Source organism: Oryza sativa, chromosome 10 (assembly GCF_034140825.1).
Source record: "Oryza sativa Japonica Group chromosome 10, ASM3414082v1".
Lineage (NCBI taxonomy): Eukaryota > Viridiplantae > Streptophyta > Magnoliopsida > Poales > Poaceae > Oryza > Oryza sativa.
The window spans coordinates 20,571,265-20,631,321 of NC_089044.1; the positions used below are offsets into that span (position 1 = coordinate 20,571,265).

The 60,057-nt window shown below is 44.1% G+C and overlaps 6 protein-coding genes and 2 long non-coding RNA genes across 14 annotated transcripts; 5 read left to right on the forward strand and 3 right to left on the reverse strand.

Annotated features, from left to right (window-relative positions):
• The first annotated feature begins 1,379 nt into the window (after positions 1-1,379).
• Positions 1,380-3,251, forward strand: LOC4349113 (cytochrome P450 89A2). Its single transcript, XM_015757780.3, has one exon. The coding sequence runs from the start codon at positions 1,457-1,459 to the stop codon at positions 3,005-3,007; it is 1,551 nt and encodes a 516-aa protein (XP_015613266.1). The 5' UTR covers positions 1,380-1,456; the 3' UTR covers positions 3,008-3,251.
• An 11,493-nt stretch (positions 3,252-14,744) lies between these two features.
• LOC4349114 (glycine cleavage system H protein, mitochondrial) lies at positions 14,745-16,811 on the forward strand. The gene is made up of 4 exons (NM_001404050.1): positions 14,745-15,022; positions 15,383-15,471; positions 16,000-16,170; positions 16,501-16,811. Exons 1-4 carry the CDS (start codon positions 14,914-14,916, stop codon positions 16,624-16,626), a joined length of 495 nt encoding a protein of 164 aa, NP_001390979.1. The 5' UTR covers positions 14,745-14,913; the 3' UTR covers positions 16,627-16,811.
• Positions 16,812-19,115: 2,304 nt separating this feature from the next.
• On the reverse strand, positions 19,116-20,949 carry LOC9270984 (salt tolerance receptor-like cytoplasmic kinase 1). The gene is made up of 2 exons (XM_015757591.3): positions 20,394-20,949; positions 19,116-20,280 (listed from the first exon to the last, which is right to left on the reverse strand). The coding sequence occupies exons 1-2, from the start codon at positions 20,794-20,796 to the stop codon at positions 19,586-19,588; spliced, it is 1,098 nt and encodes a 365-aa protein (XP_015613077.1). The 5' UTR covers positions 20,797-20,949; the 3' UTR covers positions 19,116-19,585.
• A 7,445-nt stretch (positions 20,950-28,394) lies between these two features.
• Positions 28,395-33,890, forward strand: LOC4349116 (electron transfer flavoprotein-ubiquinone oxidoreductase, mitochondrial-like). Of its 2 annotated transcripts, none has more exons than NR_186722.1 (18): positions 28,395-28,791; positions 28,928-29,004; positions 29,486-29,592; positions 29,699-29,780; positions 29,856-29,964; positions 30,177-30,240; positions 30,346-30,420; positions 30,845-30,961; positions 31,285-31,353; positions 31,473-31,565; positions 31,887-31,989; positions 32,194-32,318; positions 32,471-32,520; positions 32,631-32,697; positions 32,817-32,896; positions 33,192-33,320; positions 33,428-33,494; positions 33,583-33,890. NR_186722.1 is itself a non-coding variant. In NM_001423087.1 (18 exons), exons 1-18 carry the CDS (start codon positions 28,545-28,547, stop codon positions 33,664-33,666), a joined length of 1,728 nt encoding a protein of 575 aa, NP_001410016.1. In that variant the 5' UTR covers positions 28,395-28,544; the 3' UTR covers positions 33,667-33,890. The 2 variants fall into 2 exon arrangements, 1 of the variants encoding a protein (NP_001410016.1); NM_001423087.1 differs by having other exon boundaries at positions 30,194-30,240.
• Positions 33,891-35,687: 1,797 nt separating this feature from the next.
• On the reverse strand, positions 35,688-36,953 carry LOC4349117 (protein CDI). Its single transcript, NM_001423086.1, has one exon. The coding sequence runs from the start codon at positions 36,837-36,839 to the stop codon at positions 36,033-36,035; it is 807 nt and encodes a 268-aa protein (NP_001410015.1). The 5' UTR covers positions 36,840-36,953; the 3' UTR covers positions 35,688-36,032.
• A 1,236-nt stretch (positions 36,954-38,189) lies between these two features.
• LOC107278116 (uncharacterized) lies at positions 38,190-43,225 on the forward strand. 4 transcript variants are annotated; one of them, XR_010737039.1, is made up of 8 exons: positions 38,190-38,558; positions 38,689-38,833; positions 38,928-38,964; positions 39,989-40,077; positions 41,425-41,625; positions 41,744-42,015; positions 42,121-42,527; positions 42,601-43,225. It is a non-coding gene; the product is annotated as an uncharacterized lncRNA (long non-coding RNA). The 4 variants fall into 4 exon arrangements; XR_001540654.3 differs by lacking the exons at positions 41,425-41,625; positions 41,744-42,015; positions 42,121-42,527; positions 42,601-43,225 and having other exon boundaries at positions 39,989-40,338; XR_010737040.1 differs by lacking the exons at positions 38,928-38,964; positions 41,425-41,625; positions 41,744-42,015; positions 42,121-42,527; positions 42,601-43,225 and having other exon boundaries at positions 39,989-40,338.
• LOC136353660 (uncharacterized) lies at positions 43,221-47,327 on the forward strand. The gene is made up of 2 exons (XR_010737041.1): positions 43,221-43,680; positions 46,878-47,327. It is a non-coding gene; the product is annotated as an uncharacterized lncRNA (long non-coding RNA).
• Positions 47,328-48,994: 1,667 nt separating this feature from the next.
• LOC4349118 (trihelix transcription factor GTL1-like) lies at positions 48,995-53,782 on the reverse strand. Of its 3 annotated transcripts, XM_066304788.1 has the most exons (4): positions 53,509-53,782; positions 52,825-53,256; positions 50,523-52,104; positions 48,995-50,388 (listed from the first exon to the last, which is right to left on the reverse strand). In XM_066304788.1, the coding sequence occupies exons 2-4, from the start codon at positions 53,211-53,213 to the stop codon at positions 50,005-50,007; spliced, it is 2,355 nt and encodes a 784-aa protein (XP_066160885.1). In that variant the 5' UTR covers positions 53,214-53,256; positions 53,509-53,782; the 3' UTR covers positions 48,995-50,004. The 3 variants fall into 3 exon arrangements, with proteins under 3 accessions (XP_066160885.1, XP_066160887.1, XP_066160886.1); XM_066304790.1 differs by having other exon boundaries at positions 48,995-50,384; positions 52,825-53,782; XM_066304789.1 differs by lacking the exons at positions 52,825-53,256; positions 53,509-53,782 and adding an exon at positions 52,221-52,446.
• Between the last annotated feature and the right edge of the window lie 6,275 nt (positions 53,783-60,057).

Consider the following 60,057-nt stretch of genomic DNA (forward strand, 5'->3'; position numbering starts at 1 on the left):
AAATGGACTGTACTACCGTTCAGGAGTCTGCATCGCATGCATGTCACGTGTTGTAGTACTTGTACTCCATCCGTCCCCAAAAAAAAAGGCAAACCCTATGTTTCCGTGTCCAATTTTGATTGTCCATCTTATATGAATTTTTTTTATAATTCGTATTTTCATTGTTGTTAGATGATAAAACATGATTAATATTTTATACGTGACTTGTCTTTTTTAATTTTTTTCATATTTTTTTCAAATAAGACAGACGGTCAAACGTTGGGCACGGAAATTAGGGTCTTTTTTTGGGATGGCACACTACAGTTGCACCCGTAGAACAAAATGGACTGTTCCCAGATGGAAGCTTCCCGGCCTTGACCATTGTTCCATCGTTCAAAAACCCATGACATCATTACGCCGACGTATGCAAGATCAACCAACCGGGACAAGGATTTTCTACTTTTCCACACCTAGTGTCATAGCATAGCACCATGTGACTCAATAATTATATAAAAAATAAAAAGTATAGTAACATCAATTATAATGATATAAGTCTATACACAAACGTGCAAGACTATATTTTATATAGAGTAAAGTGTACGGATGGTCCTTAAATTTGTAGTGGTGTGTCATCTAGATTCATAAACTCTCAAAATGCATATCCAAGTCTCAGAACTTGTCATAGTGTGTCACAACCCCTTTAGGATCCTACGTGACGTTGATGTGGCATGCCACACGAAATGACGTGTCATCATTTTGACTAACAAATGGGTCTCGTTTAAGATTTTTCCTTTTTCTTTTTTTCTTATCTTTTTTTCCCTTTCTACTCCTTTCTCTGTGACCCGAGCAGAAGAAAGGGAAAAAAAAGAAGAATGAGAAGAAAACGAAGAAGAAAAAAAAATGGCACGTCACATCCATGTGGCATGCCACATCATCGCCACGTAGGATACTAGAGGTGATGTGTCAATTTGGGACCTAGATGATACACTTTGACAAGTTCTGGGACCTGTATATATATTTTGAGAGTTTAGTGACCTATACGACACAACCCTACAAGTTTAAGGACCGCCAATGCACTTTACTCTTTTATCTATAATATAAAAAATTATAAAAATCAAATAATAAATAGTACCCGTACAATGCAGATAAAATTTATTATTATTGTTTCTTCATGTGTAGATCGAATTTAGACTTGCATATTTGTATAGCGTCTTATATTATTATAGTCTATATTATCAAATTTTATGATTTTTTTATATAACTGTCTAAAGTAGGTGTCATACATAGCAGTATGGCAGGTAAGTGTAGAAAATAATTTCTAACCGTCCGTCCGTTCTCTTCGTCTCCGATCGATCGGCCAGAGATCTCTATAAATTGGCGCCGAGAGTGAGAGCTAGCCATGACAAACAAACACACACTCAGTAGCTCGTAGTGTTCGTACGTGGTGAGCTACTAGCTAGCTAAGCTCCGGTTCACCATGGACAACTTGTACTTGATCCTCGGTGCAATCCTCGCCGCCGCCGTCGTCCCGTTCATTCTGTTCCGCGGCAATGGCGGCAAGCGCGGCCGCCGCCTCCCGCCCGGCCCGCCGGCGGTGCCGTTGCTCGGCAGCGTCGTGCTGCTGACCAAGGCGCTGACCGACGTCGAGCCGGAGCTGCTCCTCCAGAGGCTGATCGCTCGGTACGGCCCCATCGTGTCGCTGCGCATGGGGACGCGAGTGTCCGTCTTCGTCGCCGACCGCCGCCTCGCGCACGCGGCGCTCGTCGAGGGCGGCGCCGCGCTGGCCGACCGCCCCGGCGTGCCGGCGAGCAGGCTCCTCGGCGAGAACGACAACATCATCACGCGCGCCGGGTACGGGCCCGTGTGGCGCCTCCTCCGCCGCAACCTCGTCTCCGAGACGCTGCACCCGTCGCGCGCCCGCCTGTTCGCGCCGGCGCGCTACTGGGTGCACCGCGTCATCGTCGACAAGCTGGCGGCGTCCGGCCAGGCACCCCACGACGTCGTGGACACGCTCCAGTACGCCATGTTCTGCCTCCTCGTGAATATGTGCTTCGGCGAGCGCCTCGACGAGGCCACGGTGCGCGCCGTCGAGGACGCCCAGCGCGACCTGCTCATCTACATCACGAGCCAGATGGCCGTCTTCGCCTACTTCCCGGCGATCACCAAGCACCTCTTCCGCGGCCGCCTCGAGAAGATCTACGCCCTCCGCCGCCGGCAGAGGGAGCTCTTCATGCCACTGATCAACGCGCGCCGGGAGTACAAGAAACACGGCGGCGAGACGACGAAGACGACGAACAAAGAGACCACGTTGGAGCACTCGTACGTCGACACGCTGCTCGACATCAAGCTCCCCGAGGACGGCAACCGCGCGCTCACCGACGACGAGATCATCAAGCTCTGCTCCGAGTTCCTCAACGCCGGCACGGACACGACGTCCACCGCGCTGCAGTGGATCATGGCCGAGCTGGTCAAGAACCCATCCATCCAGTCAAAGCTCCACGACGAGATCAAGTCCAAGACCGGCGACGACCAGCCGGAGGTCACCGAGGAGGACGTCCACGGCATGCCGTACCTGAGGGCGGTGGTGCTGGAGGGCCTCCGGAAGCACCCGCCGGGGCACTTCGTGCTGCCGCACAGGGCGGCGGAGGACGTGGAGGTCGGCGGCTACCTCATCCCCAAGGGCGCGACGGTGAACTTCATGGTGGCCGAGATCGGGAGGGACGAGCGGGAGTGGGCGAAGCCAATGGAGTTCATCCCGGAGCGGTTCCTCCCCGGCGGCGACGGCGAGGGGGTGGACGTGACGGGCAGCAAGGGGATCCGCATGATGCCGTTCGGCGTCGGGCGGAGGATCTGCGCGGGGCTCAGCTTCGCCATGCACCACCTGGAGTACTTCGTGGCCAACATGGTGAGGGAGTTCGAGTGGAAGGAGGTGGCCGGCGACGAGGTGGAGTTCGCCGAGAAGCGGGAGTTCACCACCGTCATGGCCAAGCCGCTCCGCGCGCGCCTCGTGCCCAGGAGGACGACCTAGAATAATAATGCTACGTATATGCCGTTACGTACGGATGCATGCACGTACGTCGCTGGACACTATCTTAATCGTGTCGAACAGTCGAAGCGCTCATACTTTTTTTTTTTTTGCTTCTTAGCCATGGTGATGCTGGCATCGTGAATTCCGCTACGTTCGTATGTACTACTCATGCATAAACCCCTTTGTTTTGGTTATCGAATAAAATCAGACAAGCTGCTGCTGTAGCTTGATCGCAAGTTCGCAACTCCACTGTTCGTTCGTCGCTGGAGTCTGGACGAGGAAAACATTAGGCCAGAAATTTGCGGCCCAAAACATAGTGAAAGCCCAGACGAGCAAAACGGTCTGCAAATCCGGGCAGGCGGCCCAAACGCGGTCGGCGAGAATTCGTCCCGTTTCGAAGGCCGCGCGCGCCTCCATCCGCCTCGATCCCGCGATCCGGCCCGACAAACTTTCACGATTTCAGCCCAGGCCCGACCAAACGCGTGGTCACAACTCAAAAGCCGTGCACTCCCCTCGATTCGATCGACGGGTGCGCCGCATGTGTGTGGCACGTGAACAATCTCTTGGGCAACGCTAGTATTTCTACTAGTAGTACAGTGCCCCTACGTCAAAAAAGTTGTGCATTGTCACAATAACGCCAACAGTGAGATCTATGTTGACCGTGACACGCCAAGAGTACTCGTACGCACGATAGTGCATATGATACGTACGAGTATTGTACTATGCCTGTTGGAAAGATTAGCCCAGGGCTAATTTTAAGAGCCAATGTTTAGTCATAAATTGGTAGGCTAAATATTAGTCTAGGGTGGCATGTTTGGATCCATGAGTTAATTCAAGGCTAAAAGGTGGAGAGAGAGAGAGTAGAAAGAGAGGGGAGAGAAGGAGAGAGAGAGCTGGTTTTTATAGTCCTCACACAAAATTAGCTCCATTAGCATCTCTTGGAGGGGCTAATGTTTTGAGGGGGGCTAATTCATTTTAGATCAAAATTAGCCCACATGTTTAAATTCTTACATTAGCCCATGAAACCAAACAAGACCCTAGTCGTATTGTATACGGTGCTAAGACCTAAAGAGATGTTTGGGAGAGAGGGACCCTCTCTAAAAAAATATAAGTCCCTGCCCATGGAACCAAACAAGCTTGTGACTTGGGGTCGGAACTGTCGTGGCTTGGGGTCGGCTGCGACAGTGGGTGAACTTCGCTGGTTAGTGAAGTCTTTGAGACCCTCCCTTGTCTTCTTGTCTGAAACGAAGATGAGGGACAAACAGGCAAGAAATTTGATGTGGTCACTTGGTTTCTCCGGCTCCTTTGCTGTGAGCTGCGAGGGCCTTAGTGGAGGCTTAGCCCTGTTTTGGACTACAGCCTACACGGTTTCTCTTAGGGGGTTCAACTCCCATTTCATTGATGTGCTGGTCTCTACGGAGGAGTTGCCTCCTTGGCGAATTTCCTTTGTGTACGGTGAACCCAAACGTGAGCTTCGACATTTTTTCTGGAACCTCCTTCGCCGGTTGCATGATCAGTGGAGGGGGCCGTGGCTGTGTTGTGGCGACTTCAACGAGGTTTTATGCCTCGATGAGCACTTGGGGATGCGAGAGAGATCAGAGCCACATATGCAACACTTCAGAAGTTGCTTGGATGATTGTGGTCTTATTGACCTAGGATTTGTTGGTCCCAAATTTACATGGTCCAATAAGCAGGATGCTAACAGTAATAGCAAGGTCCGGCTTGATCGTGCTGTCGCAAATGGCGAGTTCTCGAGATACTTTGAGGACTGCCTGGTGGAAAATGTGATAACAACATCCTCAGACCACTACGCCATCTCTATTGACTTGTCGAGAAGGAACCACGGTCAAAGGAGAATTCCCATTCAGCAGGGATTCAGGTTTGAGGCGGCTTGGTTGCGGGCGGAGGATTACAGGGAGGTGGTAGAAAATTCTTGGAGGATCTCTTCTGCTGGATGCGTGGGGCTGAGGGGAGTTTGGAGTGTCTTGCAACAAGTCGCAGTGTCTTTGAAGGACTGGAGTAAGGCTTCCTTTGGGTCTGTGCGCAGGAAAATCCTCAAGATGGAGAGGAAGCTGAAATCCCTGCGACAGTCACCAGTTAATGACGTGGTGATTCAGGAAGAGAAGTTAATTGAGCAACAACTCTGTGAACTTTTCGAGAAAGAGGAGATTATGGCGCGTCAGAGGTCCCGAGTGGATTGGCTCCGTGAAGGGGACCGCAACACTGCTTTCTTCCATGCCAGGGCATCGGCGAGAAGGCGGACTAATAGAATCAAGGAGCTGGTTCGTGATGATGGCTCTAGATGTATTTCCCAAGAAGGGATCAAGCGCATGGCTGAAGTTTTCTATGAGAATCTGTTTTCCTCGGAGCCCTGTGATTCAATGGAGGAAGTCTTGGATGCTATCCCAAATAAAGTAGGCGACTTTATCAATGGGGAATTGGGCAAACAGTACACTAATGAGGAGATCAAGACAGCACTGTTCCAAATGGGATCAACAAAGGCTCCGGGGCCGGATGGATTCCCAGCTTTGTTCTACCAAACACATTGGGGTATCCTAGAGGAACACATCTGTAATGCGGTGAGAGGTTTCTTGTTAGGAGAGGAGATCCCGGAAGGTCTTTGTGACTCGGTTGTTGTCCTCATTCCCAAGGTAAACAATGCGAGTCACCTCTCAAAATTTCGCCCAATCAGTTTATGCAATGTCCTGTACAAGATTGCTTCAAAAGTTCTTGCGAACCGGCTGAAGCCTTTTCTCCCAGATATTGTGTCTGAGTTCCAAAGTGCCTTCGTGCCGGGTCGCCTCATCACTGACAGTGCCCTAGTGGCATATGAATGTTTGCATACCATCCGTAAACAACACAACAAAAATCCTTTTTTTGCACTCAAGATTGATATGATGAAGGCATATGATAGAGTTGAGTGGGCTTATCTTTCGGGTTGCTTATCGAAACTTGGTTTTTCCCAGGATTGGATCAACACTGTGATGCGTTGTGTCTCCTCAGTGAGATACGCCGTCAAAATTAATGGAGAGCTGACTAAGCCGGTGGTCCCTTCAAGGGGCATTCGACAGGGGGACCCAATCAGCCCCTACCTGTTCCTTTTGTGCACAGAAGGACTGTCATGTTTGCTACACAAGAAGGAGGTAGCGGGTGAGCTACAAGGAATTAAAAATGGCAGGCATGGACCCCCTATCTCCCACTTGTTGTTTGCGGATGATAGCATTTTCTTTGCTAAGGCTGACAGCAGGAATGTCCAAGCACTCAAAAACACGCTGCGATCATATTGCAGTGCGTCGGGACAGAAAATTAACCTGCACAAATCTTCAATCTTTTTTGGCAAACGATGTCCTGATGCGGTCAAGATATCGGTGAAAAGCTGCTTACAAGTCGATAATGAAGTCTTGCAAGACTCTTACCTTGGGATGCCTACTGAAATTGGGCTTGCTACCACAAATTTCTTCAAGTTTCTGCCAGAAAGAATTTGGAAAAGGGTTAATGGATGGACTGACCGGCCGCTGTCAAGGGCCGGTATGGAGACAATGCTGAAAGCAGTGGCCCAAGCAATTCCAAATTATGTTATGAGTTGTTTCCGCATCCCTGTCTCAATCTGTGAAAAGATGAAGACTTGTATTGCCGATCATTGGTGGGGCTTTGAGGATGGTAAGAAAAAAATGCACTGGAAATCTTGGAGCTGGCTTTCTACTCCTAAATTTCTTGGGGGAATGGGCTTTAGGGAGTTCACTACTTTCAACCAAGCAATGTTAGGAAGACAGTGCTGGAGGCTGCTTACTGATCCTGATTCCTTGTGCTCGAGGGTTTTGAAGGGAAGATACTTCCCTAACTCGTCCTTCTGGGAGGCTGCTCAACCGAAATCGCCGTCTTTCACTTGGCGAAGCTTGCTGTTTGGGAGAGAACTGCTGGCAAAAGGAGTGAGGTGGGGAGTCGGTGATGGGAAAACCATCAAAATCTTTTCAGATAATTGGATACCTGGGTTTCGACCTCAATTGGTGACAACGCTTTCTCCCTTCCCAACAGATGCCACTGTTAGCTGCCTGATGAACGAGGATGCCAGATGTTGGGATGGAGATTTGATAAGATCCCTCTTCCCTGTGGACATTGCTAAGGAGATTCTACAGATTCCTATTAGTAGACATGGTGATGCTGACTTCGCTTCTTGGCCACATGACAAACTGGGTTTATACTCTGTGCGTTCGGCTTACAATCTGGCGCGATCAGAAGCTTTCTTTGCTGATCAGAGCAACAGTGGGCGAGGAATGGCGTCGAGACTGCTTGAAAGCCAAAAGGATTGGAAGGGCTTGTGGAAAATCAATGCGCCGGGAAAGATGAAAATTACTCTCTGGCGTGCTGCTCATGAATGCTTAGCGACTGGGTTTCAACTTCGACGACGGCATATCCCCTCTACTGATGGCTGTGTTTTTTGCAACAGAGATGACACAGTGGAACATGTCTTCCTGTTCTGCCCCTTTGCTGCTCAAATCTGGGAGGAAATCAAGGGTAAGTGCGCTGTCAAACTAGGAAGAAATGGGTTCTCAACCATGAGGCAATGGATCTTTGATTTCCTGAAACGGGGATCCAGCCATGCAAACACCCTTTTGGCTGTCACCTTTTGGCACATCTGGGAAGCAAGGAACAATACAAAGAACAACAATGGCACAGTGCACCCCCAACGTGTTGTCATCAAAATTTTGTCTTATGTCGACATGATTCTAAAGCACAATACGAAGACGGTGGATGGCCAGCGGGGTGGAAACACTCAAGCCATACCTAGATGGCAGCCACCGCCGGCCAGCGTATGGATGATCAATTCTGATGCTGCGATTTTCAGCTCGTCCAGGACCATGGGGGTCGGGGCTTTGATTCGTGATAATACAGGGAAATGCCTGGTTGCTTGCTCGGAGATGATCAGCGATGTGGTGCTACCTGAGCTTGCAGAAGCGCTGGCAATTAGGCGGGCACTGGGTCTAGCAAAGGAAGAGGGCCTGGAACACATTGTCATGGCATCTGATTGTCTCACTGTAATCAGACGCATCCAAACTTCAGGAAGGGATCGCTCAGGGGTGGGATGCGTGATTGAAGATATCAAGAAGTTGGCGTCCACCTTTGTTTTATGCTCTTTTATGCATGTTAACCGGTTGTCCAATTTGGCGGCTCATTCTCTAGCTCGGAATGCCGAGCTGTCTACCTGTACTGTGTACCGTTCTGTAATACCGGATTATATCCGGGACATACTTTGTGATGATGTTGCTTAATCAATGAATGGCATGCCGCCTTTGTCTCAAAAAAAAAAACAAGCTTGTGACTTGTGAGTTGTGAGGCTTGTCTTTCCGAGGAGAGTTGTACAGTAGTCGGTCAGTGGTAGACTGGCAGTAGGAGTAGTAGTGGTGCAGGTGCAGGGCCATGATGATACTCCACTGTACATGTCTGCATCGATACCCTGCGCCGGGCGGCCAATGATTGCAGCTGGGTGCAGCGATAGATTATTGGAGAGGGGGGCGTCCTTGTCCTGACGACACATGCCCTTGCCTTGCGTCATCTCGCGTATGGCTCAGAAAGCCTGCAGAACATGTCAGAGCTAGGAGTAGCTAGCTGCTGGCGTACCAGTGCTCGTATGGTATGGATCGTTTTTCTAAAAAAATTCTGAAAAGCTACGCCAGTTGCGAGCCTTTTGGTTAAGGAAAAACTGTTATAAAACATGTGCCGACGTCTGCGCAGGAGTAAAATAAAACAGTGCAGCGTGTGATCATCAGTACTGAGTACTGGTAGTACATAGAGGTAATGTAGGATTAATAAGGATTTGCATCGCTCATGGGCTCGTTTGCTCCGAGATTAACCTGCTGGTGAAATGGCACCTCGACACACATCAACCCCTCCCCTCTCATCAGTCATCATAAACCAGCAAAGAAAAGCACTCTCAGGAGCATCGAATCAGATCGATCGGAGGAGTACTACAACTGGGTATAAAGCGTACTAGTAGTAGGCTGCTCCAAAGGCAGATCAAAGGTGAGACCAAAGCGAAGCAAACTCGCAAAGGCGCCCAACCTTTTGCGATCCATGCCAGCAGCAACAGCCCCCCTATCTTAGCTAGCTATCCACGGGATGCATGTGCCATGTCTGATGTCTTCGCTAGCCCGCGCCCGGTCTGCGTCGCGCGACGCCGTGGACGAGCGGCTCGCGCCAGCGTGCGTGGCTGCTGGCTTTGCTGGTGTAAACCGTGTAAAGGCGTGCGCGCGAGCGCGGCGAACGATCACATGGCGTGGCATCATTGGCACGCGGGGGAGGGCCCGACGGCCATCGAGACGAACGAACGAAAGAACGACGGCGAGCTAGATACTTCCCCCATCCCAAAATGGACGGAGACAGTACTCCCTACATTTCAAATTGATCTATATATTTTATAGGTACATCGAGACCAAGAAAAACTAATACGGAGTAACTCTCTCATACTATATTTACTCTAGCAACAAACTCAATGTATACACCATCCCTACTATTTCTTAGCCAATAGCAAATCAAGATATTGCATGTGGGTTATAAATACTTGTGTGCATGGATGCATGCATCAATGTCCATTTACTCCAATGCACAAATAACGAATAGACTTAATAAATGAACACAAATATGTAGATAATTTAGGAATAACATAAAAAAAATTATATGCAGATCAATTTGGAATGTAGAGAGCATATATCTAGGCCGTTGGCTCTGTAGTGATACTAATTTCTTTTCGTTTTCTACTCTCTCCATAAAAAAACCAATCTAAATTTATCCCCTCTTAATACAACGAATCTGGATAAGAGTTGTCTAGATTCGTCACAGGTTGTTTTCTTTTTGGGACGGGGGAGTACGTAATAACCCACGGCATCGTACGTACTCCTGGTGTTGCCGTATGTTGCTCTGCGTCGTGCTATACGGCCTACTACCGGTACACTTATTCATACCTCCCCCACAATGCAATCAATCATCGATCGTGCACTAATGCACTGTGCATTATGCGTATTGATGTGTATATATACATACAGGTAGTAGTAGTACTGGTAGTTGTTAGATGCGTACAAAAGACAATTCGTGCTGGGATTTCTTGTACACACTCGCGACGCGTTCTCCCCCATCCCGTGGTATTATCACCAGCGACTCGCGCCACCCACCGGTCGCGTTGCTTGCGTCGTTGGCGGCGGCGGCGGCGAGCAGTCACGTGACGGGCCCGCGTGTACCGGATTCTGTCCGACGTGGCGTGTGGGGGGGGGGTGACGTGGCGGGGCGCGGGGGATTTGAATTTGGTGCGGGCGGCTGAGATCGGCGATCGGATCGGGGAGGGATGGTGGGATGGGGCGCCAGGCTGGCGGTCCAACCTTGCGGCGTGCTGGGTGGAGGGCCCCACCTGCCATGACAGCTATACTACTACAGTAGCTAGCAAGGACTCCAGGAGCACGATGACACGGACTGGAGGAACTGGAGAAGGACGATTCATACTGCATTTTTGCCAAGATTCGTACTAGTAGTATAGCTTTTGCTCGAATTTCATCTGTTTTTGCGGTTCTGCCGAATCAAGCTTGGCTCACCGACGCATTTGCGAATTGATTGGCGTTTAAGGTACTGTTTCAATTAAGATACAGATTTTACATCGGTCTTTGTTAGCACGTTTTTTAAACTGTCAAACACTATATTTCATGCGAAAAATTTATATACATAGATTGATTTAAAATATCATATAAATTCATTTTTAAGTTTAAATTAATTAAAACTTAATTAATAACATGCTAAAGTTTTTTTTACGTGCGTACACTTCATCTTCACTTAAAGCAATCTCAAATAGGGCCTAAATTATGTACGATTGCAGATGTAATTAAATATGTTAACATTGTATTTTGGTTAAAGAAAAAAGGTTCTACAGCAATATCCCTGCAGATGAAATGATACGGTACAACACTGTACTAGTGGACCTGTGGAGTCAAAGAATATACGTTGTTCAAACATGTTATGACTTGGCACGTCCGGTCTCTGCTCAGAACAGGGTATGGATCTATCCATCCATCCATCCAAGTCGCATTCATGAAACCACTACTGCAGCAGTAGCAAATTAACATGCATGGAGCCAGACTTCTGTGGTTTTATTGTCACGAGGGTGTTCTCCTACATCAGCCATCATCTCACATGGCGCTGCTTGTCGCCGGCCGGCCGGCCGTCGATCGACGGCGACATTTTCACAATAATGCAGGTTGCTAAGGTGGTGTTTGGGAAGGAGGAACCCAAACACCACCTAAAGCTTCGAGTCAATCGAGCTCGAGCTAATTGACGAGTGGCAGACTCGACTAGGGCTTAATCATTCGTTTTCGGTATTTGTATTAAGGGTGTCGAGATAGCAATATTTTCAAAAATTTAGTCAAATTTGAATAAATATTGTTAAAATTCATGAAACGTTTTAAAATAAAAATTTCGGCCAATATAATATCATATAAAGGGACCGATAGGACCGAAATTTTGAACGCTGGACTCGAACGAAGCCAAAAACTACAATCAGCTTAGCTAAACAGCTGGTAGAGTAGGACGGCTCTGAACAGTCGTCGAGACAATGGCAGGCAGGAACAATGCTTAATTAGCAGTCGATCGACGTGGTTAATGTACTACCACTGGCAGTACAAGTATAGTGATTGCTGTCGAATGTTCTTGAAAAGTTGCAACGAAATGGGGACCATCCATCCATGCATGCAGCCTACTCCAGCTTTCAGTGGTGATCGACACTCGACAGGACAGACAGGGGTGCAGAGATCATCACATCACACATGTCCAACAACACCATCTCCCGGCCTCTCATCTCTCTCGATCATGGCGGCAATGATGGATTCGCCATGGATAAGGTGAGGTCCAGAGCATGTGAGCTAATGCACAATCTTATCCTCCTCCATGGTAGACCAATGGCAAATGGCACTATCTCTTCGATCTTGTTGTTCTTGGAGAAATTAATTAATATATAGAATGGTTAATCGCTTTGAGTGCATTGCAACTAACAGAGCAGTAGCACGTTAACCCTGCAACTAGGTACCAATTATGCTCTGCGAAATGCAAGGTCTTATTGGCCTCTCGATCAATCAACATGTATCTACTACTACTACTACCACCTACTGCCAGCTTGGCTGCTTGCATTGCTGATAGATCACTCGATTACCGGTTAACAACGATGATTAAACCAAGCCACATACGCAATCTCTGAGAATGACTGTTCCAAAGTAACACTGTGCATTTGCATGTGGGAGATTGCTAGAGTAATTGGCAATGCTGATAATAACATTCTTGATATAAATATATTTGAAAGTACCGTTTGATGGGTTGACCTATCGATGGAAGTGACCAAGTATGTCGAGGATGTCCCTCATGCTGCTGGATATGACCACAGCATTGCCCCAATGACAAGTGTTTGGCATGTGCCATGCTTCCTCTAATTAAACTCCATTATGGATCAACGCAGAATTGATGTTTCTGCATGTTAGGATGAATAATTATAGGTTGGTTGATGATCACAGCAGCAATGCAGTTGGGTTGTTCATGCAATTCCCCCTTTTAGCTCACCAGCTAGGAACCCTTTATTCTCTCCTGAACTGTTCATTCCATGATGATAAATATATATATATATATACTCCTAATATGGATCATCGGTTGATCAATGTGAATCATTCACTAGGTATGCATGCAGCAGCTGTTGTTAACTAGTCTGTTTTTTCTCTGTTGTTGCAATGGCAGTTAGCATTGTGTCAACCTCATGCTAACATTTAGCATGTGCTTGTGTACTTTGGATGACACAAACTTATATAGTTAAGCTTCCATCTAAAAAATGTCTGTGAATGACGTCTGGTAGTAGGTGGATGTGACATAATTACATATAGTTTTTAGTTAGTAGTTGAATAATTGGATTAACAAATGCCCCTCCTCAAGTGCATGCAAAAGGTATCCTACTTTCTGATTCATTGTTGCATTGCATTGCACCCCGTGAAGAAGTAGCTACTACAATCTGGACTACTTGATGTTTGGTTCTTGCAGCTTTTTCTTGAACAACCTGTACTTAGTTCAGTTGATATATATCAGCATGCAAAGTTTATTATTGTTCAGTGCTACTTGCAAGTACATATCTCTAATATATACTAACAATTACTTATATGAATCATTCGAATGCTAGCAAGATATGATTCTCTCAAGGTATGCATTGCTGCAGGAGCAGATGAAGAAGAGATTTTTCACTCACTCTTTACATTGCAAAGGACAGGCATCTTTTTCTGGCTCCAATAATCAGATGTAGCAGCAGCTATTAGCAATGAAACCTACAGTTGATCCATCGATCACCTGATCATGTAACTGACGGATGCATCTGCAATGCCAACTTAATCAGTTAATTGGTGGTCTCAGGTCGACATGCATGTGATGTGCTCCTGTTTAGGGTATCAAAAATTAAGGCCATAATCGTAAGCAAGGTGTAAAGTTGATCACATTCTCTTCATGCTAAGGAAAGGCGATCCTTGCTATCCACATAAAAAATCTCACCTTCCTTGGAAAGACATCCTGTTCAAAAATTCTTTATTTGTCACTGCTTACTAATTGTGCTAAGAAAGAAGTCAATGCGAATTTGTGAGAGAATTTCGTTGAAATGCACGAGGGATTAAACAATTCACACCACTTGCTGGCTTGCTGCAAACGCAAGAATTGTAACATTTCGAACTGGATATAATGCATTTGCATTAACGGGAATCGTCGCACTGGATATGAGCAGAGAGCTCGTGGCTTTGAATTATTGAGAGAGATGAAGAGAGGATTTCTTGGCGAGCTAAGCTAAGGAGAGCGCGCATGATCCAACCAAACATTCCAGCCAAGCAGCTCAAGTCTTTTCTTTTCTTTTCTGATTCCAAACAAGAGAAGAGAATGCCTTTTACTTTAGCATCCACTTGAGTTGTCGCGCTCCATGCTCTATCTCATACTACTACTCTTCCATCCAACTCTACCTAGCTAGCTTAGCTAGCTCTTATCTTGCTACTGTCTCAACTGCTGCACAAATAATTCTTCAGTAACCAACCATTTTTTTTTATCGCTGCCATTTTGCCGCCATCCTTTCTTCAGGATCGCAGCATTTTGCTGTCATTATTTCTTCGGGATTGAAGTTCCATCTACATGAAAGATGAGTTGCAAATAGTGTGATGATCAATTATCAGTTGCACAGCTCATCTGGTTGGATTTTTTTGTTGATTGTTCAGAGTTTCAGCATTTGAGACATGGTCCATGATCTGCCGACATCACGTGAAACGAGTGATTTTTTTTTACCACCTGCAACTGAGGTAACATTTGGGAGATGTAAAGGGCCAGATAGATTTTGACCGACCAATCTCGTCTTAACATATAGTACTACATTTTTTTTACTGCGATTAGATCTGAAATTATTTTACTGCACCTGGTAACCACGCACAGTAAAAGCTTCATTTTGACTCAGAACAGTCTGCCATCCCAAATCTACAGCCGTTGACAGTTAACTGAACTTTCACTAGTTCAATCACTCAACTTATAAAACTGCCGTCAGATATTTTTTTCCAGTCTCACACTTAATTAACTGAGTAACTAATCTGTCCTAACCCATGGATGTACACTGGATCAAGCAGAGGGGAATTAATGGTCTAAACAAAGGATGAGGCTATGAGCACCCACCAACCATACAAATCCTATCCCTGCACAACCCCCTCTCATTTTCCCCCTCTCCTCCTGAGCCAAACAATTCCCTATCCCCTCATCTCACTGCAGCTTTCCACTATACTACCACCACCACTGAGCTGCCACTACTCATCCAGCTAACTAGGAGAAGGAAAAAAGAAGAACACAGATACTTTGGTAACAAGCAAGAAATTGGCACAGAAATGGCTCTGAGGCTGTGGGCTAGCTCAGCTGCCAATGCCCTCAAGATCTCATGCAGTGGAGCCACCAGGGCTGCACCTGCCTACTCAATCTCCAGATACTTCTCCACTGGTATAGCTAGCTTGAGTAGTAGAATTCATATCAAATAAATTTTCTGTTGCCTTTTGCAACAAAGCATGTGGTTGTTACAATGTTCTGGTTCCTGTACAGTCTTGCATTGTGCCATGCTATCCTTGCACCCAGTTATAAATTGCTGTGGCTTCCTTTTTTCTTTTCTTTCTTTTTTACATTCTATATTGTTACATTGACTGGTCCATGCTGTAGTTATACACCGGAGACATACTAAATGATTGAAAAGGGAAGGGAATAAAATTTAGAAATTCCAGTTGTTGAAAAGAGTTGAGTATACTTGTTGTAACTATGGTCCCTGTTGATTTAAGCCATGGTGATGATTTCATGCTGGTATTGCAGTTCTTGATGGGTTGAAGTACAGCTCCTCTCATGAGTGGGTCAAGAATGATGGCTCTGTGGCCACAATTGGAATTACAGACCATGCTCAGGTGAGCCAACCAAAGGAGAAAATATTCCATGCCTTTCATGTGCAACAAGATTAGTTAAAGCTTAATGCATTTCTAAACAGGGCCTAAGTGTCAATTTGCTGTTGTATTCTAAACTACGTGGCATGCTACAAAATCAAATATTCTGCCCTCTGCTGCAACAACTAACAACCCTTTTCCTGATATGTCACAGAACATTTTCCTTTACTACTTTTAAGAAATATGATGAAGTACCTTTGCTGTAACTTTTTTTTTCAAACTAAATAGAACATGTCTTTTGTTACTTTAATAAGAAACAAGATAAAGGAACTAACTTCCACTGCAGAATGCTAGCCAGTTACTTTTTAGTGCTACACAGTAATGATGGCAATTATTTGAAAACAAAAGTAACAGTAAGATGGGGGGTAAAAAATAATTTGATTGGACCTGACTAGATATATATTTTTTTAGATAATGAATTTTTATTAATCCGGTCTCTGTATTCATGAGGGATATACATAGCCATGACTAGATATGTATGTATACTCGCAGGGCCATCTGGGAGAGGTGGTGTTCGTGGAGCTGCCGGAGGCGGGGGCGAAGGTGAGCCAGGGAGGTGCATTCGGCAACGTGGAGAGTGTGAAGGCCACCAGCGACATCAACTCCCCCATCTCCGGTGAGGTCGTCGAGGTTAACGACAAGCTCTCTGAGACACCCGGCCTGGTATGTACTCCCACCGTCTCAAAGAGAGTATAACCTCCGTTAAAAAAAATCAACTTTTGAAAATAAATCTAAACATACATTTGTGCATATTCATTCTCAGAAGTTACTTTTTTTAACATAGGGCATATTAACAATAACGCTGTAAAATTACATGTGTCTCTTTTTTTTTTCAAGACTGGTAGCATGTCCCTGTTTAAAGGTGTTAGTTTAATTAACCGGAATGTCTCTTTGTTAATTTAATTCATTAGTACTCTCCACAAACTAGAATTACAAATTCTTTTTTGCGAGACAATTTTCAAACCCTAATGCTACTGCCAATGGTGGTGACAGATTAACTCAAGCCCGTACGAGGACGGGTGGATGATCAAGGTGAAGCCGAGCAGCCCGTCGGAGCTGGACGCCCTGCTGGACCCGGCCAAGTACACCAAGCACTGCGAGGAGGAAGACGCTCACTAGGCTCTTCCTCTCTGTTTTTTTTCTTCCCATTTTGTCACTCCGACCTAATTTCTCCCTGTTGCAACAACTGCTCTGTATCCGTATACGATTAATAACTGAATCTTCAGGCTTTGCCATGTGTTCAGTTGGTTCTCTGAACTTCTGGTGGGTCTATCTATTTATCTATGCTTAATTAGTCACTTCAAGCCAGTGGTCTGTGGAAAAAAAAAACAATGAAAAAAAAATTGGCCATCTATCTGCTCAGGAGCAAATTATAACGGCTTATCTATGTATTAGAAAAGGAAACAGCAAGTTCTTGACATGTACAAATCGGTACGTGTTAATTTCTAGTTTTAGAAATATTAAATAAAAAACTAAATTAAGGATGCATGACAAGTTAACTTGGTACTTGTTGATTTTAAAATACTTAAAAAAAATTAATTTTAAGTACTGTAACTTAGTAATACTTAGTACTTACTATTAATTCTTAATTTAAAAATATTTAATTATGAAACATAGAAAGTAACCGAAGATTGAACATATTGTTAGTAGAGTGACATTCACAGTTGACTTCCAATAACACATCAAAATTTAGGATGCATATAGGAGTACTAAACTAAACGTACAGCCAATGCAAACGCACCGAGAAAATTCAGATTTCATCACACCATGACACCACACCGGCGTTTCTAACAAGTTTGTAAATAAAAAAAAAAACTAAAATAATAATAACAATAAAATTAGTACGTGTAAGATTCAAATCGGAATTAACCGGGGGAGGGGTGCGTGTGCGTCGCGGGCGAAAGAGATGGGAGGCCGGTTTTCCGAGGGAGGTTGTTGGGCGTGCCGTCGCCGACGGGGACGCGCCACCGGTGCCGGTGCGCGCGCGGGCGCCGTCGCGTCGCGTCCCCCGTGACCGCCTCCGGGCGGCACCGGCAGCGGCGGCGTCACGGGAGCGGCGCGCGGGCGCGTCAACGTCGTCCGCGACGTGGGTGTGTTTTGCTTTGCTCGGCTCGGCGTGAGGAGAGCAGAGGCATCGGCGCGTGGTTGGTTTGGGGGCAAGGCAGAGCGCGGGCGCGTCCACATCGGGTTCAGGTCAAATCCCCTAATCATTTCGCTAATTTGACCGGAATTATTATCAGCAAACACCTCTATACACCGTGGTGTAACTGGTTCTCGTTTTTATTTCAAACTAATTACTCCCTCCGTCCATAGTATAAGTTGTTTTAATTTTCTTTCTAATCAAACTTCTTTACATTTAACCAAACTTATAGAAAAAAAAGAGAAATATTTATGATGCCAAATTAGTTTCACTATATATAACCTTGATTGATAGTATATTTGTCTTGTGTTGGAAATGTTATTGTGTTTCTTTATAAATTTGATCAAACCTAAAAACTTTGACTAAAGCCGTGTTTAGTTCCAAAATAATTCTTCAAACTTTCAACTTTTCCATCACATCAAAACTTTCCTACACACACAAATTTTCAACTTTTCCGTCACATCGTTCCAATTTCAACCAAACTTTTAATTTTGGTGTGAACTAAACACAGCCTAAGAAAAAAAAACTTATATTATGAAATTGAGGGAGTATGTGCCAGTGTGTTGCAACGGGAACAAGAGATAAAAAAACTTGTAATTTAGTTTCTTTTATATCGGATTTGGAAATAAAAATGAAATTCGGTTTTGTTTATGCTGGTTTTTCACGGGCTTTTCTGGAGCTGTTTTTCTAGGGAAAGAGTAGAACGACTGTGCTTTTAAAGTAGTTAAGAAATGAAGTCAGGCTGTTTGAACCAATAAGCGGTAGAAACACGGAAAAATTAGCATAAAATTATTTATAGGTAAATATTGTATATTTATATTGTTCTCAGTTTAAAAGTCACTGCTGGGAAATAAATTTCAATGAGAAGTCCCCAAATTCAACTGTAAAATTGCGTTTTAGATTTTATTTATTTATTTTTATAGTCGCACATTTTTTTAGTTTGCTAATACATGGAAATCGTCAAATGAATTGGGCAAGTCTGATGGAATGCAGGGGAAATATAATCAGATTAGAGTAGGTAGCAGATTATCAAATGTTTGCAAGTTCTTTCGATTTTGGCCCGAAGGTAACCAGTACGTACTAGAGGAGTACAAATGTAGAATACGGTTGTTTGACTTGGAGATACTTCAGCATTATGGAGTAGAATACTGCTCCTACTATAGCTGGTCAGAGGGCAGCGAAGACTGAGTTGTCAGTGAGAAAAGGGAAGCGAATATATGCGTTCAGTTCAGACTTTCAGAGACGCTCTTTGAAATCCTGGGCGCCATGATCCAATCAATTATTAGCACTCTTCGGTACAGCGGAATAAAGTTGTGTTTTAAGTTCATAATGCTGTATTTATTCTTGATCATGGACTATACTTACCAGATTTATTGTTTAGTACATCTAAACTCTTATTACTGAACCCTGCTGTCAATAGTAGTAGCAGTACAGAATCAAGTTGAACATAGAATATATACATAGTCTCTTGGAATTCAAACTCTGGTCGAAATCTAAATCAATCATCAACAATATGAACAGAAACAGGAGGCACTCGGTGAACTTTACACGAACAAACGAAAGAATAAAAACCAAAATCTCTTTGGAATCGTAAAATGGACGATCCATTTTCATAATCACCTCACCCTCCCAAATCGCTGCCATTTTTTTTTTGCACCACAATGTGATCGAAATTCCTCCATTAGCACACACAAACCCCACCTTTTGATGCTCCAAATCTTTTCCAAATCATACCACTACTACTTTTTTTCTCCTTTTTTTGATTCTTTTTTTTTTGAGGTGCTCGCCCACTACCCCGCTTTGTTCTAAGCTCCACCCAGTAGGAGGGGTCCACGTGTGCAGGTGACGCCAGATGACGTCATCGTCGTCATCGCAAGTTACAGCTCACCAAAAGCCCCCCAGATCTAAGCGCCTAGGATTCGACACGCCTCGTGTGAATCACAGCTTCCCGTGGCCGTCGGATCTCCTCGCGACGGCCGAGATGGAGCCGTGCGCGCCCTGCTCCAGCGCGCGCACCACGTCGGCCATCGATGGCCGGAGGCTCGGGTTCTCGCCGACGCACGACGCCGCCAGCGACGCCACGGCGGAGGCCTCGCCGGCGTCGTAGGCGCTGCCCAGCCTCTCGTCGACCAGCATGCGGGCGTCGCAGGCGGCGCAGGAGGCGGGCCTGAGGCGCGGCGCGAGGACGGCGGTGAGGAGGCGGCCCTCGGCGGCGCAGAAGGCCTCCATGCCGGTGAGGAGCTCGAGGAGGAGGACGCCGAAGCTGTACACGTCGCTCTTCTTGGTCACCATGCCGGAGCGGATGTAGTGCGGGTCGACGTACCCCGGCGAGCCGAGCATGGTGTGCGCGGAGGACCGGGGGCGGACGGCAGCGGAGAACCCCATCCGCGCCGACCCGAAGTCGCAGAGCTTGGCGGACATGGCCTCGTCGAGGAGCACGTTCGACGCCTTGACGTCGCCGTGCACCACCGCGGGCTCGCACCGGTCGTGCAGGTACTCCAGCGCCCGCGCCACCTGCAGCGCCACCGACGCGCGCCGCGCCCACGGCATCGTCCCCGCGGCCTTCCCGCCGCCGTGCAGCCGCTCGTGCAGGTTCCCGTTCGCCGCGAACTCCAGCACCAGCACGCCTTCCTCTGCAAGGACAAAAAAAAACCAAAGAATTCTTCAGCACGACGCGGTGGCACACAACCTGCTCGAGCAAACGCCCGCGGCGAGGCTCGCGCGAGAACGGGAGCACCCAACCCACCTTGCTGCTCGCAGAAGGCGAGGAGGCGGACGATGTGAGGATGGCGGACGCGGAGGAGAGCGTCGAGCTCCTGGCGGAACACGCGGTGGAGCCGCTCGCTGCTGCGGTGGACCTTGACGGCGGCGAGCGCGCCGGCGACGCGGGCGAGGTACACCGTGCTGAACCCGCCCTCGCCGACCACCGCCGACGTGAACCCGCCCGTCATCGCCTCCACCTGCGCCCACGACAGCCTCCTCGCCGCCCCAGCCACACCACCCTTTCCCCCCTCCTCCTCCTCCCCAAATCCCCCGCCGCCGCTGCCGCCGCCGCAGTCCGCGTCATCGTCGCACCCCCTGTCACCGGCGGCCGAGGCCGCCATGTTCCCGCCGCAGCCGCAGCACAAGAACCTGTATCTCTGCCACATCCTCGCGCTCGATCTCAGCTCGCGTTGCTCCTTCTCTGCTTCTTGCACCCACGAGAAGAAGAAGAAGAAGAAGAGGAGGAGGAGAGGAAAGGCGAGAGGAGGAAGAAGAAGAAGAAAGGAGGAGACTTTGTGTGGCGTTTGGGGCTCTGTATTGTAGCCTTATATATTGCTGCGTGTGGGGATTTCAGATTTGGTGGGGGTGTAAACTGCAAAAAAAAATGCAAAGACAAATTAGGATGAGATGTTGAGATGAACTGGTGACTGATTAAAAAATTGATTATTATGCAGGAGCAGAAAGCAGAGCCTGGGGGTGAGTGACTGGCATGTGGGGCCCACCTTACTCACTCACTCATTCACTCACTCGCCAGTGTTAGGTTACAACAAATACACTTGTTAAACATGTACAGGAAATCCGTTTTGAGCTCACCTTCTTATTCCATTATTCCAACATCCCTGGAATCCAATAGATTACACTGAAATTGAAACAATTATGGCCCTTTTTGGATGGGCTAATTATTGGATTTTAGATAAATCGATCACTCATAATGTGAGCTATAGGTACATGTATACGTGGTAGCTTAGGTAGCTCCATTGGATTAGATTACAGCTGAAACGCCATTATATGTGACACAGGACAGTTATATTTCCTTCAAGATCCAGGATGTCTCACAACCACCATTGATCGTCTAGGTGAGGTACGAAATGATGCATGCAATGCAAAAGCTTTTTCATCCCATTTATTAATTTGCCGCTGCTACACTGATCACTGATCAGCTAGCTCAAAACCAGAGAGATCTAGCTGATTAACCACCCAGCCATGCATTAGCTGGTAATTAAACTGTGCAATTACCAGCAGTACACTTACACTGACGACACAAATCCTCTCTTTCTATAAAGTTACAGCCACAAGCTCAACATGCGTGAAGCTAAGATGAGCCATTCGATCTCTCTCATGCTTAATCTCAACCGTTCATGTTCTATGCAATTATATTCCCTATTAATTACTCAACTTATTTAGTACCTACTTTATTGCTAATTGTTCTTGCTTATTTATTTAATAAAATTTCCATCCTCCTTAAAAAATGGAGATATGGAGGGTAGAGACGCCTCTCCATTTTTTTTTAAAGAAAAATATGTAAGCGTGTTGGGGATTGAATAGGGACCTCTGGGTTGAAACCACACGTCCCTTCTCACTAAACTATTAAGTGCATCCAAAATTTTTTTTATTCTTATATAAGTGTCCGCAGCAATGGATGGGGTTTCATCGAGTGACAGTAATGACAACCACCATGTGATGGAGCTTGGGGGTCCGAGGAGGCGACAGAGATATGACCGGGATGGATTTGGTTGGTGGCGTCGGCTTGGTCGATCCGGCCGGTCGCCGTGCATGGCCCGGCCGGCCGGTGGCGGTGGCGGTGGTCAAGGGGGAGGTGTGGAGCTAGGAGACGACGACGGCTGGTGTGGTGGCCATCACGGTGGGCGCAGCGATCGATCGATCGATCTGAGCGGAGTCGCCGCGATTAATGTGGGTTTTTGGTTGCTTCTGATGATCTGTCAGCGACGGATTTTGTGGCCGCGTTAGCGAGCTTATTAGCAGAATGCTTTGATTTGTCCTTGAATGCATGCATATGCATCTAAGAAATCATGGGGTGTGATACTGAGATGAGTCTGTGATGCTAATTAGGCTGCTTGCTGCTGGAAGCTTGCAGATTGCAATGCTCGAGTGTTGTTGGCGAAGTGAAGCTGGCAGGCTCGAATTAAGCTCGCATACGAGTGTGCTAGATGCTGGAATGAAAACTGTCGAAAACGATATCATGTCTATGGAAAATGGTTCTCGGTTGGTCGAGAATTTCATATACTCAATTTGATGGCGATATCAGTACAATGTTGATTCCAGAAATCATAAAAATCAAAGTTCTATATATATAGGGATAGAATAAAAACAATTGGAAATGGTACTACTTTTACAAAAATTGTGATACTCGGTCGATCAGGAATTTCCGCCACCATGTTCCCCTTGTAGTAGTATCTAGGACTCCTGCTGATGCAGACGAAAATGCAGTCCTTGGTGGTAAAAGAAATATCTCTGTTCTCTGAAGTCACAAGGTTACATCAGCAAAAGCAACATTTTGCTTGTAAACCCTGACTAAAATGTCAGTATATAGTTATGCATCAGTACTTACTTGCCTTCTGCTGTTACTACTACAGTTACTACTACCCGTCTAACCTTTCGGTGTTTCAGATTTGCGAGTTAATAAAGCTGAGCATAGATGAACAGCTTTTCAAAAGGAGAGAGAGGGGCATGCATTGCACACATCGGATTCCTGAAGCTCACAGGAAAGAGAGCTAGTATCTCTCTTCACGATCGATCGCGTTCACTGAACTCAACACATCTGCATGGGCTGCGTACGGGGAGCGGTTTTAAAAGGTGAAATTTATTGCTTCCAAGCTACTGTTCTTGCTACGAGCAGCTAGCCATCCTGTTCTTGCTGCCCTCTCTTTAATCTTTATGGATCGAACCGTCTTAATTCTTCTTCTTCTTCTGATCTTCCCCTCTTTTGCAATGCAAGGGCATCTCGCCGTTTGGATGATCCAACAAGACAAGACACTGAAAATGTGACAAGTGTAGGAGTCACTGGGGTCAAGCAGGAGTAAGTGTGCTTCTACGTACAGCTGCACCTGAAAAAGTGAGCAATTGATCTCTCGTAATGAACACTTCTGGTTTACTGAAGCTCAATTCAGAGAAAAGTTCAGAAAACATATATGTGAATAAAAACAGTGGGAGGAGAGGACTGGTGATCATTTGACTCGGTTTGGGACCGTCGGATGATGGCTCGTTGCATGATCTGGACCGTCCACCTTGCGCCGATATCACGAAACCATCAAGGTTCAACAGTGCATTGGCTTGTCAGCATTAGAGAGAAAAAAACATCCGGTGGCACGCAGCAATCAGCAGCGTTTGGTTCTTGGGAGGGTGCTGCTATGCTACGGATGCTGCAGCAAGAAAAGAAACCTGTACTGGGAACAAAAAGTCGCTGAGGCTAAGTCATCAGGAACAGTAGCAGCATCAGCAGCAGCTTGGGCCTTACTACTAATTGAGTAGGCCAATGAGCAATCATTTGGTGCTGATTCGGATGGCTCACTGACCACAAAACAAAGCACTAATCTGCACTGTGTTGCAAAATGGAGTACGTCCAAATGCTCTTTAAGGACAAAGTGATGGTCACAGTGAAGCATCTTGATGAGTGAATTTTGGGACGCCATAGACTTTTTCACTCTGAAACAGCTACTAGCTGAGATATATAATTGCAAGTGCTACCAGTAGAAGTGTAGAACACAGAACAGTGTTCCTGGTGATGGATGATGACAGAATTGCATGCCTACAAAGAAAATAGTTTCAGTCAGTGTCCTGAATCACTGAAAATATGGCTTTCTTTGATTCCCAGATTGTCTGTGAATCCTTTTCAGAGATTTAGTCATCACTATGTTCAACTCTCGTGAGAAAGATGCAAACAAAAGAATTTGCATCCGAGATTAGGTCCAAGTATTAATTTAAGCAGTTACACCCAGCGTCCCGGACAAGAAATTCAGAGCTTTCTTCAGCAGGTTACTGTCATTTTTCACGGCTACCTGATTTGGTCACTGATTGCTGTCCTGCAACAGTGATCTGCAAGGTGACGAAAGAAACTAGCTCCGAAAGCAACGGCAGAAGCGAGTTTACATGTCACATTTTGGTGACTTTCCACGGCGAATTGCACCGTGTGGATCACATGTGCTAAACTAAACTGTCTTGTGCTCTACTGCTAGTCCCTGAATCGTATTAGAGTTCAGACTCACGCGTCAGTTCGTTTGCCTTTGATTTTGTGGCTTGTAGATAAACAATATACTAATGTAGAGATTCTGATATGAGTGATGGAGAGAGTATGTCAACAACCTGAATGCGTGAAAGCTGCTAGATAATTATTGACAATGTACCGTAAAGCGCTCGAGTTCTTGCTTCCACAACTAGGCAACAGTTTTTTTTAATAAAACTTGTAAGAGAAACAAAACAAAGAGCCTTTCATTCCATGTGTAATGTGTTCATTTAGGTCACAATTTTTCTCTCTTGTGATTCACATCTCACTGACACCAAGAACTTAACCCCTCACCTCTCAGTTTTGTACCATCTTTATTTATCATCTGAATATTAATTAATTGGTGCCTTCAGGATCTTGCAGTTCTTGGGAATTAATCATAGCTATCTAGGAATAGGACAGCTGTTTGTTTATGAAAAAAGGCTTGATCTTGATGCTGTTTCATCGTCTGATCATACATCGCAGCGCCTTTCGGATGTGTACTTGTGTAGTACACTATAAAATCGTATCGTCGCGGCGATCACATCACGATATATTGGATTGAAGATTTGGAGTCCGTCCATGGAGAGAGCAGCACAGGGATACACATCCTGGGGTCCAATGTAGAAGACGACGTCCTAACATAGTGTGCACTTAGTTTCAGTCCAATTGACACGAAGAACACACAATTAACACCAACAGTGCAGTCTCCTGCTGGGCCATGCGTGGCTGAACTCTGATGGCTTCCAAATTCCATCACATTCCCAAAATCGCACCGCCACCACCAATCAATCATGAACACGACAGATTAATTAGAGTTTAAATACTTAAAACTATAGGCATCTTTGAGCGATGTGATGTGACTCAAATTTATTTGCTCAAGACGAGAGCGTGAAGCAAGCAAGAAGCTTCACGAGTCATTCAGAAGAAGAAAAAAATCGAACTTTTTAAGGCAGAAAAAGATGTGTGCAACAGGAGCTACTAGCTAGAGGAGTACTAGAGAATCAATCAGACAAGAACAATCTTCCTAAACCGTGCGTGCGGCTACTAAATATATAATTTAGAGACAATAAATATGCCATGTCTTTTGCTTGCCGTACCACCAATTCAATCGTTTGGTGCAATGGATATATGGATATTCAGAGGGGAAAAATAATAATTTTGGGGGAGTTTTGCAGTGTGCTTGGAAGCTACGTGCGAGGAGCGAATGAGCAAAATGGACATCAGAACTGACAAGACTGTGTTCATCTAACTTCCAAGCTCAACAGCTTCGCAACGAGCCATAAAATAGTACTACCCATGGGGTCCTATACTCCTATTCAAATGCACTGATTGGAACAGCAGCTTTGAAACTATGCGTGATTCTAAACTTTTCATCAGTTGAAATAGTCTTTAAAAAAAGGTTTTAGTAGGATCACAATTTTGCATCTGGTTGCGTCATTGACTGGAAGAGATTGCAATTTTTGCAACTCCCCTGGAGTTGCATGGGCGCACGAATTACAGATCGTTCGTGTGGAGGATTCAGCGATAGAAATCCTGTTCGTCGAACCACCGGACAGCGTCGCCGGCGCGAGCAAATTTGTCGGCTGAATCGTCGTCGGACGCTGCAATCCATAAGCTATATCTTCTACGATCCTGTACTTGAATTTGTTTATCGCACCGGTACTGAAAACGTGTCCTTGTTCTCCAAATATTATTATTTGGAGAGAATCCCTTATATGCCACTCTAAATTAACCGGCTCCTTTATATGCCACTTTAAATTGGCTTCTCCCTTTTATGCCACCGGTTCAAGTTTCTCCTCCCTTTTATGCCATTACCGTCAGTCCACCGTCAGTTGACCGTTAACTTTATTGTAAAAAGACTCATTTGCCCTTAATAATAGGTATTTTAGTACTAATATAGCTATACTGGATACAACATATGAAAATTGATTTTTTATGCATCACATGCAATTTTAGCCATTACCATCACAAATAAATTTTCAATGTAAGCATGAAACATGCAGTTTTCCAACAATATTTTTAATATAAAGAGCATTTTTCACTGGTTCTGATAAAATTTTGTTCATCCAAAAAGGATTTAAAATAAATTAGTTATGATTTTTTTGAAGTTTACACATTTTTTAGTTGAGAGGGCATATTGGTCATTTATGAAAAAACTAACCTTTGACTAACAGTCAACTAACACTATAGTGGTGGGAGTGGCATAAAAGGGTGGAAAAACTTGAACTAGTGGCATATAAGAGAGAAGCCAATTTTAAATGGCATATAAGGGAACTGGTTAAATTCTAGTGGCATATAAGAGATTCTCTCTATTATTTGCACGCTGCTGCGATTAGCTGATTAGCTCCAGTTTATGTGTCCGAAACTCTGAATAATATTAATCGTAGAAGAGATGTACTATTTTCTGTTCTTGTTGCTTGAACCTACTAACTGGGACAAGCGTCTTGGTTTGGCATCCAAATAGAGAAGTACAGAAACGAAGCTACGTGCAGGCAGCTCAGAGTGTGGTGCAACCCTTTGTCTAATGGCTCTGAAACTTCTGATGGGGACTTGTGCTTGGTTGGAGTGCAACACATTTACAGATTAAACCAATCCTAATTATAATACATTTTTGTGCTAGCTATACACAGTTCTCTAGCACTTACCTGATCAAATATACTAGTAGTATACAATATATAGTAGTAGAAAACTAGAACGATTTGTACGTTGACCCAGACAGAGAGAGATGCCGGGCAGTGTGTGCAGGAATCAGGAGGCAGGAGGGATGTTCCTTGTAAGGCAGCAACCAGCATAGTTTAGCTTTGGTCATCTGTCCTAAATGGGATTTGTCGGCTAAATCACAGGCGTTTATCCCCTTCCGTCGTCTATGCACAACACTACACGCTCGTGCAAAAGCAGGATAGCTTGACTTGAAGCTGTGGCACTTCCTCTGGCATTGCTTCAGATGTTCTTCTCTGCTTTTCTTTTCTGGAACTAGCTGGGTATCGTAGCTTGTGTTCAGAGACAAGTACAGGACGTGTATACGTATACATCATCTATGGCCAGTGATGGCAACATTGTAACTCCCTTTTTCTTCGAGACAACCACGTACTTGTGTAATGACTATGTTATATTCTAACATTTGTTGACAACTTTGTAAAATCTAAATATAGTATAATTGTAGCATAATTACACTGTAGTTTACATGCAACTATAATATAATACAAGTTATACTTTAGTTAAACGTAAGTTACAATATAATTATACTATATTTATTCTTGACAAGTTTTTTGTTCGATGATGGATGTAATAGCAAAATCGAGGTTAAATCCTTGAACAGCGGGGCAGGCCGAAAGAAGCCCAGCAATACCATGCTCCTTGTTCGATGGGCCCAAACTCCAGCCTGCATCACCATGTAACGGCCCATTTATGTAAGGCCCAAAAACTAGTAGAAGTGTTCAAAGGCCCATAAAGCTAGCCCGGAAACAGCCCATGAACAGAGCGAATTATTATTACTCTCTCTGTCCCGTAATATAAGGGATTTTAGATTTTTACTTGCAACGTTTGACCACTCGTCTTATTTAAAAAAATTTAAAATTATTATTTATTTTATTTGTGACTTACTTTATTATCTACAGTAATTTAAGCACAACTTTTCATTTTTTATATTTGTAAAAAAAATTGAATAAGACAAGTGGTTAAACGTTGCAATCAAAAACTCAAAATCCCTTATATTGTGACGGAGGGAGTATTAGTTTTCAATTAAAAAAAAAGGAATACTGTTCGTCCTCGTCTTCTTCCACCTCAGCGACCTAATCCCATCGCCGTCCCGTCGCGGAGCTCAACTGCCACTCCCATTCCTCCACAGTTCCGTACCTTCCCGGCCTTCTCCTTCCTCCCTTTCGGCTCGGGATCGGGAAGCTTCCCGCGGCAATGCAACGAGTGCTCCGCGCGGCGGCGGCGGGGATTGGCCACGCGTCGGGCCACCGCGCGCCGAGGTGGGGCGCGGCGGCGGCGGCGGCGAGGTGGCTGAGCGGGGGCAGGGAGGCGATGAGCTACGACGTGGTGGTCGTGGGGGCTGGGCCCGCGGGGCTCGCCGCGGCCATCCGGCTGAAGCAGCTCTGCCGCGACGCCGACACCGACCTCTCCGTCTGCGTCCTCGAGAAGGGCTCCGAAGTCGGTGCGTGTCTTCCTCCGGAATCGGTTCCCCCTTCGGTCCGGTTGCTTGCGTCTTAGCACGCCAGTGCGCGATGGCGTTACTCTACTCCTGCTCGTGTAATTTGGCGTTTGTTTGATTTTGCTTGCTCTCGCTGCAGGTGCGCATGTATTGTCGGGGAACGTGTTCGAGCCACGAGCGTTGGATGAACTCATCCCGAAGTGGAGGCAAGAGGATGTATGCCCTTCTCTGCTCTAAACTGGATATGCTATATAAGTATGTTTTAGTTGGCCATTCTGCTGTCTAGACTCTAGACCAAGTGCAAATTAACTATGGTTGATCCCTTCATCAGAAGCCTGAGGTTCATTTGATCATGGGAAATCATGGATATTTTGGTGTATGAGGATGTTTCAGCTCCCTAATTTTGCTTTGCGTAGGGCAAATGCACAGAAATAAACGATATATAATAATAATAATTATTTATTTATTTTTTTTTTGGGGGGGGGGGGGGGCGAAATTTAATTAGTTGATGCTCAGTAACAGTTTCAAACTAACAATTGCATCATGAGATGTCCCAAATTCCCAATGAATAAGACCTGGTCCTTTTGATATGGCAGTTCCTTGAATAATGATAGCAAAATACACTTCAGTAACAAAGTAAATTTAGTTCTAAGTACATAAGGCATTGATATTTATGTGCCTACTGTGTGTTTGATAGACCCCAATAAGAGTCCCCGTCTCATCTGACAAGTTCTGGCTGTTGACAAAGAATAAGGCATGGACACTTCCATCTCCTTTCGATAACAAGGGAAACTATGTGATAAGGTGCTGAGATTTTCTTCTAATTATTAGCTTCATCTATGCAAAGTTCTAGTATATTTCACTTATTCGACAGTATCTGATTTTAGAAACAATGCTTAATATTGTCCAGCTTGAGCCAAATGGTGCGATGGATGGCCTCCAAAGCTGAAGAATTGGGTGTTGAAGTATATCCAGGTTTTGCTGCGAGTGAGGTACCACCATTTTTCAGTTGTGGAACTCTTCTGTCAAAGGGCTAATATTAATCTGTCTGAATTCTTCTCTAACAGATCCTTTATGATGAAAATCAAATAGTTACAGGCGTTGCAACCAATGATGTTGGTATTGCTAAAGATGGTTCCAAAAGGGAAACTTTTCAACCTGGTGTTGAACTAAGAGGCGAGTAACCATCCTTATTGAGTGCATAATGTTGAGATAATCAATTGCTCCTTTTTTTTCCGTTGTTTGTATAGGCAGATAATAGTGATTTTGTTTTCCCTATTGTTTGTCTTTAAAACCTTTTCAGTCTGTTGACGTTGTTCTTTCTGTAAAATTGGTACCCATTTGTTCCAAGCTGGTGGTTCCACTCACGTGTCTATTCTCATGGTCAGCTACTTAGAAAATGCAGGGCGAATGACACTGTTGGCCGAGGGTTGCCGAGGTTCATTATCAGAGGTCAGCATAAATCTAGTTTTATGAAATTCATATGTTCTTTTTTATATATATATTTCATTTGGTGCTAACACTTATCATGTTATTCTTCCCTCTTTCTCTTTCCAGAAAATAATAAGGAACCACAAGCTCAGAGAGAGTGGGCAAGGCCAGCATCAGACATATGCTCTTGGAATTAAGGAGGTACCTTGATATTCAGTAATACCACTTTCAGTTTCCAAATGCCTTGTTCTCAAATCTTATCAAACCAACTCATATATCTCGTGAGGAAAACAAGATCCTTTGTGTGTGTGTGTGTGTGTGTATGTGTGAAAATCGTCTGACTTAAATCAGTCCCATACCACATTATACATGCAATATATGCAAACTATAGGTAACACTCTTTTATGTTAACATTTTCAAAATCACCCATGCACAAACACTTCAAAAATATTTTCTAATAAAGAACTTATGGTTATTTTTGAGGAATTCCATTAGATGCTTTCGTTTGTTCCTTATAGAACTATGATTTACTAGCTTTATCTTCAAAACATCTCCATTCTTTTCCTTAAAATGACTTACAGACGAGTTAGCAGTGCCACTTGAAACTAATTGGAAGCTTTCTTAGGTTTGGGAGATCGAGGAAGGAAAGCACAAGCCAGGTTCTGTGATTCATACTGTAGGGTGGCCTTTGGACTCGAAAACATATGGAGGATCATTTATGTATCACCTTGATGATAGACAGGTAGTTCTTCTGTTATTTGCTACAATATCCCTTTATGAGTTCTCTTTTCTTTTGCAAATATATGTTCAGTGAAGTCTGTCATCTGTGTAAAGATGTAAAAATGTATTTATCTTACATGATAGATGCATCCTTCTCCACAACCTAAGTTCACAGCTTACAGATTATAATTTGGGTTTAAAGGAGGAACCATTAATTCATCCCTTATCATAAGGCCTTTTGTTTGCAGAGTGGATAAATGTATAACTTGCTCAGTTTTTTCCCCGGAAATTTTGATTACTTTATCGCTTAGTGGTGTTTACTTTATCTCTGCTCTGATATTTCAGTTAGCGATAGGTCTGGTTGTTGCCTTGAACTATCAAAATCCTTTCATGAGCCCATACGATGAATTCCAGGTTAGTCAAATTTCTATGGGTATGTTCTTTTATGATGGTAGTGTACTAGTATAGTCCTGAACTCCTGATGGTCGATTTTTTTTCTTCTAAGCATTATGCAATCATATTTTATATTTCAGAAATTCAAGCAACACCCTGCTGTCAGGACAATTTTGGATGGTGGAACAGTTCTTCAGTATGGTGCTCGTACGTTGAATGAAGGTGGTTTTCAAGTAAGTGGCATGTCAAAGAAATGAAAATTTTGTTGTAAATAGATTCATATGATATGTAAACTCTGCGCATAACTATATTGGGCATCTGCCGGTTTATGACATTACAAGCATTTTACATCAAAATCAATTCACCTGGTGTTTCCGGTTAACTGGTACATGAACTTTGAGACACAGCATTGTTATAGTGTTCTTGTTATGCTATATGTTTCGACACTGTAGCTTTTACCTCCGTCATTCAGTCAGGTCTCCTGTATTTTGTTTTCTTTAGTTGTTAGCAATAGTTACTGATAGGGTGCTGATAATGTTCATGTAAAATTTCAGTCAATACCAAATCCAGTTTTCCCTGGAGGTGCAATTATTGGATGCTCTGCAGGGTTCCTTAATGTTCCCAAAATAAAAGGAACTCATACAGCCATGAAGTCAGGTATCTCTTTACGTGATGCTTTGAGCTTTATGTTGTAGTGCTGCCTGTTCACTTTTATGTCAATTACTTTACATTTCTTTCAGAGTACACATTTTGATCTCCTTAAAGTGGCACATTATTCTCAACCAAAAATGGTAGATCATGTGTGCTAACTGTAGAGTATGCTGAGAAGCCATGTACTAAAGGGTTGGATGTGTACAACAGGTATGCTGGCTGCAGAAGCAACTTTCAAAACTCTTGTTGAAGGATCTTCGATGGAACTCTATTGGGAGAATCTCAAGAAGTCATGGATATGGGAAGAGCTTTATAGAGCTCGGAATTACAGACCAGTATGTGATTATGTTTGTTACAGACTTCCTGAACATTTATTTTGTCTAATTAAGTATTCCGTCATACAAGCTTTTGAAGTGAGGATATGCAGTTTCTGTTTTTTCCTTTCTGAAGCTATTGAGCAGACAGATTTATTTATATTCTGTTACAGGCATTTGAATATGGATTTATTCCAGGCATTGCCTTGTCTGCACTGGAACGGTGAGGCCCAACTAATTTGTTAATATTACTTAATATTCTATACTTCTTTTGGGATGAAGTCAATACTCTACTTGGTTCGCTGACGTTTGTTGTTATTGTTCAATTTTTAGATACGTATTCAAAGGAAAGTCCCCCTTTACCTTAAAGCACGGGATACCTGACCATGAAGCAACAGATGTGAGTTTCAAGTACTGCTGGTGCTCATCTAATATAGACATTCTTTGTTAGCATAAATGAAAAGCACATTGTTTCATTTTTTCACTACTGACATTAACCAAACACATTCTTGTGAACAGATGGCCAGTTTGCACTCGCCTATTCAATATCCGAAACCAGATGGTCAAATATCCTTTGACGTACCAACTTCTTTATACAGGTAAGATATGCAGCAAGAATGATGACGTCCATCACTCTTTAGACATCACTCTTTAGAATTCTTTCTTTCAAAGTTTCAAGTTATGTTCACAATTTTTAGAAGCAATAGTGCTTTCCTGTGAATTGGTTTAGAGCTTTTTCTTAATAGTCACATGTAGTATAGTGGCGGCAGATTCATCAAATTTAGTGGGTGAATGGCTATCGTTCTCCATTTTTTTTTCATGAACTGAAATGTAATGTGGAGTGATTTACATGCATATTCTGTACACTGATCATGTATGATCTCATTTATACAGGAGCAGCACAAACCATGAGCATGATCAACCTCCTCATCTCCGTTTGAGGGATCCTACAGTACCGGAGAGAGTAAATCTTCCTCTGTATGCTGGACCAGAGTCACATTATTGTCCAGCTCGAGTTTACGAGTAAGGAAATTGGCCTTTCTTACTTGAATGAAAGATAACCTACAATTAAGTACTGAATGCCCAAACAAGGATTGCTAATCACTTCTGCCATACATGTTCTCATGCAGGTATGTCACCGACGAGAAAGGTGACCAGAAGCTTCACATAAATGCTCAAAATTGTCTTCATTGCAAGGTATTTGCCTCCATGTTGATTCAGTTGTCCATGGACATTTGCATCTTTTGTTTCCTGTAACTGAATGAAATGTTGACGGTATCTGCAGGCTTGTGACATCAAAGATCCAAAGCAAAACATCGAATGGACCGTTCCAGAAGGTGGAGGCGGTCCAGGGTACACAGTAATGTAGACGATAGCAAAATACTGCCTGATACCATGAAAACATTAACCGAAAGGCAATAAATTATCATCATGTATAGAGGACATCATGAAATAATGTATGGTATATTTCTTCTGGTCAATGTGAATTCAACCTATACTTGTCAATTGGTCGTTCCAAAGTATACCAAAGGAAAAAAGGAAATACATGACAAAATCACAGACAGACTACATCAGGACTAGATAATTTCACAGTGACTTTTGTTCAGTGTAGTTTCAAAATATTCTTGTTTTGAAGAAATTTAAATGCCGTCAAAGTTGCAACATATTTTCCTGTTACAAACCATAAAATGCAGTGGTGCGATGCGATGGCCCACAAGGCCCACTTCGCTGGCCACGTCCAACTCTGTCGGTCCGGACTGGATTGCGAATTACTTTTGGCCCATTTGTTGGGATGCAACACGTGCGGCCTATATAGTAATTGGGCCGAAAAGGGAGTGCGGGCTACGTGCGGCCCGTACTTGTTACTCCGGAAATGGAATTGAGAGTTTTTGCTCCATCGATCAGCGCGGCGACTCGATTGGAAGCCGGTGGGCGGCGGCGACATCCACCGGCCGCGGAGAAGACGATTGGCCTCCGCCGCCGCTATCTTTCATTTGCTCCTCAGTCTTCAGCTGCAACACGCTCTTCCTCTGCTGTCCGGATGCCTCAACTCCACTCTTCAAGGTTTCAAGGTTTGAGGTACTTTATCGATGAACATAATGTGTTTTAGCCTCAAAGATGCAACCAGCTCACAATGATCAATTCCTCTATTGAAGTTTACATGTGGTATTTCTGAATGGAAATTTACACACGTTGTTTGGAACCACATTTCAGGAATTCAAGCAACTCATCAGATTCCAACCATTCTCAGGCAGGAACCAATGTACTGATCCATTCTGGCTGTGCTTTCTGTGATCCATACGGCATTTTGCAACGAATTCAGTATTCAGCTTACAGCCAAGACATGTGCACATGCATTACAGTGGGCTCAAAACAGCAAACCCAACGTTTCAGTACACAGTTGCTGACTACTGACACCAATTGCTGCTGGTTCCAAGCTTCAGAGTTCAGAGAGACCAGATACTTTGCTTTCAGATCACAAGTTCACAACATGTTGAGAAAGGCATTGATCAATGGGATAAATTGTTCAGCAATCCATCCAGCATGATGCTTTGCTTGCATCCTTGGACTGAATACTTAAGAGATAGCTAAAGTTTAGCCCCTCTCTCCCAAACACCCCCTTATGTTTTTTGTGAAGGACTAAAGTTTAGGTGATGTTTGGATCCAGGGACTTAACTTTATTCTCTATATTTAGACACTAATTTAGAGTATTAAATATAGACTACTTACAAAACTAATTACATAAATAAAAGCTAATTTGCGAGATAAATTTTTTAAGCCTAATTAATCCATAATTAGATAATATTTACTGTAGCATCACATAGGCTAATCACGGATTAATTAGGCTCAATAGATTCGTCTCGTGAATTAGTTCAAGATTATGGATGGATTTTATTAATAGTCTACGTTTAATATTTATAATTAGTGTCCAAACATCCGATGTGATAATGACTTATTTAGTCCCTCCCACCCAAACACCACCTCAGTCAGCTTTGGATTCTCTTATCAAGAGAGAAAATTCAGGCGACCAGAATACAGTGATCACCAGAACACTGCAGTGATCACTGAGATCTAATAGTAGTACTGTATTGTGTACACTACACGTGATTAGGAGTACAATGTACGGATGACAGGACACATTTTAAGCTGGTCTTGTCCAATCTCCAAAGAACATGCATCTGTGATCTGTCACTGAGCTTTAATTTAATTAGTAGTAACAGATATATAAAACGAAGGTATCTCTTCAGATTATCTGTATCGGCTGTACGGAACATTCTGAGGTTCAGATCACCAAATGAAAATCCAATCTCCTGAATCGGTTGAATGCAGACATCAACATATGAACATAATGCTACCTGCAAACTGATGAAATGGGCACAAAATCTTCACTGCAAAAGGAAAATGATCACATTTCATTCCCTCACGGGACACTCGAGACCCAACCTGATTTCTCAATTCCAGCATTAGAGAAGGCTAGCCAGTATGATCAGTATTCAGAAACAGCAAAAACAGGTACATGGTCAATTGATCAAAGGCCAAAAGAATTAAAATTCCTGAACATTGAGGACTCATAGATAGATTGATTTGCCGCTACACAAAAGCGTACTACTACCAATACTAGAGCTATCCACTCATAGCCTACCACCCAACCCCAACCCAATAAACAACAGATTTGAACCAATTCGATGCAAAATTGCAACGCAATGCGGCACAATGAATTCAATTGGATTCGATTCAATTCCCCTCCTCGTCTTTCTCCTTCTCGCCGTTGGCCATGACGATCTGCTGCTGCTTCTGCTTCTCCTTGTCGGCCTTGAGCTCGTCGGCCTCCTTGATCCAGAGCTCGGCGAAGTCGCAGTTCCTGTACCTCTCGAACCACGGCCCGCCGGAGGTGTAGTGGATGGCCTTGGGCTGCGTGGACGGGTCGGCGGGGTCGACCTTGTTGTGGCCGACGAGGAAGTTCCAGGCGAAGGGGATCTCGCCGATCTCGTCGTCATCGAGCCAGGCGAATCGGTGGAGGAAGGCGCCGGTCTGGGTGCTGACGGCGTCCGGGGTGAGCGCGGCGACGTTCTTGGGGTGGCCGCAGTTGTAGAGCACCATGGACGACCAGTTCTTGCGCGGGTACACGGTCTGGATGGCGCCGTCCATCTTGGTCGCCTCGGCGGGGGCGTACTCGTGCTTGACGCAGGCGACGGCGAGGCGGTGGTCGGGGTCGGAGGAGGGGAGGCAGGCGAGGAGGCCGGCGATGTCGGCGAGGTAGAGGAAGTCGCAGTCGACGAAGAGCGCCCAGCCGCGGTAGCCGGCGAGGTAGGGTGTGAGGAAGCGGGTGAAGGAGAACTCGGTGCTCTCGGTGGGCCCCCGCTCCCGCCAGTAGAGCCCCGCCGCGCGGAGATCCGGCTGCCGGATGGGGCGGACGTCGACGGGGATGGAGGCGTGGCGGAGCAGGCTGCGGCGGCACACCTCGTACGCCTCGTCCTCCCGCGGGTCGTAGCCGACGAACACCCGGAACGGCTCCTCCGCCGACGGCGACGAGACCGTCATGGATCTGGCGGAATGGGGGCTCTCGGGCCTTAATGGGCGGCGAGATTGGATTGGGAAGGCGAGGTGGTACTAAAGATGGCAAATGAAGAGGAGGAAGAAGGTGGTGATGACCTTGGATTTCTCATGGGTTTCCTGTGCGCTAAATATAAGGCACCGCCTGCATAGGGTCACTGCCACACATCGTAGGGTGACTGCCTCGTGGGCCATGTGGTGCGGGTCGGCGACGTGGACCCACCTGTCAGCGAGTGTGGCGGTGAAGGATAATGGGTTGACGCGACGACAGCTGTGGGGAGGAGCCCGGGATCGCGGTAACAGCGGCGGTGAAGTCTGTGGACTTTGGACCGTGGGTTGCGTCGGTGACGGGAGCGGGCGATGCGGCCGCGGAGATGTCGGTTGGATTGCATCGGATTGGATGCCATGGCAGCATGGGCCGCACGCCCGCACGGGACGGAGTGCGGCCACCGCGTGGAATCCATGGCGCGGCCGGTACGGAGTGGGCCGCGTGCGGCGTGCCCCGTGATGCGCCCGAGCTGGACGGCCATGTGCGTCGGTGAAGGCTGTCGCGTCGTGTGACTCGCGTCGTCGTCGTGTCAACCTCTGACTTGCCGAATGGAAAATGTCTATTGTAACTCCCTTAAATATAGGCCGTATTTCTCGATCGTAAAGCTGCTGGATACAACAACTCTACTAACCGTTAAAACCGGAAAAAAAAACTTATAAGACACTACTCCATCTGTCTCTATAAATATAAGGGATATTGGTTGAAAATAACACATCCTAATATAACGAATCATTATACCAGGATATATTATATCCGACTAAAATCTCTTATATTTAGATACGGAGGGAGTATTTAGAATGGCATTAGCTAACGTGGCAAATTAACCACGGTCAAAAACACCAAGCCAACAAGGATGTTAGGATATCAAGTGGAACTCACATGTCATTCTCGCTTACCCTCCTTCCTTTCTCCTTCCTCCCTCCTCCCCATATCTCTCTCCTCTTCCCGCAATACTATCTTAGAAATCTTTTTCAACTCTCTTAATAGTTAGAGGGGTTATTATATCTGATTTTATGGTTAAAAGACGAATTAGATCCAACCTAAGAAAAATTAGACATTTTCCGCAGCGAATTGATGCCCGCTAGTCGCATGGATAGATCTAGCCCGCTTATCCTAATGGATGCGGCCCACGGCCTCCCGTAGTTGGTTCCCGTGACATTTCGGCCTTTTTCCCCCACGCCGAAGATCCATCTACACGGGCTCCTTCACCACTGAGGCCAATCAACGGTAACCGGACGGGCCCATCTACACGGGCTGCTTCTCCAGCTGAGCTTCTTGCTGTTGGGCCCGTGACGAAGCACACGGCCCGCTGAAGCCTCTGCTCGTGGGGACGGACGGAGCGAGGCGAGCGCCTTCGCCGTGCCGCGTCGCGCGGAGCGGCGGCCGGCCGAACAAGCCGGCCGGCGGGGCGCGGCGTGCGTGCACCCACTCTCGGCACGGCGGTGAGCTCCTCCTCCTAACTCGGCTACTCCCTTCAACCGCCGCGTCGGCTCCGCTCCGGCCGCCGACCCCTTCTGCACCGTTGGGTTCGGGGGGTTGCCGGGTTGGGGGAAGGCGGCTCCTCCTCGCCGGCGCTGCTCGGTTCGATTCGGAGGGGGAGGAGACCAGCCGCGAGCACTGTAGTGGCGATGTGACGCCCCTTCCCTTACCAGTAACCAGTACTCACTTTGTGCCTCTGTTTATCTATTATTCAGTTTCACTAGATGTTAATTTGAGAGGTAGGGCGCTAGGCCTGTAAAATTTTACCCAATAAGGTCAGTTGATATTTTTTTTATTCACTTCATGTAGTGATTAACCCTAACACGATCCTAGTTGATGGCTGGGCATGGGCAGAACTGCACAAGTAGTGCTTGGAGTTGGCAAGGGAATTTTATAGAGGGATTCTGCGAAATCGAGTGAAAGGAATAGTTATGTTTGCATCGTACTTTGATTGGTACAATCGGCTCTCTCTTCAAAGTTTTTATCGATTATTACCCCCTTATTGCAGTGCCTCACTTGGTCATAGCTATCTTTTGTTCATTTATTAGATAAGTGATGTCCCAGCATTGTCGTTTCAGACATTCTGTAAGTATTCCACTGTCTACCTCTCCAATACACAATCACTTGATTTTGAGTTCTCTATGGTTCCCGGCAGTTGACTTCACAGATCTAGTAGTGCTATGCTTTACACTTACAGCTGCTGTGCAATAGATTTTTGTTTTGGCTCCTACTATTGTGAACTCAACGAAATAGTTTCCATCAAATAGAAAGTGAAATACAGGGGTCAAATAATTTCAAGGGAAATAAAAGATATTGGAGTTCAGTACTTTTTGCAGTAACAATAACCTGTCAGGGTTGCATGACAGAAGTCATATTCCCTGAAGGGCTGAATGGGGAGATGAATCTTCCCTGATTTTCATATACTCTTAGGCTTTATAATAATGATAGCCTCTGAATAAACCCTTCAAAATGTTAAGTTTGACTAGGATAGTGATTGACAGCATCGATGTAAGTGAATGATTATTTTGTTTTTGAACAATCTTTCATGCATCACATCCAGCTTGCACTGTCATCATGTAAACGTTATTTAGGTCAGTAGTCAAGTTGTTAAGGGCATGTAAGTTTGTTTCATTATTGTTTAAAGTAGGCTTTAGCATATACTGCAAGTTATGTCTGGTGAAGCAATAATAATTTATTTGATGTGACGTGTGTAAAATATGATAAGGAGGATTACCGTGTGAAACTCAAGCTAACATAGTTTTTTCAGTTTGTTTTATACTTTATATGTGGGACCCAAACTAGTAATATTGAACTTATTTCTACATGCTTCAATACATAACAACTCTATACAACAATGACTTCCATATATTTATTATTCATTTGTAAGCCAGTTAGTCCTAAAAGAAACAAGGAAATATGTGGAGCTATTTTGATCACTGATTCCTCTGATTCTGTTCTTTTTCCTTTTTTTCTTTACCCCCTGTGGGTAATTATATATATAAGAATTGATGATATGTGATTCGATGACTTATTTGGAATAATCCTTTGAGTTTCATCTGTTCTATTGATATCTATACTACATCAGTTTCTGTCCAAATGTTTATTTCAGGTGAAGAATCTTACACTGGCATTTGCTGTTCGAGTAGCTGCGTGACTCTTATCAGAACTCCGGCATATCAATTGATGAGGCCCAACTTGGTGAGAATCTTCCTATTTTGGGCTATGCGGTGATAATCTAAAGATTTCCTTTAATGGTTAATATGTAAGCGGCAGACTCCTTATCTAACTTCTAGTTTACAATATCTCTATCAAAGTTGTGGCAATTGTAAGTATGGTCTGTGAAAATGACCCCTCAAAGGCCAACCCACTTGTATGGCTGGAAAGTTACAGGAATTTTTATGCTCATATGTTCCTATCAGTCAACAGTAACGTTTCAATATATTGGGATTCTTTATTGCAGTTCCTACTGTAGCGTGCAATTCCTTATGGGCTCTAAAGCCTCCCCTGTGATTATCTAATTAACCACCTGGCCCGCTAGCCCGAATACTTTTGTCATATCTTAGTAGATGATATTATGACACACCTCCAAGATTGGGCTGACAACGAAAGATAGTGTAGATGGACATGAAAGTAAAATGATAAAACATGTCCTTTTCGAAAGAACTGGGACTCCACCAATTTCGAATATTTATCTTCTACAGTAGCTGTGACTAACTGAGCTGAAGTACTGTATATGGTACAGATGCTCATTATAAAGATCCCCTTAATCTCACAATTAAGCGTTAGGCATTTTTAGCATCTGTATATTAAATTGCATGAATTTCTTTATCCTTAGCTTGGTTCCTGTTTATAACAAGACTATTTAGTCCATGCAATAATTCATAAAAGTTTGCAATCAGATTCACCTCATGAATTGATTTTATAGTGGTAGAGATATTGCTATACAATGCTTAGAACAGAGCACTGTTCCAATGCAGAAGTCTAGGGTACAGAGGAGTTGGGAAAAGGAAGGTGGTGATAATTGTTCTGTATAGGAATGGGGTCCCATGGCAATGTTAACTATAGGAGAGGAGGGGAGGAAGGGTTGGTTATGAGGCCATGTGCAACGGGAGGGCACAAGTGGGGAACAGGGGTTGCACGGGATAACATGGGAGCCATGTCTCTCCATGTTGCCTAGTGAGTATTTGTGTATAGCTTTCGTTCTTGGCTGGACTCCTCTGGCATGGGAATAACTATCAACAACTCACAATTCCCCCACTTCTACTTTACATTACTTACCCTTTTCCTACCAATATTAGAAACCAAAAGAAATGGAAGCTTTACTATTTTTTCCTTTTCCGTTTTACTTTTATAGATCCGATTTCAATTGGCGGTCATCCCTGTAGGGGACATGGAAGAGAATTCATTCCCTCATATGTGATATTTTTTAGCTGGTATTTTGACAAAGTGAATAAAATCTGATTCCTTGATTTCTACCAAGTAATCAGCTTTAAAGTTTAAGTATTTTTCCCATTGTACCATTCTGTTATTTCTTACTGGAACCAGATGGATTGCTGGGGTGCCATGTGTGCTATGGTCATGGAAGAAGGATTTTGCACGCTGTAAATAAAGTTTTTTCACCACCTAACACTAACGGATATCAGAAAGAGTTTCCTAGTGCACTACAGCATCGGTGCGCTCGCCTAATCATGAGACAAGACAACCAGAGCAACGGTGGCAATTCTACATGTAATTGAGCACATTAAGGTGAAATGGACTTCTGACTGATAAATTCTTTTGTGGTTTGGTCACTTTGTACTGCCCTGTAATGACAGTAACACTCAAGTGTGTGCTTTAGGTGATGGTACCTTTTGTGAAACTGTAGGGAATCTTTGCTGGAACCATGATGTACAAGCGAAATGTTGGCACTTTAACCTAATGAGAAGGAAACTAGTAGTTCTGATTATCACATGGGTCAGGCTCTTATTTGAGTATGGATGAGATGCCCAAGATAAAAATACCTTGGGACACTGGAAGCCGATATGCAAGTTGGAATATATGATTTTAGTCCTGCCCAGATATGCTTGTGACTTTTATCTGCTTTTACTTAAATCCTGGCCCAGATTCCAGCACTTCATTTTCCTCGCCAATCAAGTGGTATCAATCTGATATCAGTATTTGAAATCTCTGACGTATTATTACACTTTTTTTTTTACAAGATTGCTATCTTCAGTTACACTCACGGTCTTTTCCTGTTTACAGATGATGCGTATTTGAGTACATGCATCTATAATCTGACGGCATCAAGGAACCTGTATTATGGCGTACAAGTGCTCACAGGGACAACCAAATTGGCCGGCTATCTTTCATTGTGGTCGTTGAAGTATTGTTGTCAACAGTTGGTCCTAGCTTCACTTGTTGGGTAGGTGCTGCTAAAAGGTTAATGGAAGTGCACCATTTAGCTAGCTTTGTACAGATGCACACCACACAAGGGATTATGGAAAGGGGAAAACAGTTGGCAGGATTAACATCTCGAGCCATTGACAGCTCCATCCTGGACACAACAATCTTGGATTGTTGCTGTAACAGAAATGGTCCTACCCCTTGCACAGGCTAAAGCCAGTTCAAGCTTTTCTCTGAAGAAAGAAGGTTCCTTTTCATCGAATAAGGTCAGTGCTAATCTGTCATTAACTCTCACGGAGTCTGTTAACATACTGGGTTTTAATTCGTCTTTGTTAAAAGACAGGGAAGGAATCCAAGCATGCATCCAGCCTCTGATCTGCCGATTAGATCGAAGCTGTTTCTTCAGGGGCAAGTACTAATGATTCAACGAGCTTCAGGCTCACGCCTCGGCATGTGACCCGATCGGATGGATTTACGCAAGGTTTTGTGGCTAACCAAACCTGATGACTTGGTGGTCCAGATGGACAACACAAGCTAACTAGATATACATGTGGTTTATCTCTCAAGGATCGATGGATCTGCTTAATTAGTTATCTCTCCTATGCATCCAAGCTTGAAGAGGACAAGGGAAAAAGATGTCTAATTTCAGATCGTCTCTCCAGCAACACGTACGGGACCATGATAATGTATGGGTTTCCGTTTGGACCATCATCGATCGCCGCGGCTCACCGGCGTGCACAGTGGGAGCCGCCGGCTGGACCATGGTTCACATATATAGCAAGGGGCCATTTGGACGCATCTCCCTGTTTAACTGGTTTGATTAGTCATGCCAGACAAGGTTTGCCTTATTAAACCCTTTCATTGGTTGACAGAGCTCACATTATTTAATTTTCTTAAAGAAATGGTCACACCCCTGGCTAAAAAGAATTGTTCAGGTAATCCATCAGGTGCTTTGTTTTCCTAATTAATTCGCAAATTTATATACAACATGTTGTAATATAATCTACTCTAGAATTTTTTTATCACAATAGCTAGGTATATGTTCCAGTTGAACTATTGCAATCAGCTTTAACTTTGATATTTTTTTTACATAATAAAGTAGTTAATTAGAGTTTTTTTTAAACATTTGGGATATTAAAAAGTCCCAGGTATCCCTGCGGCAGGGCCTTTAAAGGGTAATTTGAAATACACGTTGGTGAGGCTTCTTTTGGTAAATTCTTGGTGCACACAGCAGCCATGCATGCATATATAACTAAGTTAGCATTGCAGCTTTGTGCGACACTGACACCACAGAACACGACACACAGAGCTCATCCCGACGTTGGAGGGAACCCTTTTTTTTAATTATTTTCCTATCTTTTTATTTGTTTCAGCCGTGCTGCACTGGAAAAGGTCCCTGGAATCGCCGCAACTTTACAGGTTTTTTTTTTCCTCTCTTCTGTGCGGTTACACTAATATAATAAAATGAAAAGAGATAGAGAGATAAAAAAACAATAATATACGCAACAGATCAAAAGAAACTAGCACATCATGATGTCGCTATCAGGCGGCATATTAAGCTATTAATAATTTAGTTTTGCATACTTGTGCCGCTTCCAAACGCTTCTCTTTGTTCTTATCATTTGAGCTGCGACCCAATCATTTTAACATCACCTTTTCTTGCACTAGGAAGGATGCCCTTTTTCTCTTTACCGGTTTGTCACCCTAGGATGGATGATACCTCCTCATCTGCACGCCTTTGTTTGTTTGTTTTTTTTTGTTTGCACCGACATGCAAGCATGTACATGTATGTTCTACCTATCTAGTTGTCAAATTTGGTTTTGTATAAAATCCATCAAATTTTAATGAAGACAAAAAGGATTAATATACCGCCACACCTACTATATCAAATGCTGTTTTGGTGATTACTTTAACACATCTTAATTAGTCAATGACATGCCCCTATATAACCTAACAAGAAAATGTGGTTGGTTGATTAATCATATCCTGTGCAAACATGATAGAGTTTTGTATACATTTAACCACTATTCACGGCAATTAAGCGGATGGTACGTACTCACGGGACATGACTGTTTATATCTTATTTTAGTCCACAGTGCTACTAACAACACAATCAATGGGTGTCATTTTCAGACATTGTGTGGCATTAATAAAAATAGTTCAATCGATTGGGTGTGAAATCCGGCCTTTTCGTTAAAAACGGATTACTGAGTGTGTAACTAGAAACATGCAAAGGGTACGTAACTACACCAATGAGGCGATGACTCTATTTGAAAGGTCGTCCCTGGTTAATTGAATGGCATCATCTAACGTGAAGACCACCGGCCGAATGCTAAATTTCCTATATGTGTGCATTCCTATTTGGACTTGGAAATAAACTTGTTTATTTGCTTGATTGGCATATGAGTGTGTCAACGAAGGCACAAAGCATCTATAACTAATTAGCCAACCAACAGAATGAAATGAGTATTGCGTGATCTCAAATCATTCACTTTGGGTTCCTTCCGAAGATTTTTTTTTTTTGCAGGCGGTATATTTTCTTGATAAAACATTTGTACTACCTGCCACAAAATTGGAAGCATTTTCAATTTTCTCTTCTCTTTTGCTTCCTGATGTCCCTCTTCACACATGTACCTAACCAGCACACCGATAAAAGCTACTATGTAAAGTCAAAAACAAACCAGGATAGCAAACCCGACATATAGCACTGAAGATAGAGTGTTCCATGTACTACTATATAAAATGTGGTGCATGTTCTATGTATATAGGAGTAAGATAATAAATATTGAAAAAGACTATGCATTTGTTTGATGATTCATCATGTTCATTTAGTTATCTGTTTAATACTGTGATCCAGACAAGCTAGCAGCCTGATCAAGGCATATGCATGCCATTTCATTGTCCTGGAGATCATGAGTTTGTGTCATCTAATAAGATATTCTACAAAAATGCAACATTATTGTTCTCTTTTTTTTCTCCTATGTGGTTGACTTTGTTTGCAGTATATTTTGGATATATTCTTTTTCTATCATAGTGATGATAATTAGTCACCAAATATTGTTGACAAAATGATACATAGACGCTTGAAAATTTTCAATATAAATATAGTCTTCAGGTGAACTGTGTTGAAAGAATTTTTGTAAAATTTACAAGTGTACAGTTATCATCATATTCATTAGAGACTAGCGGCCCCATTGTTTCGCTTATACTTCGTGTTTATCCGTATTGCTTATCAGCCATTGAAAAATAATGTGGATAAAATTTTTATACATACTGTCCTTAGAGATTTAAAAGCATGTGCTGTAAAATAAACTATGATGAAAAACCAACAAAATCAACTTTAAAACTAAGTTTTAAATTTTAAAGTTTGGCTTATATAAGCATAAGTGAAAGGATGATGCTTTAGAGATTAATTGATCAACTATTTTTTTGCACAATCTAATATGAGCAATTTTACGATCCTTGAGGAGGTACCATGAGGTACCACTTTTTCTATTGAAAATTTGGTACCTCTTGGTACCTAGGTATTATGAGGTACCATGAGGTACCAAATTTTACACTAAATTTTTGGTACCTCATGGTACCTCCTCAAGGACCGTAGAATTGCTCATCTAATATTGTCTTCTCTTTTTTTTGGGGGGGGTGTCTTTGCAGTGCAATAATTTCAATAAACCAGAGGTACTCGTACTCCTATAATATATCTTATATACCCAAATGTTCTTCGCTGGCAAGAGGCTATGTCAGTGGCGGAGCTGGCTCCTGAGATAGTTGGACAGCTGTTCGAGCTCTGCCGTCGGTATTTTTATTGTTCTGTTATCGGCAACCCATGTACTAAAAGTTACCGATTGCTAGTAAACATTCTTTATTGTTCGGGCTTGACAACACCCCTCGCTCTTCCCCTGGACTATGTTGAAACTACACCTTCACATAAAACCAAACCTAGTGAAAAGCCTGTGTAACGCTGGGTGTTGACTTAGCGAAAGTTTCTCCAGTTTTTTTTTTTCGCCCTTCAGTATACCGCCCAGTTTCCAGCCCTCAAGTAACACCGCCTCGTGAACCGTGGAGTCACCGCACATGCTGCCGGGGCCAGTGAATTCTCAATGTGCCTAAGCCAGTACTATTTTCTTCTTTTTTTTCTCTCTTTTTCACCTTATTACCCTGTGCACTTTGCCATCTTTTACCTGAATAAAACGTACTACTGGTAGTACGTTGAAGTAGCATTGGTTCACTCTTCTCTCTCACCAAAAGAATCTTCTGCAGCCACCTCTCTGCATGAGGGCCTGCCTTTTCCATGCACAAACTCTCAGTGGATGGCCCTGTTGCAGATTACCTAGGGGGTGTTTGGGAACTAGGGATTAAATTTAGTCCCTGGGACTAAAGTTTAGCTCCACTTTAGTCCCTCCAACCAAACACCACCCTAGTATCCAGGTAAGAAAAGGAAATTTTTCTTGGACTTGGAATATTGTTTCAGATTTTGAGGTTTGTGTGCAAAATGCCTTTAGAATTTGGTTTGTCTAGCATTTTCTAACTGTTTGTTACACTTGTTACTGGTCTAGATAGTTATACATATGCGGATGCTATTGCCACATGATTGTACACTGAATTTACACACGCAGATCTCAACAGGTTGGCAGATGATGAATTGGCCCTCCTACGCATTGGACATATGACTTAATAGTTACTACCACCATGACAAGATAAAAAGCCAGTGGTAAAAAAATAAAGGAACAAAAGCTAAGGGAGCACAAGTAGGAAGCAAGGTGGCATTGTGTGGGCTCCTCCTGGACATGTCTGTTCCTAATTTCCTATCTCTCCCTCTTTTTTAACTTTCTCACCATCCCATGTGCAACATTCAGCCTGCAGCCAGAAGAAAGTAGAGTGTAGAGCCAAGCTCTCCCTTCTCATGCCAATTGCCCAAGAAGCTATGAAGAGTGTGAGAAAAGATGCATGAATAGTGTGTACTAGGGAATTAGAGTGTAGATGTAGCTCATGTAAATCTATTGTCATAAGATAGCAAACATTATCAAACACGATAAACTTATATAATAAATTTATCACTCTTCTTTTAAGATAATGGATAGATTTATCACTAAATTATTGCAACGTGTATGCATAGTGCACTATCTTGACAGTGTATTATACGGCCCTCCTAGTGTTTCCCTTCACAAAAGAAAATAGTGGAAATGTTGCATTCAAATCCACAAATATAATGTACTCCTAGGTACATGGCACGTACGCGAGCCACCATCTTAGAATTAGCTCCATCCCTCTCCGAATCCCTCTTAGAATACGAAAATTTTTACCTCTCTAACAAAAATTCTTTAAAATCCTGAGATCGAACTCCTGTATTTAGAATATGAAACTATTCCATTTCATATCAAAAATCCTAAAATTATTATTCCCACCTTAGAACTGATGATGCTGCTACTACTACATACTCCCTCCGTCCAAAAAAAAACTTAACATATGAGATGTGACCCTTTCTGGTACAACCTTAGAACTGATGATGCTGCTACTACTACATACTCCCTCCGTCCAAAAAAAACTTAACATAGTATGAGATGTGACCCTTTCTGATACAACGAATTTGGACAACCCTCAGTCTAGATGTGATTCTTTTTGGTACAATGAATTTGGACAACCCTCTATTCAAATTCGTTGTATTAGGAGAAAAAGTTATATTTTCTTTTAAGTTATTTTTTGTTTTGGGACCGAGGGAGTAGAGCTAGAGCTACGAAGGGCAGCAAGGTGAACGAGCGCGCGCCCTGCAACCTCCACGTTCTCCCATAATTTAAACAGGAGGCATCAATCCCACAGCTCCATTCTTTTTAACCTTTTATGGCAGACACATCACCCCACACTTCAACCGTTTTTATACGGATCCCCAGCCACAGCCAAGCCAGCCTGACCCCAAAACTAATTTTGTATGCTTGCCAAAGGATCAGCCATACTCACTATAGCTAGGCAACCCCCCCCCCCCCCTGCTGGCTCTAACTCCGAGGCATCCAAGCCTAAAACTACAGTGGTAGGGTATCTCACGTACTAGGAGCACAATTTTAATTACAGGACTAGTGCTACTGGGAGTAGTATACAGTAGCATAGTGTGTATAAAAGTGTGGTTTAAGTAGCAAGAATTTGTGCAAGTGATAATTAATCAAGTGTCACTTTGTAGCACATGCTCTCTTAGCTAGCACTCGAAGTTGTCATGATAGGGCGATCTACACAAGATCCTTCTACTAGTTGATTTTGTGCTGGCAATTTAAGTTGATCAAGATCATACCGAATTTTATCTTTTGATCTACCTAAATTTTTGCAGGCATTTTTTTTATTTACATGCATGCATGCATATGACAACATACCGTGACATCTAGCTTGGATGCTACCTAGTTATTTTAATGAGTTTACCTCGGTTATAATTTGATAATTACTTGCTTTAAATTTTATACCCTATATATCAAGCCTTCCTTGTGCTATACTAATCTTTGGCATGTGAGGGCTATCTCCCCATGCTTATACTAATCGTGGCATAGCAATTTATATTAATATTTGAAAGATCGAGATCGATCCTTATGGGATCTAAAACTAAAAAGTTTACAATAAATTAAGCATTGGATCCTAGAGTATAACCAGAGCTGCACATGTAATTTAAATCGTTGCATCTGCCTCTAATCCTTCTTTTCTCTAAAAATAAATAAAGTAGACAAAGAGCATCACACTTATTTAGAAAGAATGCTGGTATAAGAATAGCAAGAATGTAACATATAATATGTCGCGAGTATACACTGTAAAACTTCGGTAACAACAGTTTGGGAAAGGAAGAAAAAAAAACTCAGGTAATACATAATGGACAGTTTAGGTAATTAGAAAAAACAAAACAAAACATATAAAAGAAGGAGAGAAAAGAGAAAAAAAAGAGAAATGGGAAAAATTCCGGCATACACCAGCACCAGCTCTCTTGCTTTTTCACTGCCACTTCACTTGATGAGCACATCTTTAATTTTTCACCTTCGATTTTTTTTTCACCGCGCCCTTGCAACATGCCACAGTAGATCGAGCAGTAGTACACATAGCCAAACAAATTTTTACCGAGGTGTAATAATTTGTAACAACCACAACCACCGCAACATTTTGCATATATACCCTTGTCTTCCTTTTTTTTTAACCGCGAGAGCGAGGTGTTATTACCGCTCCTCTGTGCCGTTTTTCACCGCACCAAGTTTTAAACCCTCTCCGTGAACCCTCACGAATGGAGGGTCCTTATTAAATTTACCACAACAAATCAATAAATTACCACGCCACCAATTCCTTTTTTTTTGCTTTTAACACTAGCTAAGAGGAGACGCGAGATGGGAGAGACCACTGTAATTAACACAAGAACGAATCAAGAAATGGATCGATGCTACTAGCTTTTTCTTGCTAGGAACATCCAGCGACGAACGATCGATGGGCATGCATGCAGCTTGAAATGGGCGAATTTTTCTTTCTTGGCATGGAGATGTATAGCTGCTAGCTTGCATGAGGAATCAATGGAGAAATATGCCGGAGGAGGAAGAGAATTCTTGAGGTTTTAGGTTTTTGAGCTTTTTGATGGTGTTGAGATATGGACGAGCCATGGAGGAGGCGACAGGTAGGTAGATACAAATGGTACAAGAGATGGAGGAGGAAGAAGAAGAAGAAGCCATTGACGCGCATGGAGGTATGCATGTGTAGGAAGGAGAGAGAGTCACCGGATGGATGGATGGATCACTGGACCATTGCCAAGAAAGATCCGGTGGTCGTCGTTGCGGCCGCCGCCGTGGCGGGGGCGGCGGTGCCGGGCGGGTTGCCGCCGGCGGCCGCGGAGGCGGCGGCGTTCGGTCTGACGACGCTCTGCTGGTGGCGGTGCTGCGGCGGCTGCTGGTGGTGGTGCTGATGCTGGAACTGGATCTCGTACTGCATCTTGTTGCCGTCGACGTCGTCGTCGTCGTCGTCGTCATCGTCGTCGTAGTCATCCTCGTCGTCCTCGTCCATGTTGTCGCTGTCCACGCCGCCGCCGCCACCGCCGCCGTCCGTTCGGTTGAAGGCGTTGTTCGCCGCCGCCGGCTGCTGCGGCCTCTGCTCCATCATCTCCTTCATAATGTCCTCTGGCTTTAAATGCGCAGCGTTACGCAATCAGCATTGGATCACCAAAAACGAACAGCAGCGTACCACATGTGTACGCGCCAATTCGCTACGGCCACACGGGGAAATGCACACGGATGGATGCACGTAGCTTAGCTTACCTTCTTCGCCGCCGCGCCGGTGAAGAACTTGTTGCCGGCGACGACGCTGCCGTTGCTCGCCTGCATTTGCATGCCCCCGGAGCCGCCTCCTCCTCCTTCGCCGTTCGCGCCGTTTGTACTGCTGGTGCCGTTGCCGTTCTTGGTCGTCGTCACGGGCTGTGGCGGCGGCGGCGGCGGTGTCTGCGAGATCGGCGCGGCGACTGTCACCGCCGGCTCCGCGTGCTCCGGCGGCGGGAGGGCCGGTGCGGCGGCGGCGGCGGAGGAGGAGGAGGAGTTGAGAGCCGCCTTGTTGCGGTAGAGGGCGTCGAGCTGGTGGAAGTAGGGGCAGGTCTTGGAGTCCTCGGGGCGCTTCTTGTTGCTCTCCTTGACCTTCTTGAAGTACTTGTTGATGTTCTCCCACTTCTCCTTGCACCTCTTGGAGCTCCGGCTGTAGCCCAGCCGCCGCATGCCGGCGGAGATCTCCTCCCACAGCGGGCCCTTCGGCCCGGCCTCCTGGTACCGGTTGTCCAGGTTGCTCCGCAGCTGGATCAGCGCGTGCACCTCCGCCTTGGGCCACCGCGACGACGACGGCTGCCCCCCGCCGCCGCCGGACCCGTCGTACCCCGCGTCGTGCGCCTCGGCGGCCGTCATGACAATGTCCATGCTGCTTTGCGTCTGCGGCGTCGCCGGCAATGGCGACTTGGTGGCCTGCGGCGATGGCTGGGATGCTGCTGCTGCTGCTGCTGCTGGTGGCGGCGGCGGCGGAGCTGGCGCGACGGAGGTGATGGGGGTGGGGTGAGACGGCGGTGGCGGCGGCTGAGGCTGCTGGGATGGCGCCGGTGGGGGCATGACGGTGATGGCGGGGGCGGCGATGATGGGCGGCATTGGGATGGTCTGCCCGGTGATCTTCTGTATGAAGGACACGACGGCGGCGTCGCGCGACGCCGCCATGGCGCGCTCCTGCGCGAGGATCTCCTGCTCGCGGGCGAGGCGCGCCATCTCCTGCCGCCGCCACGCCTCCTCGCGGATCATCCGGTCCTGCTCCCGCTTCTCGATGGCCTCCAGAAACCGCTGCTGCATCGCCTCCTGCCGCTCCATCACCTGCTTCATCAACCCCTCGAAGAACCTCATCATCTTCCCGCTCCCTCCTCCTCCTCCGCCGCCGCCACCGACGCCCGCGGCGGCGCCACCCTCCGACAACCTCTTCCTCTTCCCCCTCTCATCACCGCCGCCGCCGCCCATGTCCTCGGTCCCCTCGTCGTCGGAGTCCTCCTCGTCGGAATACTCCTCCGTGTTCGACGTCGAGAAGCTCATCACGTTCCCCATCACCACCGCGGGCGGCGGCTCGGCGGGGGCGCGCACCCCGCCGGACACCCCCACAGCCGTCGCCGGCGGCGGGGCCAGCGACGTCACCGGCGATGGCGCTGCCACGACGCCGGCGGCGGTGCCGTGCAGCGCCTCGAGCTGCGTGAAGAAGCGGTACGTCTTGCCGTCGTTGCGCCCCGCGCGGCTCTCCTTGGTGCGCTTGTAATACTTGTGCACGTTCTCGAACTTCTCCTTGCACTTCTTCGCGCTCCTCCGGTAACCCTCCTCCGCCAGCTTCCTGCACCCAACCCACCACCACGCCGCCATTAAAAACAACACGAAGAAGAAGAAGCTTAAGCTCGAGCTCGTCAATGGCGAGCCAAAATTTGAAGGAAATTAAGCTGTAACCCTCACAGGAAAGTTGCATGCATGGAGTAGAATTTTACTCGATTTGGGCACCCATCGGAAAAGATAAAGAAAGGAAGGTGTGTGCATACATGCAGCAATAGCTAGCTAAACTAGGATGAATCAAATCCCAAGAAGAGACTAGAGAGAATGCTGCAGGGGGGGAGTAAAAATTCCATCTTTTTTTCTTCTCCTGTGCTTGTGCAAAAGAATGCATTTTTATGGCCAATTCTGCTTGCAAAATTGGAATTGATGCCTTTCGGATCTGAAGCGTATGGGCGTGTGTTGTATTGTACCACCATCTTGATAAGAGATGGCCATGAAAAAAAAATTCTTTGGAAAGGTGAGGAAGGAGAGTGATACCCGTATTATTTTAAAATGGAAAAAAAGTCACTGTGCTCGTGAACGATGGTTAAGGGAAAAAAAGTGAAAAGGAGGTGTTTATTTTAGCCGGTAATTAATTAACTGAGCCTAACCAAAAATCACACCAGGCTACTGCTTCTGGAGGCCGCCGAGATTTCATGCAGCATTTCGCCGACGAGAATTCAGCCATGGCGGCGAGATCGACGGCGGAGCAATTCTTGAGGGGGGCTCATGGCGTTGAATTTTTTACCTGGAGACCTCCTCCCAGAGCGGGCCCTTGAGGGTGGCGTCCCGGAACGCGGCGTCCATGTCCGACCGGATCTTGAGCAGCGCCAGCGTCTCCTGCCGCGGCCACCGGTTCCCCCCCGCGCCGCCGCTGGCTCCCTCCTCGCCGACCGCCGCCGCCGCCAGCGCCTCGGCGTCAAACCCACCTCCGCCTCCGCCTCCGCCGCCTACGCCGAGCTCGTCGAACTGCTGCTGCGCCGGCGGCGGCCGGCTGCTGATGGGCGACGCGGCCTCCGCCATGGAGATCCGCCCCCCGCCGCCTCCTCCCGCCGGCGAGAATGGCGACATCTCCGGCGCCACCGCGCCGAACTGCTGCACCCCTCCCCCTCCTCCCCCTGGCTGCTGCTGCTGCATGCTACTACCTCCTCCTCCTCCTCCTCCCCCACGAGTGTTACCACTGGGGAATGGAGGTGATGGAATGATCAGTACATCAGGAGAGCTAGTAGAGGTGAAAAGGATGGCAGGAGAGAGAAAACCCAAAAAAAAAAGAAGATGAGGAAGAAGAAGAAGCACAAGAAAGGGAGGAAACAAGGAAACACCAGTACAGGAAGAAGCCTGGCAAAAATAAAAATTATACTCCTGCAACAGCAAGGGAGAGAGAGAGGAGGAGGAAGAAGAGGAGGCAGAGAGGAAAAAAGAATTAAGATACCATCACTTAGCCTTGAATAAATAATAGGGTGGATGGATGAGAGAGAAACAGCCAGCAGCAGCAGCAGCAAGCAGGAGGAGAATATGATAGCTGTGAAGAGAGAAAGGAAGAAGAAGAAGAAGAAGTGAAAGTTGAGAAATGTTGAGTAGAGTACAACAAAGAGAGGAGGAGGAGAGAGAAAGATGAAGAAAGAGAGTTTGTGTTGTTGTGGGTGCTTGCAAGAAGAGGAGATGATGATGATGATGAGGGAGATGATGTGGGAGATAAAACAAACAAGATGCTGCGCTGTCAGGGGAGGGAGCTTTGAGCTTTACCTCCCCTCCTAACCACCTGCCTAATGCTAGTTAAAACCGAAAGGACAGAGAGAGAGAGAGAGAGAGAGAGAGAGAGAGAGAGAGACAAACTGGTGAAGAAGAAAGGAGGGGTAGGAAACTGTGGGATGAGAGAGAAAGGTGGAGGCTTGTAATAAAAGGGAGAGGAGCACAAATACCTCTACAAAAACTCCTCTACCTCAATCCCCATGGGGGAATATATTGGATTCTGTGATTCATGATCTACTGTACTAAGCTGGAGGAGTATTTTTCACACTGGAAATTTAGTCATAAATTATCCTCAAAATTACCCTTTTTATTTTACCTCACCATTTCTACTCTCATCAATACCTTTTCTTTTGAGATGAAAAATATAAAATTCATCTGAGTTAGAAGCAATTGTTTGCACTGATGACCAGTACTAAACCAAGGACCATTGGAGGATCCAAGGGGCAGCAGAAAAACAATTACACCAAGATTGGTTTTACTACTTTGCAGCAGCATCAGCAACAGCCAAAAAAATCATTACAAAGGCAAAATTAAATCCCCAAAAAACCAAAAAAAAAAGTTTACATGTGGGAACAAAATTAGTTAGGAGAATTGGAGAAAAACAAAAAAATAATAATTAAAGGAGTAGTAGTAGGAGTGAGAGGAGGAGGCAGACAAGACCACATTATAACAGCTGTAATGTGGGCCCTTCCGGAGAGCGAAAGAGGTGCAGAACGTGCCCGGCGATTAACGCGGACCCCCCCCCCCCCCCAACACCCCCCCACTCCCAGACCCAACCCCACTAGGTGGCCCACACGCTTACGCCACTGACATGTGGGGCCCACATGCGCATGGGCCCACGTGTCATGTCAGCCGCGTTGGTGGTATCCGCGTGCCAATGGTTCAGGGGCAGAGGAGTATAAAAATGGCCATGCATTGGCATGTTGTGGGTTAATCCCTCCCTTTCCAGGTAATAAATGGCCATGTGGCCCTTTTTTTTAATGATTAGGCAAAAAATCTTGGTGATTAAATTAAGTTAACCACCCCAATTATTATGCCCCGGCTTAAGTTAATGTATGGGCAAGACCGGGATTGGCATTTCGTTTCACATGGGAGATTAATTTTAGAATTGGGCCCAAAAGGGAGTTGAATTTGAGCTTTGCTATGGTCACAACAGTGCATCACTTCTATATTGTTTACTGGTATTTTCTCCATTAGCCTCAACAGTTAGAAATTCAAATAAATATTGAGCCTGATGTAAATGAACAAGTAGGTACAAGAATTGGGAATTTCAAAATGGTTTTTCCATGCTCCCTTCGAAACAAGAGTTCGAGTAACGCCTGTGATCTCACTGTATATTTATTCGTGCATATGTATCTACTCTATTCGTGATAAATAGGGATGTGCATGTACAGTTAGGAAGTAAGAGTTGCCCATACTTTCAATGTGAATTTTCTTGCAAATGCATGCATCATGTAGTATATCATGCATTCATATATAATAAAATATATAGATGGTGAATGGTGTAGTACTCATTAAATAATGTGTACAAATGTAGGTATCTCTACGTCATGTCTTCAAGCGGCATTTTTGGATTTACACTATCAATCCATATCTCCATATTGCCTATAAAAAAATACTATGTCTCCATAAACCAATGTAGTAGAAATTTGACTGACAACTTCATTGAATTACCTTCCCTTAATTCACAATGTAGAAATTTACACAACTATATATAAATTTAATTCTACTATACACGTAAAACTTTGAGTTGTTTTGGTAAAAAAAAATGAGTTGTCATTGATTTCACTATTTCTTTTGTAGTAGAATTCATCATTGGTGTATTACTTCACACAACAAATAAATGAAAGAAGTTATTATGTATGTAATGGAAACCATGGGATGCTTCTCTGGTTTGACCATTGGTTTGTATGTCGGTTTGTGTATGCATACGTTTGTGACATAACTCTAGCTAGCTGTTGACAGTAAGACCAAAACTATCTTTAAGGAGAAGTTTTTGTAGCCGAACGTTTGAGCCTGATACTTCACGGTGCAATACCAACAGGGGAAGCACTTATCCTTTTTTGTGTACCTTCAATCACATTCTTCATTTTTGGCACCTTAATTCTCTAAGGAAGGGGTGCAAATAAAAAAAAATCTTTATGGAAAACAAGCACATAACTAATTAGACGTGGTACCAGCTTTACCTATCTACATGAATGCAAAATGAAACAATTTTACGCACACATCCTATACCTTAATTATATAGATGAATACACGGTAAACATGGCAATATACATAGGAAGAGAGGAGGTTAATTTTCTGCCTTTTAGGGTGGGCATGATGCTCATGCATTGCGTGTTATTTATCCTGGTACAGCATCAAGTGCGTGTAGCACTAGCACCACCACCACTAAGAGCAGGTACAATAGCAGGCTATAGCCAGCTGCAAACGTATTTTGAGGAGATAAATGAGGAGAGAGAAGAGCAGCGGGCTACAGATTTGTAGCCAGCTGTAGCACGGACTCCAAGACACGGTGTGTATGACAGGTGGGACCAGGTATTAATAGTGTAGTATGTAACTATTTTATGAATAAGCTATTAGATTGGCTATAGATAAATTAGAGCTAGCAGTTAGCTATACTATTAAACTTGCTCAAAGGCTAAGAAAAACGCTGAAGTTTAGGGTGAGAGAAAGAGGAATCTTCCCCTCCAGGTGGCACACGATCCCACCTGCATCACACCTCATCATCTGCCGGGAGCCGGAGGAAGGATAATGATTGATGATGCCTTGAGGGATGTAAAAGCACAATCCATCCATCCCCAAATCACCCCCTTTAATTAACTAAAACTACCAAGGCTAATCCTATCTTGCACAAATAAAATAAGTACTACCCAGCTAGGGCTTCATAGCCTCTTAATTAGCATGTTAATTAGGGCTTTTGTTGATGAGATGTTTACTTATTCATTTGGCTCTCATCTATCGTCGTCGCCGGCCATCAGGAGCCAGCGGTGACAGGTGAAGATTGGCCACACGACGTCGTCGTCGGCGTTGAAGTTGGTAACAACTGCGTACAAAAAACCTGTTGTGACAGGCTGTTCCAACCTCCAACTCTCCTTGTTGGACCTTTTAGCCGCCGGATTGTTCAACAATTATTCATCCTAGACGTGGTAAATTATAATTCAATTCAACGATCCAGTATATATGATTCTAATAGATCGAAGATATATGTGTATTTACTTGGTTATAAAGTAAGACATGCATATAAGTAAGGGTCTAGTGTTGTACTTTTGTGTGTGTGTGTGTGTGTGTGTGTGTGTATATATATATATATATATAGGTAAATTAACTGGTGCTACATACAGTATGGGCTCTAAGATTCAAATTGAGTATATATCCAATTTGAATGAGTATGAATTTTTTTAAAATGTTTAGATATGAACATTAACTTCTTTACTAACAAGTTCAAACAAGTTTGAACTGAGTTTGTACTTTTTTTTGTTAGATTTTGGTTCTAGGTATATAACATCCAGACATATAATTCGTTAGGTATGTAATAATTAATTGTGAAATAAAGTTGAGTTTGAGTTGTTTTGTTGTTAGGTATTTGTATGAATCAAATTTATATACCTAGATATCTACTTACAATTTGTAAATTTTTAAAAATTTAAGAGAATTTGTGTGTTTTATACCTTGGAGCCCGGGCACCATAGAGTCCCATATGGGTATCCATATATATATATATATATAGTGCTTTTGCACCTATACAAAAGATTAGGGATATGCAATAGTTCTAGGGAATATTTAAAAAATGTCACAAGTTTGTTCAGTAAAAAACTTTCAAACATAACTATAGTGCAATCGCAATATAATTAGATTGTAACTATACTAGAATTATACAATAACTTTTATGTACTTGTAGCTCTTGAAAGAAAAGAGGGGCACCCATTTATAATATAAAACTTTAACCATTTATTTCTAAATATTTATATAGTTTAACATCATATGAATAATCTATTATGAAATTATTTTCCATGGAAAATGTAAAATCATATATCTATAATATTAATTGACCAATAATATGTGTTCAAATGGGATACTTTTTCTCATTATTGAGGACAAGATTTTACTCTCAAACTGGTGGCTGTAATTAAGCTAGGTCATTTTTCATTGAACTACCAACATCATGTAGACACGTGCCGTCAAAATCACCTTATGTTGGGTCAAAGAAAATCGACGTTTTCTTAACCTATCTGGGTTGAACTCGTAGAACTCATACCTAACTATATATGAAACTCACATTTACATGTAGACTTGTACCAAAATAGTTCGGTCTATACTCTATCCTGATACCATAATATACACTATCATGTATATTCTTTATGTAGCAAGAAAAAAAGAAGTGGTAGGATGCATGCTTAGATAAATTTAGTTGCTCAAAACTCTCATATCACCATCTAATCACATTTTCATTAATCAAATCCGGGCCCCACATTTTTGCAAGTAGATGCCCAACTTTCCTGACCATATTGGCGGCGTGTTAATCCATAACTGTGTGGCTTAAATTGGGTTTTTTTTTCTAGTTGCTTCACCCTCTTTTTAACTCATCCACTTAGGTGTGATGCAGTGTCACTTTCTGATGGGATGCATGCACGTCAATGGCAGTTTACCTTAATAACTCAACTCGATCAGATCCAAGAGATTGTGAATGATGGCAGTAACCTCTAGATGAGAAGTCTTCTTAGATTGGATATTGGTTAGTAATAACTAATAACAGGAATATTTTGCATGAAAATAAAATAAGTCACTTCAAATTCATCAGATTAAATAACCACCCCACTTTGTCATCCCATATTCTGATCTTCCGTTTTTTTCCTATTTAATCTGCTCTATCATCCCATATCATCTTCCATTTTTTTTGTTCATATGCGTGGTGATTTGTTCTCATAAATTTAACTTTATTCAGTCTCGTCGTTTTCTAATTTCTTTTGGTTTGCTTTAAAGAAAGTAGCAAAAGATATATAAATGGTATACGTGCGTACGTGTTAAGTTGCAACGTGTGGTCAATTCAATTAAGCATGCTAAATCACAATCAAATTAATTATTCCCCCTCGTTTAGCTTATTCACTTCTACAATATATATATTACTGTACATGTACTGCTGAGCAATTCGACACGTTTGAGAAACTGAGAGTATCCAAAATTGGACGGCTCATGATGAGGACATATCAAATTTATTTTATTGTATTGCAGTAGGAGGCGATTAAACCGAAAGTTCGGTAGACAATTCGAACAAAAACTGAAGCAGATTTTATATTCAGATAATAAAATTGTGGAATTTCTAAATACTTTTATTTGTTTCGTTCCTCCACCAGATATCTTCCATTTTGTCTTTATACATGTCTTGAAGCAATTAATTATTTATGGGAGCACAATAAGTTTTTAGAAATTTTATGCGAAATTTTGGTAAATTTCATTATTATTTTTTTCTACCGAAGCTCATCCGCATGTTGCACAGGCATGGACACTCCTTGCTCCCTTGCTATCACATTTCTATCACGTACTCCGTACGAACGTTCCAAAATATATTATCTATATTAACGGTCAGACATGCTTATATTTGAAAAAATTAGAGTAGCTATTTTTTTCTAATAGTAAAATAATGGCTAGTCTTTAAATTTGGAGTAGAGTACTATCTACATTTATGGATTTTAAAATGCACATCTATGTCTTTAATTTTGATTTAATGTATCACTCAGCTCAAAGTACAGATAACACAAACTTAGAAACTAATTTGGCCATCCAGTGGAAATTTTACATTCAGCCCCTCCAGTACAATATTCCCCTCCCAAATCAACTCCCACCATGCCAGTGGGAGAGGAGGCGAAGAAATGGTAACGAGGATAGCTGCGACTGTCATTGGTGGATAGTCCCTAGAACCGAGAAAAACCACGTCACATAGAGAGGGTTAATATTGTAAGTTCAGTGTGGTGTTATTTTCGCCGTAATCCTCGTGCAATATGATGTTCCATTGTTTGCCTTCACGGCGACGATCACACGTGCATGGCTCGTGGGACATAATTCCTAATTGGCGCATATGCGTCGCCGACGTGTACTTCCGGCCCACAAGACCCACGCGTATGCGCGGCACCGCGCGTCGGCGCGGTTAGATTTTTTTCGGGATTTTTTCCATAGCGCGTCTAGTAACTAATCCGTTAGTTTTAGCATGTAAAAAAATCCATTAGTTTTA

Bases quoted from the DNA above. Each gene is read 5' to 3' on its own strand.
- LOC4349113 (XM_015757780.3), top strand. From the start codon at position 1,457: ATGGACAACTTGTACTTGATCCTCGGTGCAATCCTCGCCGCCGCCGTC.
- LOC4349114 (NM_001404050.1), top strand. From the start codon at position 14,914: ATGGCTCTGAGGCTGTGGGCTAGCTCAGCTGCCAATGCCCTCAAGATC. The intron at 15,472-15,999 runs GTGAGCCAACCA...GTATACTCGCAG, and splicing joins GAATTACAGACCATGCTCAG to GGCCATCTGGGAGAGGTGGT. The intron at 16,171-16,500 runs GTATGTACTCCC...TGGTGGTGACAG, and splicing joins TCTCTGAGACACCCGGCCTG to ATTAACTCAAGCCCGTACGA.
- LOC9270984 (XM_015757591.3), bottom strand. From the start codon at position 20,796: ATGTGGCAGAGATACAGGTTCTTGTGCTGCGGCTGCGGCGGGAACATG. The intron at 20,281-20,393 runs GTGGGTTGGGTG...TTGTCCTTGCAG, and splicing joins CGCCTTCTGCGAGCAGCAAG to AGGAAGGCGTGCTGGTGCTG.
- LOC4349116 (NM_001423087.1), top strand. From the start codon at position 28,545: ATGCAACGAGTGCTCCGCGCGGCGGCGGCGGGGATTGGCCACGCGTCG. The intron at 29,965-30,193 runs GCGAGTAACCAT...TAGAAAATGCAG, and splicing joins ACCTGGTGTTGAACTAAGAG to GGCGAATGACACTGTTGGCC. The intron at 32,319-32,470 runs GTATGTGATTAT...ATTCTGTTACAG, and splicing joins GAGCTCGGAATTACAGACCA to GCATTTGAATATGGATTTAT.
- LOC4349117 (NM_001423086.1), bottom strand. From the start codon at position 36,839: ATGACGGTCTCGTCGCCGTCGGCGGAGGAGCCGTTCCGGGTGTTCGTC.
- LOC4349118 (XM_066304788.1), bottom strand. From the start codon at position 53,213: ATGCAGCAGCAGCAGCCAGGGGGAGGAGGGGGAGGGGTGCAGCAGTTC. The intron at 52,105-52,824 runs GTAAAAAATTCA...GGTTGGGTGCAG, and splicing joins CTCTGGGAGGAGGTCTCCAG to GAAGCTGGCGGAGGAGGGTT. The intron at 50,389-50,522 runs GTAAGCTAAGCT...GCGCATTTAAAG, and splicing joins CCGGCGCGGCGGCGAAGAAG to CCAGAGGACATTATGAAGGA.